At 40.8% G+C, this 58,170-nt stretch overlaps 1 protein-coding gene across 1 annotated transcript; it reads left to right on the forward strand.

The window, feature by feature from the left end:
• Positions 1 to 11,300: 11,300 nt before the first annotated feature.
• ARL8B (ARF like GTPase 8B) lies at positions 11,301 to 46,168 on the forward strand. Its single transcript, XM_070738267.1, has 7 exons — positions 11,301 to 11,681; positions 32,937 to 33,017; positions 34,948 to 35,021; positions 38,685 to 38,778; positions 40,741 to 40,808; positions 41,497 to 41,567; positions 43,888 to 46,168. Exons 1-7 carry the CDS (start codon positions 11,559 to 11,561, stop codon positions 43,935 to 43,937), a joined length of 561 nt encoding a protein of 186 aa, XP_070594368.1. The 5' UTR covers positions 11,301 to 11,558; the 3' UTR covers positions 43,938 to 46,168.
• The last annotated feature ends 12,002 nt before the right edge of the window (positions 46,169 to 58,170 follow it).

Consider the following 58,170-nt stretch of genomic DNA (forward strand, 5'->3'; position numbering starts at 1 on the left):
CATTCTGCAAAGAATTGTGGAGATATGTCTCAGTGGCCTAAAGGGTAATCTTCATCCTGTCTTACCCCCAATATATGGATAACTCCCATAAAGATTGCTGGATGCCAGCCTGCAGATGCAGTAAAAATGTAATAGAAGGAATGCTTTTACTGCTCCTATTCCCACAGTCAGGGGTGGGCTACTGCCCAGATTGGGGGGGGGGACTCAGTGGGGTAGCAAAAATGGAGCTCCACCCCGGATCACCCAATTTGCATGAAAGATGTTGAAAGAAAATTCACGGCGTTCTGCATAAGCCACGCCCACAGTGTGATAGTAAAAAATTTGGTAGCCCTTCACTGCCCACAGTATACAGTGATCCCCCGGGTATTGCGATCCCGATCATTGCAAAACGGCTATATGGCGATTTTTGAACCCGGAAGTAAAAACACCATCTGCGCATGCGCACCTTTTTTCTATGGGCACGCATGCGTAGATGGCGCCCGGCAGATCAGCTGCTGGGCGGCTTCCCTGGGTCTTCCCCCTCTTGCTGGCGGGAGGGCGAGCGGCGGGCATCAGCGAGGAGTTTCCCCACCGCCCACGCAAACTCCTCGCTGCCGCTCGCCCGCCCTTCGCCCGCCCACGCCGTTCGCTCACGCCACTTCCCAGCTGAGTCCTGAAGCGAATTGGCTTCAGGACTCAGCTGGGAAGCGGCGCGAGTGAGCGGCGCAAGCGAACGGCTTGTCCGCCGCCTGCCTGCCCGCGCGCCCGCGGCTCGCCCGCCCTTCACCCCGCCCACGCCGTTCGCTCGCGCCGCTTCCCAGCTGAGTCCTGAAGCGAATTGGCTTCAGGACTCAGCTGGGAAGTGGCGCGACCGAGCGGCGCGAGCGAACGGCTTGTCCGCTGCCTGCCTGCCCGCGCGCCCGCGGCTCACCCGCCCTTCGCCCGCCCACGCCGGTCGCTCGCGCCGCTTCCCAGCTGAGTCCTGAAGCGAATTGGCTTCAGGACTCAGCTGGGAAGCGGCGCGAGCGAGCGGCGTGGGCGGGCGAAGGCGCTTCCCAGCTGAGTCCCCTTCCCAGGAACCCCAATCTTCGGCTCCTCGCTAGCGCTGCGGAAGTAAAAACACCATCTGCGCATGCGCAGATGGTGTTTTTACTTCCACAGCGCTACTTCGTGAAAACCCGATCATTGCTAGGGATCCTGGAACGGAACCCTCGCAATGATCGGGGGATCACTGTATTCCTGTGCTCATATTCACTTCATTTGTTTTCTGTCATTACATTCAATAGTGGGTGGTTACCGGTGCGGTAGCGGACTGCGCACCGGTAGCAGCTGCCAGGTTCCACAATTTGCGTGCAACTGCTCCGGGGGCAATCCTATGGGTGCCGCCATCTTTTTCCATATTTTTTGCTTCACGCTTTAAAAAAATCTTACATATGTGCATGTCCCCTCACAAAATTTCAGCATGTTTTTGCTTCCTGAATGCGCAGAAGCAAAAAACCTTACCAAAAAACGTGCACATATGTGTTCCTGTAAGAGATTTTGCTACCTGCAGAGGTGCAGGAAGCAAAATTTTGCTCAAACGCGCACTCATGTGCTAGAGCCTTGCAGCTGTGTGCAATTAGCCATACTGGCAGGAATCCATTACTGATGGCAAACCTTTTCTGATTGGCATGCCAAAAGGGTGTGTGTGTGCTAGCATGCATGCATGCATGTGCCCACATCCCTTTCCTCCCTCCATGCATGTGGACATACACCCATGCTGCTTCCCACGCATACGCACAGGCTTTACTGAAGCCTGGTACATGAAAAAAAAAAAGCACAAATGGGCAAATTGGAAGTTCGGAAAAATGTACGTCTGGTTTGCCATTGTGCTGTTTTTGCACTCTGGGGCTTCAGGAAGTTTCCCTGAACCCTTAGAATGCAAAAAAAAAAGCAAAATGACAAACAGGAAGTGCATTTTTCCGAATTTCTGGTTTTGCCTCCAGGGCTCCAGGGAAGCTTCCCTGAAGTGTCCAGAGGGTGAAAAGGCCTTTCCCAAGGCTGAAAATTAGCTGGCCAGTACATGCATGCGTGCTGGAGCTGATACATGGCAAAGTCTTGTGTGCCCTATGATATGGCTCCACATGCCATCTGTGGCACCCGTGCCATGGATTCGCCATAACAGTTCTATACCAAGCACATTAAATGTGTGAGATGGAAACACTACAATCGAACAAAAGAGTTCATTAACACTCCAATTTAATAATTAGAAACTGGGGGACCATGAGTTTTAGTCCTGCCATAAGCACAAAGCCAGCTGGATGTGTCTGGCGAAGTCATTTTCTCTCAGGCCTAGAAATTAAATCCACTCCATCTTACTGGCTTCGTGTTCTTTTTTGGGGCGATATAAATTTTTATTGTTTTTCATACCTTACAGAGATTCCAATTTACATACCTCAAATTAAAATATAATACAATACAATACAATATCAAATGACAAATTCTTAGTCAAATTAATCATTTTTTCTAATTATTTATTCAATTATTTCTGGTATACAGTATAATCATTCGTCCTGTGCTACTTCCTTTCCAAGTGCTATCATCCGGATTTTAGATAATGGTCTTCGCTTTCATTTATATTTAAAGTGCTATAGCTATCTAAATTTCACTTGGCTATTTGCTATTTTTCCTAACTATGCCATCATGCTTCAGTCCCTTTCTAGCGTTCTTAGAAAACACATTCCTACTTTCATTTGAAAAAACCCTTCATTTTAATCTTATGGCTTCGTGTTCTGAGCCATACAGGACCACCAGCTTTTTGAAGTCAAGATGCACTAGTGAGGGAATCACGAAAAATTATGAACAACTTGCTCCTACAGAAGCATGCTGACCTTCCTCATTTATCATCTAGAACAGTGTTTTTCAACCAGTGTGCCGTGGCACACTAGTGTGCCGTGAGACATGGTCAGGTGTGCCGCGAAGCTCAGAGAGAGAAAGAGAGAGAGAGAGAGAGAGAAAGAGCAAGAGAGAGAGAAAGCAAGCAAGCAAGAGATAGAGAAAGAAAACAAGAGAGAGAGAAAGAAAGAGAGAGAAAGAAAGAAAGAAAAAGAGAACAAGAGAGAGAAAGAAAGAAAGAGAGAGAGCAAGAGAGAGAGCAAGAGAGAAAGAGAGAGAAAGAAAGAAAGAAAGAAAGAAAGAGAGAGAAAGAGAGGGAGGTAAGGAGGGAGAGAGAAAGAGAGCAAAAAAGAGGAAGGGAGAAAGAGGGATGGAGAGAGAGAGAAAAAAGAGGAAGGGAGAGAAAGAGGGAGGGAGAGAAATAGAGCAAAAGGGAGGAAGAGAGAATTTTTTTGTCCAAACTTTTTTTAGCCCCCCCCCCAATGTGCCCCATGGTTTTGTAAATGTAAAAAAATGAACCGCAGCTCAAAAAAGGTTGAAAATCACTTATCTAGAAGACCAAAATCCAAGAACTCCCCCCCACACACACTGGCACCTGCACAACATCTGTTCAACAACTTGTGAGACAACCCAGGAGTAAACACAGTAGTGGTTTTATCTACAAATAATATACTGCTCAAAAAAATTAAAGGGAATACTCAACACATCCTAGATCTGAATGAATGAAATATTCTCATTGAATACTTTCTGTACAAAGTTGAATGTGCAAAACAGCATGTGAAATTGATTGTCAATCAGTGTTGCTTCCTAAGTGGACAGTTTGATTTCACAGAAGTTTGATTTACTTTATTTATTTATTTGATTTGATTTGATTTGTATGCCGCCCCTCTCCGTAGACTCTGGGCGGCTCACAGCATACAATAAGACAATTCACAATAAATCTAATAAATTTTAAAAACATTAAATTTTAAATAATAAATTTTAATAAATTTTAAAACATTAAAAAAACCCATTATTAAACCAGTCATACACACAGTCACACCATACACAAATTATATAGGCCCTGGGGGAGGGAGGGGGAATGCCTCAATTCCCCCATGCCTGACGGCACAGGTGAGTTTTAAGGAGTTTACGGAAGGCAAGGAGGGTGGGGGCAGTTTTAATCTCCGGGGGAGCTGGTTCCAGAGGGTCGGGGCCGCCACAGACAAGGGTCTTCCCCTGGGACCCGCCAGACGACATTGTTTAGTCGACGGGACCCGGAGAAGGCCAACTCTGTGGGACCTAATCAGTTGCTGGGATTTGTGCGGCAGAAGGCGGTCCCGGAGATATTGTGGGTTATATTGAGTTATATTGTGTTGTTTAAGTGTTCCCTTTATTTTTTTGAGCAGTGTATATATATATATAGAAGTACTTTAGTCAGACCTCAAACAAGCAACAATCGAAAATTACAGCACAGAAGCATACACTGAAAGAGAGATACTCCCCTGAACAGCGTCTCTACTTAATACAGGCTCTTAAAATGATATCAGCCCCAAAGCCATGCTGACTCATTCCTAGTATTATACCATTGTAGCAGCTGGTTAGCTCTTAAATCATCATCACCTGACAGAGGACATATAAATGACCCTACAAAAAAACTGCCACAGTTTGAATTACCACATGTGGGAAGGAAAATCCACATGGTTCAGTTCTAAACTGGGAGAAAGATGCTGGAAATAATATGGAGGCTGATTGAAAAGAAAGTTAACCAATGAACAGATCCACAAAGATAGCATGCAGTTCTGAATCAGCTGAACAATAGATGGCTTTTATGGCTCTGTTTCTGAAGTTTGGGATTTGTGCAATATGGGCTTTGTGTTTCTAAAGAGCGTGTTGGGAAATTCCCATTGTGGCTGATGGTTTATGCCCTGTGCTGGATTTTGGGTGAGGGGTTGCTTGTTATAATCGTATTATTCAGTTTTTATTAGCTGTCAAACTTTGCTGTAGGGTGTTTTGAAATATCCTGTCTTGAATAGACTTCTGCTGGCAGTATTTGCTTTGCTTGGGAATGGGGCATCTAGATAGTTAGCTTCCTCTTTCAATAAGCTCCTTATCGCCTTAAGTGCCGAGCATCTGCAATTAGCTTCTTGTTACAATGTTTTCTTTAGGTGTCTGGCTGGAATGTGGAATGGGCTTCAGGCAGTTTTTTTATTAGCTTCTTGGTCTTTTGGTTTTCCTGAGGCTTTTCCTTATGGCTAATATTTACAATATAAGCAGGGGTGGGCTACTGACCAGGAGGGGGGAGGATTGTAGTAGGGTAGCAAAAATGTGGCTCCACTCCAGAGCACCCAATTTGCACTGAAAGATGTTGAAAGAAAATGCAGGGCATCCTGCATAAGCCACGCCCACAGTGTGGTAGTAAAAATTTGGGTAGCCCTTCACTGAGTATAACGCTTTTTCTTACAGTTAATATTTTATTTTGGATAACAGGGGTGGGTGGGTTGATTTTTTTAAAATACGTGTCAGCAATTGACAATCCCAGTGGTGAAATATAAACATTTCCACTACCAGTTCTGTGGGCATGGCTTATTTTGTGGGAGTGGCTTGGTGGGTCAGGTGGATGTGGCTTGCTGGTCAGCTGACATATTGGGCATGCTTGATGGTCAGGTGACCACAGGGATGGGCCTCCAACCGGAATGCTGGGAACGCCATTCCAATGGTGGAATTAGAGTACATAGGCTTGCTCCATTGCCACCCAGCGTGCATGCGCTGTGCAAGTGCCACCGGCACGATTCTGGTAAAACATTTTGTTGCCGGAAGGAGATTTCTGCTGCTCCATATGTGCAGCAGCCGAATCTCGCTTCCGTGGCTAGTACAACAGCTGGGGCCAGTGGCAAAAGCAGCCTGCCTGAGCTCAGGCTGCATGGCCTGCTCTTTGATATCCCCAGGACAGATGTCTGCAGCATGGGAGAGCACAGAGCAGGCCATGTGGCCGGAGTTGGGGCCACCTGGCCTGCTCCGTGTGCCATGGCCCCTGCAGGAGGTGAGCACTGGAGAAAGGTAAGGGCTGGGCTTGTAAGGGCCCCGCTCCACTGCACGAGCTGTGCAGTGGAGCAGGGTGGGTGGGAGGGATGGGCCACTCATGGCAGAGCTGCCACTCGCAGCAGCAAGCAGCAAGACGCGTGGTGGGAAAAGCAGGGGTACTAGTGGTAGTGAGCAGAGCAAGCGGCGGGACAAGTGGCAGCAAGGAAAACCGGACAAGCGGATAGATCTGCGCCACGAACTGAGTGGTGGGGCAAGCGAGACAGGCCACTCACAGCAGAGGTGCCACTTCCGGTGGGATGGTGCTGCTGCTGACGGTGGAGAGCGGCAGGATGAGCAGCATGGAAAGTGGGAGCACTAGCGGTGGTGAGCAGAGTGGAAGGACAAGTGGTGACAAGGAGAACCGGGTGAGCAGGCAAGTTGGCAGATCTGCGCTATGAGCTGTGTAACCGCCATGAGCTGCGTGGTGGGGTGGGTGGGCAGGATGGGGTGCTTGCAGCAGAGCTGCCGCTTGTGGTGGCGAGTGGCAGGATGAGCGGCATGGCAAGTGGGGGCACTAGTGGTGGTGAGCGACATGGTGAGACAAGTGGCAGCAAGGGGGAGTGGGCAGAGCTGTGCTGCTGTTCCTGATGGAGCCGCCATGAACAGCGAGGGGAAGCGGGCAAGCGGACAGGAGCGGGCGAGCAGATGAGAGCTGCCATAAGCGGTGCAGCAGACTGCGCATGTGCAGAAGCAAACCCCCCCCCAGAAATTGCATGTGTGTATGTCATCGCGCAAGATTTGGCCTCTGCGCATGCGCAGAAGCTGAATCCTGCACAGGGCGCACTCACACGCTGGGCATGCACACACTTTTGTACTCTTGGCCTGTTCTGGTAGTGCTGAGAATGGTAGCCTGCCACTGGGTGACCGGGTGGCCATGGTCAACTTGTAAAATGCAGTGAAGCTCACTTAACAACGCTCTTGCTTAGCAATCAAAATTTGGGGGTCAATTGTGGTCATGTCTTTCTTTCTTTCTTTCTTTCTTTCTCTCTTCCTTCCTTCCTTATTTCTGTCTCTCTCTCTTCCTTTCTTCCTACCACCTTCCTTCCTTTTTTGTTCGCTTGCCACTTTCTTTTCTTTTCATTTCTTTCCCCCCTTTCCTTTCCTTTCCTTCTCTTCTTCTTCTCTCTCTCTCTCTCTCTCACACACAGACAGACACCTGGTCTGGGTGCATAGATGGAGCCCTTCCCGGAGAGTCCTACTGACAGATGTGCTCAGCAATAGCAGCAGCAGCAGTGGCAGCAGAGTTTGCCAGGGCTCTCCGCCATCCCAGAACCGTGCTGTGCACAGGGGAGTTTTCTGGTGCGGTGCAGTTTTGGGATGGCAGCTTGCTTGGGGGAGCCAGCGGCAGTGGCAGAGATTACTTAGGGGAGACCAAGCAATCTCTATGCCATCCTGGAACCACGATGCAAGGTGCCGGTGGTTTATCTGTTGAGGCTACGGGTCCTATTCACCAAGCGGGAAGGGAGGCAGCCGAGGAGGCAGTAACCTGCCGCTGCCTATGCACCTGCTGAGAGCCTCTTCCTCCACCAGCCTGACACCAAACTTTGTGTAGCAGCAGGAAGCAGCCAGAGACCGGGAAAGAGCACCCCACATACTGAACCAAGCCCTGCACGCCCCTTTGCCTCCCACCTTGCTTGCCTCCTCCTCCTTCCAGGTGGGGATGGAGGGCATCAAGAAGGGCGGTGGCAGTCCTGCCAAGCACAGTTCCCGGAGGTGGCGGGTAAGGCATTCCCAACACACCTGTTAATCTGGCTGGCCGTATGACTACAAGTGTGCGGCACTTGTAGCACAGAAGCCACTCTTGACCAGGCGTGAGGCAACCCCACACACAGGGAGGGGGCCAGGCCTGTGCTTGGAAGGGGCCACAGTTCTTGCTGTCCTCCTTCACTGCCTAGCTAAAAACATCCGCCTGCCCACCTGAACCAACGCTGCCGCTGTTTGCTTTTGTTTCTCAGTGGGAGAAGAAAGCAGGCAGCGAGAGCGGCAGCCACTTCCAAGCACAGGCCTGGCCCTCTTCCCATGCCTGGCTACCGGTAGTGGCTTTTGTGAGGGAGGCAGAACGTGGTTGTCAAGGACCCTCACTGCTCACACTCCTGGAGCACCACAGCCACAGTTCACTTTCCTCCTTCTCTTGCCCCCACCCCTCTTAGCCCCAACGCACCAGCTATCTCTCCCAAGAGCTGCCCACCCACCCACTGGCTGGGCTTGACCAGAAGTGGCACGTCTCCCATCACAGGTTGGATGCCGACTTCAGAAGTCAAGTGGGTGTGGGGAACCACCAGGAAGGCTGCGTGGAAGGGAAGCATGGCAGGACTGAGTCCAGGGTCCTATGTCCGGTTGTGAGCTGAGGGCATATACTGGTCCAGGATGCAATTTATTTTAATATAAACAATGCTGTGCTTCAATAGTTAGATGGCCTAGAGACATTAGTATTTGAACACAGATCTTAACATTTATATTTTATTATGTTTTACTAATCTAGATGAAATATTTATAGACATTGCTAGTCCATGTACGATATGCCATAGGTTAAATAGATAATAATAAGCTCTTGAAAGCAGGCACACTTCAAAACTCTTGCCAAGAAAACCACAGGGACTTGTCCAGGTAGTGGCAACGAGTCAAAACTGACTCAAGGGCACATATACACAAACAAAATAACATTCACCCAGGATCAAGGTTTCACTTAAACTCACTTCAAAGCAGTGGTGAAATCTAATTTTTTTACTACCAGAATAGTTCTCCAAACTATTCAAAATTTCTGTTATTTGTTTATTTATTTATGAAATTTATATGTCGCCCAAATCCAATTGGACTCTGTGTGGCTCACAATACTGGGGAACAGCAATTTCATTGTCTTAAATCTGTGACTTGTTTTCAACTAACTTTTGGGCTCTGGATTCAAAAATAACCACAGCTTTTCTATCTGTTCTATTACATCAACTTTTTAAGTTACAGGATACCCTCAAAGTCATACATATTGTGCATATAAAGGAAAGGAAAGTAAAAAACTTACCAAATATACTGTTTAGATAGAATAATTTTATTCATACAATGGCTATAATAGTTACTGCAAGTTAAATTGTGTTCATACAAATATTTGGGTTTTTTTATCGAATGGTAATTATACATATTAAGGTAAAAATTTTTGCTTATGGCTTTTTCTGGAGTGTTTTTAATCTGTGGACATTCTTGATGCTCCAACAATAGTCAGCCATCATATGTACATCCCATCTACCTTGATACCGTGCCTCCATGACCTTCAAATCTTGGTGGAATTGCTCACCCTGCTTAGCACTGACTGCACCAAGATTTTCTGGGAGGTTAGCAAGGTGGCTATGTAAAAAATGCTATTTGATGCTCATCTAGGTGGTTCCGCCCCAGATGCCTGATGGACCCAGAGGGCTTTCAGAGGACGCTTGGGGTTATTCCAGATGCACTCGTCCATAGTTCGGTAGAGTCTCTTGCTGAGGCCTGGAACAAGGCTGCAGCGGAGGCTCCTGACCGGATTGTGTTGTTGCGACCTCTTCACGGCACTAGACCCTGTAGAGCTCCATGGTTCAACTAGGAGCTCCGGGAATTGAAACGCCAGAGGAGACGTCTAGAGAAGCGATGGAGGAAGAGTAAGTCCGAATCCAATGGCTGTGGGTTTTGCCTCCCAAGGACAATTCTATCTGTCCGTCCATCACCCTGGGGGGGGGGAATTATTGACCCCCTCAGAGAGGGTCCATAACTTGGGCATCCTCCTCCATCCACAGCTCACATTAGAAAAACACCTTTCAGCTGTGCTGAGGGGGGCGTTTGCCCAGGTTCGCCTGGTGCACCAGTTGCGGCCCTACTTGTACCGGGAGTCACTGCTCACAGTCACTCATACTGTCATCACCTCGAGGTTCAACTACTGTAATGCTCTCTACATAGGGCTACCTTTGAAGAGTGTTCGGAAACTTCAGATCGTGCAGAATGCAGCTGCGAGAGCAATCATGGGCTTCCCTAGGTATGCCCATGTTACACCAACACTCCACAGTCTGATTGGTTGCCGATCAGTTCTCGGTCACAATTCAAAGTGTTGGTTATGACCTATAAAGCCCTTCATGGCACCGGACCAGAATATCTGCAAGACCGCCTTCTGCCGCAGGAATCCCAGCGGCCCGTTAGGTCCCACAGAGTTGGCCTTCTCCAGGTCCTGTCGACTAAAAAATGTCGTCTGGCGGGACCCAGGGGAAGAGCCTTCTCTGTGGTGGCCCCGACCCTTTGGGACCAACTCCCCCCAGAGATTAGGATTGCCCCCACCCTCCTTGCCTTTCGTAAACTCCTTAAAACCCACCTCTGCCATCAGGTATGGGGGAGCTGAGACATCTCCCCTTGCCTATGTAGTTTTATGTATGGTATGTTTGTGTGTATGCTTTTTAAATAATGGGACTTTTAGACTTTTAATGTTAGATTTGTTATTTTAGACTTTTAATATTAGATTTGTTACTGTATATTGTTTTATCACTGCTGTGAGCCACCCCGAATCTGCGGAGAGGGGCGGCGAGGGGCGGCATACAAATCTAATTAATAATAATAATAATAATAATAATAATAATGTTGCCCCATTAACTATATTATATATATATAAGGTGTAGAGAAAAAACTTGAGGTGGTAGAAGTAAACTAACTAAAGTTTTGAAATCAGCATGCCTAATTAACTATAAAAAAGCTCAAAAATCAAACTCAGCAGAAATTGTGTTACAAATTGTTCCCCAGTGAATTAAGTTGTGTTGTGACCCCAGCAACAGCAGGGAAAACAGCTGTAGGCTTTCTAAAACAGTGGGAAATTTTACTTCACTGGTTGGTTGCTGAGTAATGACCGCCTGTTTTAAAAAGAGTTGTAGGAGGATTCTAGACTTACTCCTTCTTTTAGCCTGTATGCATTGGGTTTGTTTTTATGTGTCTATTGCTACAATAAAGTGAGATTTTTTTTCTACCTCAGAACTTGTCCAGTATAGAACACATTGTAAAAATATGGGTTACAATAACAATAAAAACAATATAAAATGGGTTTATACCCCTTAAAAAAACACATACACTCTCAATCATACAGGATTGAGGTTCTCCAAAACCTGTCAGAACCTGCTGGATTTCACCCCTGCTTCAAAGTGAATACAGTACTGGCCTCTAATTTCTTCCTCATGCGGGGCTAGGCAAGAATTGCACCCAAGCAACGGAGAGGTGGAAAAGAGCAGAATTTTTTAACCCAGTTCATCTCTTCTTTCCACAACTCTCTCCGCGCCTCCTTTTGTTGCCTCGGCTATCCTATCAGGCGGAGTTTTAAGGCAGCCGCTCTTGTCCGTCCCCTTTGCTCTCTTCGCCTCCTTTAATAGTCTTCCACGGGTGCGGCGCCTCCCCTCTACCGGCAGAGGCCGCTGTGGGGCCATTCCCCCCGAGGAAGCCGTAGAGGCGGCGGCCGTTCTTGTATCTACGGCACGCCAAGGCGTCACATGACCCACGGACGCCACAGAGGGGGAACAGCTGCAGCCGCCGCCGGGAGGTCGGTGTCGTGGTGACGGAAGGCGAAGCGGAACGAGCAGAGCCGGCGAGGCGGACGCAGGCAGGGTGGGGGTAAAAGAGACGCGGGGCTTTGGGCTGCTGTCGCCGCCACCATGATGGCCTTGTTGTCTCGGCTGCTCGATTGGTTCCGGTCGCTCTTCTGGAAGGAGGAGATGGAGCTGACGCTGGTCGGGCTGCAGTACTCGGGCAAGACCACCTTCGTCAACGTCATCGCGGTGAGAGGCTTCCGAGCGCGCCCCCCGCCTCGCCTCGCCTCTTTCTGCCCGGTCGGGAGTTTGGGGAGGGGGAAAGAGGGCAGGGCAAAGAGGTTGCTTCGCCGAAACCGGCTGATCGTCCCGCTTTTGCCACGGCACGAAGAACGTGTCCCGTGTAACTTGGGAGTGGGATGTGTGTGTGTGAAAGCCATCGAGTCTGCAAGCGCTGGCTTTGAAACGCTGCCTGTACGATGGTGGTTTGTAACAGGGGTCAGGTATACGTATACGAAAAAAATGCCTGCAAAGAGGAAAGATCGAGCCTTTCCTCCACCCCACCCTCTCTGATCCCGATGTTTTCTGGGTAGCGTTTGAGCTATACTGTATACTGATGATGATGATGATGATGATGATGATGATGATGATGTTCCTCCATCGAGGACCTTCTATATACTACTATATTCTACATACTACTATATATTGCTATATACTATACACTAGTAGATATCTGGGCCCCTTGGCTTAGTGTAGGCTTTTTTAAGCTTCATGGCATGGGGATGCTGATGCTGCCTGTAGGGACTGAGTCTTCCTCTTCTTGGGCATGGGGTGGGGCTGAGGATTTGATTTTTTAAAAAAAAACAACAACACACAATTGTTCTTACTCAACGTTTTGAAAAGAAAACCAGATTGGTATCTTCGCCTGGCTGGACCGGAGCTTCCTGTGTTAGTAAGCATTCCTTATGGGGATGAGCAAGGTCAGGAGCTGCTTGCTCCGAATTTACCCTCCTGTCCTTGGGTCTGCTCTCATTCTGAATCTTTTGTGGGTGTGGCATCTCCCCCCCCCCAAAAAAGAAAAAAGAAAAAGAGGAGGGTAGAGGTTCCCAGGATGACAAAAAATGGCATTTGGCTTTATGGCGCTCTGCCTTGCTTTGGGGTTTTCCTGCCTTGTCCCTCTTTTGAAGAAATGGGACCCAAAGGTTTAGATTTGATACTTACCAGTAATGCACGATTGCTTATATGTAGCGAATGCACTTATATGTGTAGAGATTGGCCTTGTTGTATGGGACTGGATATTGTGGTATCAATCGGAGAATTTAGGATTGTCCTGGAGTGCCCCTGTGTGTTTGATATTTTCCAGAAAACATATAGATGGCTCATTCATATACCAAAAGTTGGTTACAACATTCAAAATTTATTGTACCTTTTAACCATTGCCTGTAGTCTTGCTTTCCTTAGTGAGAATTGAGGCTATCTCTTGTGGAACTAGCAATTTTCTTGCACCTCAGAGGCAAGGTATTCTGTAGTATAATAGATACTTTTCGTTGTCATAGTCTTCATTTTACCTCGATGCTAATTTTCTTTTCACACAGTATTAAAACAGTTAGCTTTGTGAACTTAATGATGTATATTTAGAAGTAAGTCTCAGTTGATGGGATAACTCTCAAAAAAGTTTTGTAAGTTACAATCTTAGATGCAAATAGAAATCTTTTGGTATGCTTTGGATTTGGAAATATGAATCTTCATTAGTTAATTTGTAGCAAAAATACAGTGGGAAAATATGTTACAGTTTAATAGGCTTTTATCTGTACAGCTTCTTAGAACAGTGATTTTTATCTATTGCTTTGATAGTGGAATAAGATGTGCTGAATTTGTTTTCATGGCATACTAAATAAAGACTGAAGGGATTTAGAAAGATAAGAGGTAATGAATAACATATTCAATAGTCATATGATAGAATAAGGTAGCTTTTTACTTAAAGCAGCAACAATAGGAGGGTGGGGTCAAACTGCTGATGGAAACTGGCTGGGATAGATTAAGAAATGCTTTTGCAATGGTACAGTTTAGAACATGCCTCTTTAATTTAGCTATTGACTTGATTATGCATGCTGAGATTGGCTCAAAAGGCTTTGTTGGTGTTTTTTAAATGTGTTAGTTTGACAGAACAAACAAGAAATGTGTAACTACATTGGATGATCCTGGTAACAATATTGTTCACTGTTGCTCTAGAATTATCACTTTGGCATGTTTAAGGTATTTGTAATGTTGTAATTTACAGTTTTTGTATTTGTAATTTTATAATTTACAATTATAGTTTTATAGCTTGCGCTATAACACTACAGCTTCATCACATACTAAGTACTACTTCTTTACAGCCCCCCTCAATATAATAAACTTTGTATGTAAATATTTTATCTTTTTGTTTATGAAATTTAGAAATGGATCCAATTTGGCTTTTATTACATTTGTGGCAATAATGTGCATAAAAGAAGAATAAGCAAGGTACTTTACAAGCCAAACTAGGCTTTGTAGAGAATACCATATAATCTTCCCCTGAAATTAGGCAAGAGTGTATTTGTAAATTTATTTAAATAAGTTATCACTCTTACTAGCAAAATGTGTAAGTATATTATCTGAGATTGAAGCAGGCAATTGAATCAGTTTTTATTTTAAATTTCATTGATATACAGTATTATATTTAACCCTAATTCTGACAAGATTTTCAGGTGCCTTTTTAAGGGGGTATCTCTTTTTTTTGGTAGATTAATGTTCTAGAATCCAATCTGGGCCAGTCACTGAAACTTTTCCTACTAGAGAAGTTCCCTGAAGATGGGCTCCAGAATGAGTCTGAAAGCTTGGAAGACAAAACCTCTGGTACCCAGACTGGATCCTGCAACATTATTCTGGGATCATAATAATAATAATAATAATTTATTAGATTTGTATGCCGCCCCTCTCCGTAGACTCGGGGCGGCACAACATAGGAGAACAAATCCACCTGGACTAGATTCATCAGTCCATCTGCATTTAAAAGACAAAGGCCACTCTTTTGAAGACAGCAAAGTCCCCACTTTGGACAAAGGACTGCTGGTTTGAAAGAGGGGTAAAAGTGGCTGTCTGTCAAATTGTCTATGCCAAAATTGAACAGGCCTCTCTCAACAGAGGAGGAGGGATATGACATTATATATCTGCAATCTACAACACAGTTCTTTAAACAGTTCCAAGAAGGCTTCACACCCATTTGCACTACTCAGGTGACCCTGATGAAACATAAACCTCCAGGTCACCTTAATGACTCACTAAAATAATGCAAATGATGTCTGCAAGGAGTACAAATCCTTCCATTCCCCACCATCCAGTCAGAGCTGAAGAAGTTTCTTGGATAAGAAGTGAAATGGCTTCAAAGAAAACCCAGAAAGTCCAGTTGCCTCTTGAAAAAGAACTTTTGGGACAAACATGACCTGGATGACAGAATCTCCATAGACATTATCCATTAGCCTTCATTTGTTATTCATGTTCTATTTAGGAGATGAGCATGTTGACATGTTCTTTTTAATTTGATTGATATATGCAGAAAAGCTTTAGTATAGACTAGATAAGATAGGGTCCTAAGATATATTGTTGTTCATTGTTTGAAAGGTTCTTGATGGGTTCTCTGGCAACAAAACACTATTTTGAGGAGGAATGTAGCTCATATCTATATTTGTTGAATATGTGCTTGAAAATCTTACTCTATTTGACTCACCCTTTTATTTCAGGTCCTGTATTTTATTTGCATGGGTATAGGTTAGAGTTGGGATTTAAAGTTTAACTGAAAACAACATTTTTTCTGAAATAATTTACTTCTAAAGTGGGGAAATTATTGCAGGTTCCTTAAGAAATTGATGAAGTAAATAGACAAATTATCTCGCTTCTATTCCAATCCTTCCTCCCTCCCTCCCTCTCTCCCTCCTTCCTTCCTTCCTTCCTTCCTTCCTTCCTTCCTTCCTGTTGCAGTATTGGGGACTATGTTTAAAAATGGTGCTTTGTGCATAGGCATTGCTAAAAATTCAAAAGAGTTTGGGTGAGCAACCACAAATGAAGTATGTCCTGAAATTGATTCTGAATAGGGATTTCTTCTTTAAATTAAATATATTGATGACTTCTGTGGCTGATAAAAGAGGAGATGTAAACCACACAAGGCCGAAATCAGCCCACTTGCCTAGGTAAAAGAAAATAACAGGAAAATTAGCCAAATATTCATGGAGTATATTTCTATGATCAGCACCCAGTGCTAAATGTATTGCTGTGGCAATGTTTTGCTTCGGTATTGTTTTATTAGAGATCTTTACCAAAAGCTGCAACAGAATACTTGATAACATATAGCTAAATTAAACTAATAAAACATCCTGAATATCTTGCCCTTTGACAATTGCATTATTTTTCTGAAGATTACAAAGCAAATATGTTTAAGTGAGGTAGTTATTGAATTATAATGGTGAAGCCAAAATACCATATCAGCAATGATTTATGTTAGGTTCTTACTCCAATTATTTTTTTAAGAGAAGAAGGCTGTCTGTGTGAGCTTCTTTTCAAAATAATCTTCAAATTAAACATGCCCTCTTGTAACCTCTTGTAACCTTTCAGATGAATTGTCAGCTATCTTTAACTTGGCATATGTGGCTGTGCTTGGATAGATGAAATAAGGTTTTGTTTTTATTGATGAATCAAATAATTAAAAAATACCCCGCATCAACTGAGTTACTATCGATAACATAATTTTGATTTTATGAAAGGGAACTTTTTATCTTAATTCAATAAAAATTGGTTTATTGGCCTAAAATGGAATAACTTAGGACAGATTGACCTACAGAATTCTATGTGGAAAGAAGGGAGGGTTTTGTATATAAGAAAATTAAATTTGAATTCTTAAAGCAGAAATATATTTTTTAATAAGTTATGGACAGTTATTTGTTAATTCAATTTGTGTAGTCATAGGACTACCAAATCTAAGAATTTTATTAACTACAGAAAGCCCTAACTCTTGGTTGTCATTTTATGGTCATACTGATTTTTAAAACCCTAGTTTCATAGGTTATTGTTTCTTATTTCTCAGTTGAGTAAAAAGCTATTAGAATGTATATTCACAAATCCAGTGATTAGCTTTAATTATTAACTTATTTCTCAATTTATATAATGTTCTCTTCTAGCTAGGCTCATCCCAAATAACAATTGGTTTATTTAGGCCATGACCAATATTTTGAATAGTTTCCAGAAATACTTTGAGGATAACCAATATTGGTTAACAAGTGAGTTATGCATCTATAACTCAATTTGGCTACAGCGCAATGGCTTTGTTGTCCTTTGGACCATAACTTATTACCATGCCATAAATGCTACATTGTTTTAGATGGCACTACAAGCCTGCTTTACTTTTGTATTGGTCTTCCATTGATAAGACTATGTCTCCAATAACAGATTTAAATAATTTAATTCATAATTTGACAAAATACCTACTCTGGTCTTTGTGTCTTATTTTGTATTGGTATTCTTGTTTCCTTTTCATATTTATTAAATGTTAAAAGATAGTAAGAATCCTTTCTTGGATTGGAGTTGATATATATTTAATATTTTACTTGTTAGTCGTAAAGTTGTGACTGACCCATCACGACCCCATAGATAACGTTCCTCCAGGCCTTCCTGTCCTCTACCATCCCCTGTCGTCCATTTTACCTTATTACTCCATCATAATTTTTATATTGCAAGAACTAAATTGAATGTAATGATCAGAAATCTAGGTGAAGCTTTCTTTCTTTTTTCATTAGGAATGAAATAAGACTGATTTTATATACCTTTTCTTTTGGGGTAGTAAAGTATAGGATAGTATTATACATTGTACATGGCAAGGTATATTTGTATTAATGGGCATGTATCATTGTAGCAAGGATGTCTGGACTAATTTCAGTTGTGTTAATGGTAGTACAGGTAGCTCTAGATTTAACAACCAATGGTTTTGTAACAGTTCGAAGTTACAACAGCACTGGAAAAAAAAAAACTTATGATAGTTTTTCACATCATTACAGCATCCCTGTGGTCCCATGATCAAATTTCAAACGCTTGGAAATTGGCATCTGTTTATGATGGTTGTTGTGTCCCTGGGTCATGTGATCACCTTTTGTGACCTTCTGACAAGCAAAGTCAAAGGGGAATCCAGATTCACTAAATAACCATGTTACTGAGTTAACAACTGTCATTATTTATTTAACAGCTGTGGCAAGGAGGGTCGTAAGAGGGGCCAAAAGTTTCTTAACTGTCTTGCTTAGCAATGGAAAATTTGGGCTCCCTTGTAGTCGTTTCCCTGTACTGCATGGCTTTTGACTGTAAAGTAAACTTATGTACAATGCAGTTTCTTAGGCCAGTGGTAGGCAAAGTTGGCTCTTCTATGACGTGTGGACTTCAATTCCCCAAATTCCTGAACCAATCCATGCTAACTCAGGAATTTGGGGAATTGAAGTCAACATGTCATAGAAGAGCCAACTTTGCCTACCCCTGTCTTAGGCAGTCATCAGTCAAACTGGATCATGACTTATTTTTCAAACGGATGTAATAGTAGCATTACTCAGGAAATATGATGTTACAAAACTGGATTTACTACAAAAGAATACCCAGCCCATCTAAATTCAGAATATTTAATAAGCTGAAATCATCTGTTACGAAGCAAAGCATGCCATTCCACTTATTTTATTGAAGCAAAGATTGCAGAGTTGTATCTGTTCCTCTTCTTATTCTATAGAATAATACTTTTGGTTGTTAGTGATTGCCAACAATGGTCACAAGATGCTGTTTTGTTAATTTATGGCTACTGGGGCTAAAGCTAGTGGACATTCTCCCCATGGCTGATTTTGATATATGAAGGTTCAGCAGTGACCTTTGCTAAACCTTTCTTGTGATCTTTATTAAAAAGCCTACAGATGACTTATGCAAAGCACAAACATGTTGCAGCTCTAAATAGAAAAGGGAATGCAAAAAAAGAAAAAAGAAAAAAATTGAAATGGATTTTTTGTAGGAATATATACAAGTATATCAGAAATGAAAAGGAAGTTACAGCTGCATTTCAGTTAAAGCTTGCTTGCAAATAAGGCAATTAGATTAGGCAATGGCAACCTCTCCCATTAAAACAATTGAATCTATCCAGGTATCACTATGTTGATTTATGTAGCATATTGACAATAGGGGGAGGGGTGTCGAGGGAAAATATTTCTGATTTATCTAAAGAGAAATTTATTTTATTAATTTGATTTCTATGCCACCCTTTTCCTAAGACTCAGGAGAAATGTTGAATTTCCTTGTGCAGCTAGGTGAAAAAAGTTTCTCTAGGCCTAAAAATTAATGTTTCTGTTTTTGGTCATATATACGGTACCACTTTCATAGTAAGTATGATGTCTGTTTATTTATGCAGTTATATAGAGCATTCACTTCCCAAAGAATTCAGGTGGTTTGCAAAACAGAATACAGTGTTCAAAACCATTATTGATCTACCTTAATTAAGTCAGCCCATTGCTATCAGTGCATCTATTCATTCTGTAAAATATCATTTTGAAGACTAGAAGGTAAAGGGATTCCATATCTTGGGTGGTACGATGTTAGGAAGGTGGGAAAGGAAAGCCACTGGGAAGGTGTGTCAAGGTTTCACTGCCCTTACCTCCAAGGAATGTAAACCTTTAGCGTTGATTGATTATTGATTATGGTCCAGGTCATTTTAGACTCTTAGCAACCACATAGATTTTCTCCATATCAATCTTCATCTTGCTCTTTCAGGTCTCTCAATGTGCATTGATCACCATCGTAATTCAATCCACTCATTTAGTTGTTGGTCATCTTCTCTATCTTCCTATGTTTCTCAGCATTAGAGCCTTTTCTAGAGAGCTGGGTGTTTTCTTGGTTGTCTACAGTATAATCAGGAGTCTTCTCCAACCTCAGTATTCAAAGATGTAAATATTCTTCCTATCTTGTTTGTTAAAGAGGAACTTTTGCTTCTATTGAGTACCACAAGAAATACCATGGTTTGTGTAATTCTGATTTTTAGCATAGTTGATATTTAAAGATTGCAAATGCAAAGTGAATCTGGGTGGGCTGTTTGGTTTTTAGGTACCCAGATACCAAGCCATGTAGTGTTTTAAAGCAGCACTTTGAATTGGAAACAAAACAGTAGACAGCAGTTATACTGTTAAACAGTCATGTCCATTTAGTGAATGATCACTTCATTTTTATTCAAATGAGCACTGAAAGCACCCACATTTCTTCAAAGGCAGCGCCTTGTAATACACACTTCAAGTTACCTGTTTTCCACCTGGTCTGAATATTTAATGGCAATTTACAGCTTGATAGTCATAAAACATAAAATCACAATTAAAAGTGAAGAAGACATCCTGATAAAAAGTATATGCAAACAATATATTTAGTTTTGTTGCTTCAGTTGCTATTGATTTTAAGCAATGAACCAACCTAAATCTCTCTCTCTCCCCCCCCAAAAAAGGATGTATGTATGTATGTATGTATGTATGTATGTATGTATGCATGATGTATGTATGTATGTTCCAGCATAACTCTGGAATGGCTGAAGCAATTTCAACCAATGACATACCCTCTAGAAACAAGTACTATGGGGATAAGACACCCATACACCCCTATCTCTCTCTGTGTGCTGTGTGTGGGTTGTACAGCATAACTCTGGAAGGCCTAAGCCATTAAGAAGAGTTAATGTGGAATCCTAGAGTGCATGGAAGGAGAAAGGGAGAGGGAAGGGATGATAGGAGAGTAGGGGGAAGAAAGGTCCCTCACAATGGCTCCCTGTCAGACAAATGCTTGGACATCTATAATACCTGGGCAGCATGTTATCAACTAGTACATAATAAACTCCAATGAGGTAGTAGTAATAACGCCTGATCTCACTAATACAACAGTATTATTCCTTGAAGGCTGTTGAGTTCAAATTCAGGTGGCGCTCAGTTAAGGATCTTTTGTTCTTCAACTGTTTGACTGTGTAACAGTGCTGAATGAGTGGTACTTAATGACTGGTCCTTGAGGTTCTGGCTGTTATCGTACCCCTGCAGTTACGCAATTGTGATCTGGCCCTTCAACAACTGGTACACATTTCCAAGCATTGCAGTTTTTTATAATCATGTAGTTCTGATTTCCTTGACCACTACCACAAATAAAGTCAATGGGGAAGATAGCAGGAAGTTGGAAGTCAGAACCACACTGAGATAATTATTTAATGTCAAATTATGATTTGTTTAACTATGGTGATGGTAATAGGGACATTGTTAAGTGAGGACTACCTATAGTTTTAATAAATTTCCAGAGGTGCTAAAAAAAGAGACTATTCTTTTCTCCTATGAAGAGTGCTTGTTTCGGTGTCCTATCCTGCCAGATACCTAGATAGAAGAGAATCTCAACAATGCTATACAGTGATCCCCCGTTTATTGCGTCCCCAACCATTGCGAACAGGGTACTTCGCTATTTTTCAACCCGGAAGTCAAAAATACCATCTACGCATGCGTGCCGGGCACGCATGCGTAGATGGCAGCGGCTTCCCTGGGTCTTCCCCCTCTTGCTGGCGTCAGCGAGGAGTTTCCCCACCGCCCACGCAAACTCCTCGCTGCCGCCCGCCCTTCGCCCGCCCACGCCGTTCATTCTCGCCGCTTTTGAGCTGAGTCCGGGAGCGAATTCGCTCCCGGACTCAGCTCAAAATTCGAGCTGAGTCCGGTCAGCTCGAAAGCGCCAAGACAAGCCGTTCCTTGCCGCTTGGTATCGGCGGTTTTGAGCTGAGTCCGGAAGCGAATTCGCTTCCGGACTCAGCTCAAAACCGCCGATAGCAAGCGGCAAGGAACGGCTTGTCTCGGCGCTTTCGAGCTGAGTCCGGTCAGCTCGAAAGCGCCAAGACAAGCCGTTCCTTGCCGCTTGGTATCGGCGGTTTTGAGCTGAGTCCGGAAGCGAATTCGCTTCCGGACTCAGCTCAAAACCGCCGATAGCAAGCGGCAAGGAACGGCTTGTCTCGGCGCTTTTGAGCTGAGTCCGGTCAGCTCGAAAGCGCCGAGACGAGCCGTTCCTTGCCGCTTGCTATCGGCGGTTTTGGATAGCATTAAGAAGAAGATCCTACTTCTTACTTCTATTGTGTAAATGACCATTCATTCCTTCTTTTTCTTTTTCATTGCTCAACAAGTTAACAGTCTATTGGAGGACTACTTCTGTAATCCCATGATTATTTCACCTTCTCAAGTCTTTGTAGAGAAACCTTGTCAAAAGCTTTTCGAAATCCAGGTATCAGTTGGATTACCTCCATCTGAACTTTTTTGACACTTTCAAAGAATTGAAATGGTTTAATGAGACAGAGCTTACCACTCTAGAAGTCATGCTAACTGTCGTTTAACAAGGCTCAATTCAATTTATTATTACAGTCTTAGACCAGAGACACCTTCAACAAGGATTAGACGGATTCATGGATGCCAAGTGTATCGGTGGTTATTTAAACAGATGTCCATGTGCCGCCTCTATGTTGGTTGAGGCAGGCAGGATTCCCTTGAGTACCATTTATTGGGGGTCAAGGGAAAGGGAGGGTTTTGCCTTCTCTTTCTGCTCAAGATCCCCCATGGACAATTGATGGGCCACTATGTGACGCAGAATGCTGGACTCGATGGGCTTTGGCCTGATTCAGCATGGCTCTTCTTATGTTCTTACGTTCTATTCTATATGCTTCAGGATTTCAACTTTGATTTACATATTCTGCCAGCTTGTGCAATAAGCTAACTGTCATGTGCTTTGTGTAGATCTTAAGCAACTGGGGTAGAGAGAGAATCAAACTCTGGAACACCCTGAATAGAGATACCTGAATGCTGAACTTTTTTTCAAAAGCTTCTGAAGTCAGCAACTTGGGAATTAATGGAGCAGAATGGTTTCCTTCGCAGACAGCACAGGAAGATATTTTAATTGGTGTTAGTAAAGGCCACTGAGAGATCTAGTTTTTAAGCACCATAAATTGCTGTGTCATTTCTCCAATGGTTAAAAATATGTATATATTTGATGTCTCTTTCATTGATATTTCTGCTTCCTGGCCTGTTGAGAATGATCCTTTATTCCCAACCACCAATTATGTTTTCAACTTTTCAGCATTTATTATTTAAAAACAACTCCTAAAGACTCTGAAAATAGTCTTCCTAGCTTGGGTTTTAGGACTTGCAAGATAGGTATTAGAAAAGTTGAAACTTGTATATAACTTGTAACTGAAATCCTCAATGATTTTAATGATTTACTCATTTGTAACTGGCTTGGGAGTATACTAATAATCTGATCATTCATTGTTCAATCTTTGATTTGTTGTGCAGTAAATAAAAAACCCCTCTGCTGCTTCATTTTAAGCCAATATAATTATAATAAGCATTGTTTACTGAATAAATATGGGTACCATGCAAATACATGGTATGCCTAGCAGCTTATTAACAAAGAATTAGATTAGGAGTGATGACTAGTTTTGATGTTTATATGCTGCTTCCTGAAACACAGAATGTATTGCTTGAATACTCGTTACCAAAGACCAATTGTAAAGCACAACTTTTGCTGTCTTGGTTTTGTTTTAAAAACATGTTGATATACTCTTGCTGGCCCTTGTGCATGAATCAGAATCAGAGGGATCATGTTTTAGTAAAATATTTTATAGCCTGCGTGATTATAGATGTGAGTTTGAAAAAGTCACGGTCAAAATGTTTCAAATAAGATTCTTTCCTTCTACAGATATAATTGTACTTTGTGCCATCAAAGTATTTCACGGTGTTTTCACAACCAAGCAGCTGCCTGCTTTGTGATGGATATGTCCTTAAGTGTGTGTATTCTCCATAGTGGGTTGAGATAGAGGAATGAACTGAGTATCTCAGAGCTGAAATCCTCACCTTTGTTGCTAGGGCTTTCAGCTTTCAACTCAGTCCTCAGCGTGGATGAATGTGCAAAAGTTTTCTCCAATCCTGAATGTTATTTCAGCATTAATCTTTTGATTGTTGTATTTCTTGCCAGCTGCCTCGCCTTTTGCCAACATCAGATTGAGTTGCTGGCCCTAACAGATTAGTTGTCTTTGGACCAACCTCCTGGGGGTTGGGTCCCTCACCATGATAGGAATCACCTATAATTCCATCTAGTCCCAGGAAGTCTAGATTCCTTTCTTTAAATTGACTTTTCTGTGGATTTTTCAAAGCCTCTGAACGAGCTGACATCAGCCGCCATTTTACAAGCCACGTTGCTTCGGCGTGGGCTTCCTTGCTTCTGACATTGGACTCGAGAGCAGCCGCTCTATGGAAATAGAACATATTCTCTTTTTATAGAGTTTTACTTTACATTTCTTGTAATTCAAGGCTGTGAGGAAAGAAAAAGAAAAAGGCTTTTAAGTATAGCAAGACTGTAGGACACAGTCAGATAACTTCCAGTCAAAAAAGTCTTAGCTAATTAGAGTACTGAAAAAGATTGATACGTGCATGCTTTTATGAAGCACATGATGTTCATGTGGCGAAACTTTCACGACTGCTGAACACCAATTTCGGTGTGCTTAGTCTTAGTCTCTTGGTCAAATGACATGACTCATCAACAGCACATGTATTGGCAGCTACACTTTGTGTTTGTGCTTGCTTAATTTAAAATCTTATTTATGCATTGGTGAGTTAATAGCTGACCTGTCAGCAAGGGAGATTATATTAACCTATTTTTTAGAGGCATAGGAGCCTCTTATGCATCATTATATGTCATTTACAGCTACTAAACTAATTAAATCAGGACGAAACTATCAAGAACAAGAACAGTAATGCCTCATGACAGTTTTTGCAAGCATTTCCATATGTTACAGGCATTGTTATGTTCAAATTCGATTACTCAAACATTCCAGAATCCCTTTATAATGTCTGAGGTCAAGATTGTAAGGATGTATAATTCTCCCTAATTTTGCCAAATTGTAGTGTATTAACATTTTGATATGCATGCCAATATGTTAAAATATAATCATCTACCGTATCTATCAGTTGCAGCTGTCACTTTTAAAATCTGGCAGAAAAAAATGCTTCCCTTTTTATGCATCAAGCATTTGACATATTTTAAAGCACATCAAATTGTGAAATGTGCTTAGAAAAGTAACAATCATAAAACATCTCATTTTCTGATCTGAAATAAATTCACAGGTCAAGAAGTCAAGAGTTAAAATGAAACAGGCTGACTCAAGATTAAGGCTGTTCCTTCCCCTTATTTATTTAATCTAGATGCTTTGCTCCACATACATTGAGGGAAACTAGATTGGATAAATGGGGTTTTTAAATTAAAATAACCGGCACTATACTAATGATATTACCTTGGAAGCTGAAAATGCAAATGATCTGCAAGCTCCAATAATGAACGTTTAGGAACACAGTGGAAAAAAATGTCCTAAGATTAAATATAAACCAAAATGACAACACATACAGCAAGCAACTTTAGAGTGGACAATGATATTGAAATAGTAGAGTGTTGGTCCTAAAAGGCAAAAGCTATCAATAGTGAAGGAACCAACAATCAAGAAATAATACCACAGATTTGCACTTAGTAGAGTAGCAATGAAGGCCTTGGAAAAGATACTCTGATATGATGTGTTGGCACCTACAAAAATCAGAATCATGCTGACAATATTTTTCCTTGTGACATTTTATAGTAAAAAAAATATGGACTTCAAGAAACAGAATAGAAGGAATATTAACACATTTTGAACTTTTGACTTGGAGAAAATTCATGAGTTTATTTATTTATTTTATTTATTTATTTATTCAATTTTTATGCCGCCCTTCTCCTTAGACTCAGGGTGGCTTACAACATGTTAGCAATAGCACTTTTTAACAGAGCCAGCATATTGTCCCCACAATCCGGGTCCTCATTTTACCCACCTCGGAAGGATGGAAGGCTGAGTCAACCTTGAGCCGGTGATGAGATTTGAACCGCTAACCTTCAGATCTAGTCAGCTTCAGTGGCCTGCAGTACAGCACTCTACTGGCTCTTTACCATAGATTGCCTAAAAAAATAACAAACCCAAATCCCAAACCAAACAATTGATCATAGAACAAATCTATTCAAATATCTCACTGAAGGCACTAATAAACAGTCAAAAATTATAATATTTTGGACGTTATGAAGGGGTGGGCTCCAGCCAGAACGCTAAATTGGGCTCGCCGCCACGGTTCATGAGTGCTTGCGGGACCAGCACGATTTTGCTTCTGCATCTGTGGAGATAGCAAAATTGCACATGGAGCCGCAGGTGTGCTCATGTTTTGGTGAGGTTTTTTGCTTCCTTGCATGCCAAAACACAGGCGCGCCTGTGGCTCCATGTGCAATTTTGCTATCTCCGCAGGTGCAGAAGTAAAATCGCGCTAGCCCCACAAGCACTCATGAGCCGCCGTGGCGAGCCCAATTTAGTAGACATCTTACCTTCTGAAGTTTATAATGGTGGGAAAACTAACAAATAGGGGGGGAAAGAGGATACACTTTACTAACATACAGGCAGTTTAGTGGCTAACCATGGAAACTCACCTGATGACTTTGTGACAGTTGTCAACTCCTAGTCTTCACCTGAGAAGAAGACGTCTTTACGCTGTCGTGGACTTTTTGGACTTTAAAGGCCATAGTAGAGTATGAAGGAAGTCCAGGTTGCAGTTAACTGGATTTGAAACAGAAAATGTGAATTGGAGCATGTCAGGCATTTAAGTAGTACTTGTCAAACAACTCTTAAAGAAGATGATGTCTCTTTTTCTTGGCCAGGAGCCAGGGGATCACCAAGGAAAAATACATTTGTTTTGGCCAACAGTGGAGGCCAACAGTGCTTGGCATCTTGGAAGTGAAAAGTGAACCACTTTCTCAGTTGAAAGACTTAAGTGAACATCCCAGGGGCAAAAAGTCTGTAGAAATTCTCAGTCATACAGGTCATGGTTGCCTAAAAAGTGCTTTTTCAGGAGCCAACTGGACTTTCTTGCTTTTTTTCTTCTGAAGACATTTCACTTCTCATCCAAGAAGCTTCTTCTTTAGCTCTTCTTCAGAGATGTCCAGATGTTACATTATATCATGCTCCCATGTATAATATGAAGTTTTACATTAGCCAGGGTTCTGTATTTTTACACAGTATATACCCTATGCCGGAGGTGGGATTCAACAGGTATTGGAGAACTGCTAGTGGAAATTCTGAGTAAATACAACCTGTGACTGGCCCACCTCCATCTATTCTCTGCCTCCTGAGTCCCAGCTGATCAGGAGAATATGGGGATTTTGCAGTAACCTTCCCCTGGGGTGGAGTGAGAATGGAGATTTTAAAATATCCTTCTCCTGCCATACCTACCAAGCCACACCACACCCACCAAACAAGCCATGCCCACAGAACCGATAGTAAAAAAAAATTGAATCCCACCTCTGTAAAACTATGAATATATCCTGAGTATGTCCTGCTGGTCATTGTAATTGTACTCTTGCAATAGTATTCTAACTTTCTTTACTATAGATAGAAAACATATATGCCAATATTTTCTTATTTTGGCTATAATGGCAGTGTTCTTCTCTTCTATCCTTTTCTTCACAAACTTACTGGGGAAGATCATGCAGTGTTTGAATCTGGTGCCATAGGCATAGTGGTAAATGGACCTGGCTTTATTTTTCCTTTTAATTCTGATTTCAAGTGGTGGGGGATCGTTACCTTTGAGTCACTGTCTGATCTTGACAGTAGGCTTCATGAGAGAGAGGGTGGGAGGGAGAGAGGGAGGGAGAGAGAGAGAGATCCTTTGAAGTCAGTCTTTCTCCTGGCAAGTGCCTAGACAGGTTCCTGCAGTTTTCTTGGCAGTATTTCAGGAGTTTCCGTTGCCTGCTTCCTAGAGCTGAGAGAGAGTTACTGGCCCAAGGTCACCAGGTTGGCTTCATACCTAAGGGACTAGAACTCCCGGTTTCTAACTAGGTGCCTAAACTACTACACCAAACTAACTTACTGTATAAGAGATGCAAGGTGAACAAAATCCAGACAAAAAGGAAGGGCCAGGATCATTAAGGAAAAAAATGAACTTTGGAAACAAAGTAAAGCTTGCTTTGGACGGACTTATATTCCACCAGAAACAATAAATTTGTCACCTGGGATTAGTCTTTGATTTCCGGTGCTGCTGGAATTTATGTTGTGTCAAGGAGCGTGTTTTTACAGCTTATTTTTTACAGTTTTTACAGTTTATTTGTGCTGTGTCAAGGAGCGTGTTTTTACAGCTATAGCTAGTGTGCAAACAGTGATGATAGCAGTTATCCCCAACATGGGTACAATCAGTTTTGTTTACTCCAACAGTATTGCCATAAGTGAGGTTCGTTTATTATGTTGTGATAGCATATATCATATTGCTATCATAAGCTATAGCTGCTTTCCAGCTTTGAGGAAAACCATACAATAGAATATTAGCAATGTATTCTGTTTTGAACTTCTAGAAGGAATTTAGAATAAGAAACACAGATCAAACTACTTGGCTTTTCACTATGCTGTCTGTTTAAAGTGTATCCAGAGTTTGCATAAACTCATTAATGGAGGTGGAAGATTAAACAGGAGGATTTGTGCATTTCCCCCCTGAAACCACAGCTTTTTTTTAGTATCTTTACTAAATATATTGTCATACTTATATAACCATCCATTTCATGGAGAGATGACTCTGGATAATGTACAACAAATTGATGATACCATACTCCATGACTTTGAATGATCTCACCCAGAGGCTTCATGAAGATATTAAGTAGGAGTGGAGAGAATACTGAACCCTGTAGAATCCCACATATCTGGAATTGAGGGTGGGCCCTGTTTCGTCTCTCTAAGCTTTTATGTAAACCATGGAGATCAACCAGATCAATGAGAGAGCAGAGGTGAACATGACTGTGATCTAATCCAAAGCCTCAGCTGCTCTCTTGTTTCACAAAATGACCAACATTCAGGCCAACCATCAGAGATAAACCCAGCTCTGGAGCCCATCTGGGTTCTTCAGTCCTGGAGATAGACCATTCTAATAGGTCCAGTCTCTTTTTGGAAGAGAGGGGCAGTGGCAGAGAATCTGATTATTACCAGGGCAAGATCTGACCATGACAGGTGAGACACAATTTCCCCAAATTCAGAACATATTGCTACTACTCTGATGAGAAAACCAGAGGTGTAGCCACTGCCCTGGTTGGGCTCTGGATGATCTGAAATAGACCCATACTAGGGTTAGATGCGGTCATGGTGACCACAAACTTCTAAGCTACCTCAGAACCTGTCCTCAGGGAGGGCAGATTGAAGTCCCCATAAGGGACCATAAACATGAGGAACTGCACTGCCAACTCTGAGACAGAATCAAGAGGCTGAGGCAAGGATTTTGCTATGCAGCCAAGAGGCTGTGGTTCAATAGCAACAGTCCTAAAAGATTCCTATAGTCCAATGCTTCTCAAATAGTGGGCACAGAACAAGGGGGTGCGTATGACCCTGGGGAACATGTGTGGTCCCTGTCAATCGATTTCCCGGGATGGGGAGTGTTTTCCCAGTTGCATGATGCTCCAAGCTTGGAAGAAAAGGCGGGGGGGGGGGGTTGTGTGGGTTCTTGTTGTTCTCCATGAATGGTGTGGCAAACCTGCTGTTGGACAAGGAGGAGCATCCTCTGCAGCTGGGCAAAAGCTTTGAATGGCACCTTAAAGCCTCCTTCCATACCATAAGAACATAAGAGCCATGCTGAATGGGGCCAAAGCCCGTCGAGTCCAGCATTCTGTGTCACACAGTGGCCCACCAATTGTATATGGGGATCTTGAGCAGAAAGGGAAGGCAAAACCCTCCCTTTCCCTTAACCCCTTAACTACTCTGATGAGAAAGCCAGAGGTGTAGCCACTGCCCTGGTTGGGCTCTGGATGATCTGAAATAGACCCATACTAGGGTTAGATGTGGTCATGGTGACCACAAACCTTTAAGCTACCTCAGAACCTGTCCCCAGGGAGGGCAGATTGAAGTCCCCATAAGGGACCATAAACCTGGGGAACTGCACTACCAACCCTGAGACAGAATCAAGAGGCTGAGGCACCCAAGGGAACCCATCTGCTGTGAGTGCCTGGCAGAGGCGACGCTTATGGGCCAGGCCAGCGACCCCAAAACATTGGCTTGATTAAGCTGGCCTGGCCCCATCTCAAAAGAGGGCCCTATCCACAGTAGCCTATAGCTGCCTAACTGAAAACAGGCACCACAGAGTTCAGTTTCACTTTCTCCCAGGTAAGTGGGTAGAGCAGCCTTCCCCAACCAATAGTTTGCTTGCAGCTCATAATAAGTAAAATAATAAATATTAACACTAAAATTTCATTGGGGCCCAGATCGGAGAGTTGGGGGTGTAAATGAAATGTTTTCTTCTTTCTGGGGATCGGGGGCATAACAGAAAATAATTGAGAAGCACTGCTATACAGTGGTCCCTCAATTTTTGCGGGTTCGAACTTCGCGAAACGGCTATACCACGGTTTTTCAAAAATATTAATTAAAAAATACTTTGCGGTTTCCCCCCCTATACCACGGTTTTTCCCGCCCGATGACATCATACGTCATCGCCAAACTTTCGTCCGCCTTTAATAAATATTTTTTTAAATAAACATTAATAAATAAACATGGTGAGTAATAATCTAAATGGTTGCTAAGGGAATGAGAAATTGAAGTTTAGGGGTTTAAAGTGTTACGGGAAGGCTTGTGATACTGTTCATAGCCAAAAATAGTGTATTTACTTCCGCATCTCTACTTCGCGGAAATTCGACTTTCACGGGCGGTCTCAGAACGCATCCCCCGCGGAAATCGAGGGAACACTGTAGTCCAACTTCAGAAACATGTCCAGTAACTTGTGGAGCAGGGGCAGCAGAAGCAGAAAGAGAAAGAGAGAGCTTAAGAGCTTTGGAAGATAACCTGACCCTGACATGGAGTCTCATCTGATGTCAAACCCAAAACTCAGCTGGGCACATTTCTGAGAGGTCTTAGTAATAGACACCAGGTTGGCTCTCTCATCTGTGATTAAGGAAAGCTTTATGCAGGCTAACATTGTGTTTGGCAGCAACAGCCAAAAGCCCAGACTTCTGAAGATCAGCTGAACAAAGAAATGGGTTGAGTCACTTATGTGGTGATGCTATAATGAAAAAAAAAAGCACATTATATCATTTGGGTAATGATGTTATTAAGCAATTGGTGTAAATCAATGTGATGATGTAATTGTCTAATAGATATTTGGGGACCCTGTTGCAGAATGAATGTTCTGCTACATTGATATATTATTTGGGACTGTTGTGAAGTTAAGTAGGATTCAGAGCAAGAGGTAGCAAAAATATAGAGTTGAAGCATGGAAAAGTTTCATTATTTTCCACAGTGGAATAATGACTGGTTTGTTGTATATAGTCAGGCAACTTGGTGGGGTTTTTTTTGCCTATCCTATATTTGTAATTGTTTCCAGAAGTTCACTGCATAAGAACTTTTCATTGTCTTTGGAAATTCTAGAAATATATTTCAGATATGTGATTTAGCTGCATAAACTAGAATAATCAGGCTTCGTTGTTTTTAATTTCATTCCTTTTTTGAAGCATATTTTTTAAAGTAACTGATAACATTAGATTCTGATTTTTTAAAACTGTTTTTTTTTAAATGTTTTCATTGCTATTCTATAAGATGCCATGAATATCATTTTAATCATTGGATTTGTACTGTGCTTTGTTGTTGTGAGCCGCTCTGAGTCTTCAGAGAGGGGTGGTATACAAATCTAATTAATAATAATAATAATAATAATGATGATGATGATGAAGAAGATGAAGATGATGATTATGATTACCCCTCCCCTCCTACTGTCTCTCTCTCTCACACTCACACACTTACTTTTTATTCCAACAAAGACTCATGGAATCTTATGGAATAGCAATGCAAACACCCACAGTACATCACAAAGATATACAAAGATAGTCCCTATCACCATGATGATGAACCTATGGCACGCATGCTAGAGGTGGCATGCAGAGACATCTCTGTGGGCACATGCACCATTGCCAGCTGCTCTTCTGGGTCCGTCACATGCATGTGTGCAAAACAGCTGATCTGTCATGCATGCACATGACAGCCAGCTGCTGTCTTCCGGGTTCCAGTGTGCTCATGTGTGCCAGCCAGCTGGTCTTCACGTGAAAAAACCCAGAAGTGCAGCTGGCTGATGTGCATGCGCGCCAGACTAGCTGTCCAGCGAGTATGCACACGATGGAACCCAGACGTGCACCTGGCCATCACACACATGCCAAATGCACTTCTATGGTCCAGCTTCTCTCTTCTGGGTTCTGGCGCGCACACGCTCCAGTTTTGGCAAGGTTAACCATCACTGCCCTTTGGAGTTCTAAGATAGACTGAGTCCTTGGGAAAAGAAGTAGCAAAGATGCCAAGTAATGCCTTTAATAGCATTCAAGGTAGAGGAAAAGCTATGTAGAAGATCCATGCATGCTTCTTTTCTCAGCAGATCCTAGAGAACAGTGTGAGGCTAGCTTTACATTATCGTTCTAGACTCCCATTGAGCTGGCCTAGAGCAAGTATTTCATGAATTCAAGGGAAATATGTAGACATGCATTTGCATTTGTTGAAATTTTAAGCCATCTTGCAGCAAGATGAATAGCAAACAAATTTAATACCTAAATATATTTTGAAGTGTTTTCTCATATTTGTTCCATCTTGGAATATACCATATTGAAATAACTAGCAATAAATGCTTTAATAAAATTATAAATAACTTGAATGTTACGTTACCACATAATATTAGCATGCATCATTTTTGAAAATTCATTCATCACATTTCACAAGTGTTTCAAGCTTGGGCACATCCTTGAAGTGAACTTTCAGGTTTGATGCTTTGGGATAATGTTGTATGACGCTAACTTTATACTTTCCCACGAATTGCATACATCTTTCAGGTTCTTCCAGATGCTATTGTGTGGCCTTAGGGTTGGGATGGGAAGATTACTTTTGGAAAGATTACTTTTAATGCTGATGCCCAATTTAAAAAAAAGGAACAACATGAGACATTCTAATTGGCCAGTGCTATTTCCTAACACTTTTGGGGAGAAAACTATTTCCTGTAGTAATCTTCTAGATTTAATAGGGTATGCTGGGGAGCTTGAATAATTTCTATCCAACCTTTCTAAACTAACAAGGTATTTTTGAGTCATTACATATGACTCTGAATATGTTGGCCACTTGTTCCTTTCTATCCTTTTTCCTTCCACTTCATAATTTTCCTGGCCTCACTCATGTGCGATATTGCTCATTGTCTATCTTCATTGCAAAAATTAACCTCCTCAGACGGAAGGGGAAGAAAAATAATGCTAAGACTTAGTATTAAAAACATTCTGTTCTACTCAGCAATAACCCTTGTATCTGAAGGCAACTAACTGAAAAGATGATTCAGTTGTTTGATAGATCTCACTAAAGGCTGTCTCTTCTGTCTTCAGTCAGGCCAGTTCAGTGAAGACATGATTCCTACAGTGGGCTTCAACATGCGGAAAGTTACCAAGGGTAATGTCACAATAAAGGTATGTATCCAAGTTAATTATATTTTGCTAATGAGAAAAGCATGGGAAAAGTGATTAGTCTTAATATTTGAATAAGATTCATAGTTCCCTGATCATTTGTGTTCAAACATAGAGGGACAACACTACATAGAACATTTTATTACAATCTCACTGGAGAATATGTAGTTTGGAGTCCTACCTTTGAGGAAGAAACTCATGTAATAATCTATAAAGGCAACACTGCTCAAAAGAAATCTTTAGAGGGAAGTCTTTCAGACCTCAGAATGATTGCACCCACCATTGTGTACTGCTGGGTTTCAAGTTCACAAGTTGTAGTTTAGGGGCCTGGCCTGTCTGTTGTGACCTGTTGGCCGCCAGCTCCTTCAGCAGCCAAATCAGGAGGAGGAGGAGGCATCAAGGTGACCTGAGAGCTCCGAGGGGGAAGAGGAGATTGAACTGGCAGAGAGAGAGAGAGGCGCAGCTTGGGTCATCCATCAGCCCAGGGGTGGGTTATAACTTAGCTCACTGCTGGTTCACTTCCTGCTGAACTGCGTGTGCACTCGTGCGTGCATTGCACATATGCACAGTACTGAAAAATCTGTAAAAAATAAACAAAAAATTAAAGCCAAAAATAAGATGGCGACTGCATGCACAGTGCCAGAAAGTCACCTTCTGCACATGCCCAGTCTTCGGAGAGGGGCGGCATTCAAATCAAATCAAATCAAATCAATAAATAAATACAAAAAAATAAAAATAAATTTAAAAAGCTAAAATGAGTTGGTGATCATATGCATAGGGCCAGAAACTCGACTTTTGCACATGCTCAGAAAGAAAAAAAGTTTTTAAAAAAGTAATAAAAAAAAAAGATGGCGGCACCCACGGAACAGCACCGACCAAACTGGATCCTTGACATCATTGTGACATCACCAGTAGGCTGCTACCAGTTTGGACAAACCGGTCCGAACCGGGAGGAACCCGCCTCTGTTTCAGCCCTCAGATGGAGAGTCAACAGCCCTCAGGTCTGGAGGTGGGCGATGAAGAAGAGGAGGAACAGCTGGGTCCAGTGCCTGATGTGATGCGCAGAAGGCAGAAGAGAGCAATAGAAATCCATGGGCCGATCCTTTGGAAGGAAGAGCCATCGCTTCTAGCGAAGCCCCATTCTAGCTCTGGAGATAAAAGGCAGCGGGCAGAGATGAATAGGTGTGGCAGACACTATTCATCTTCTGGCTGGACAGACTGGTTAGCCTGTGTGGAGAAACCTTTTGCCGGGGCTGCTGGCACTCCTAATAAAGGAATCTTTGAGTTAACTTCAGAGGGTTTGTTATGTTTTGAGAGCTGGGTCAGAATACTCTGTTATAACAGTACAACCAGACCACCAAATGAGATTGTCTCTGCGAGCTTCTGTGAACTTCTTATCTGGCGGGAGATGAAATTAATTAAAGGCATCTAAAGCAATGGTTGCAAAAGACCACGAATGAATTTGACTAAGCAGTGGCCTACAAAGTAATAATAACAGTGGCAAAACATTTGTACTTCTTTGTGGTTATTGCAGCCATAAATTTCTGCCCACTAGAGCTATTTGAGATGACCCAGCTCCTTTTGGGAAATACAAGAGTGACAAGGTGGTCCAGAGGCCCTGTGATGTTTTGTATGGGACTCTTTGGGGATAAAGGCAATGCTTAAGAAATCTGTACAATCTATAGTATCCATTCTAGGCTGAATAGAAGCTGTGCTGTTCTGCATACGGTACTTAGGGGCAAATTACTTTGTCTGCATTGTTTTAGATTGTTCAGAACTCTGTAGGTCTTTAACCAGCATCTTATATTGCAAAGATTTTAAAAGAGGTATTTGTTGCTCTTCCTGGCAAATGAACATTGTGAACTATAGTACTCTTTTTAGTTGCAAAATGTCCAGAAATAATTCTTTAATTTTCTTTCCCCTTCTTAAAAAGATTTGGGATATAGGAGGACAGCCACGATTCCGAAGTATGTGGGAACGCTACTGCAGAGGAGTTAATGCTATTGTGTAAGATTTTTTTTGGGTTGTTGTTACTTGAAATGTTTTCCCCCCTGTTATGTTTTGTTGCATGTTATTCTCAACTGTTCAGTAGGAAGTCTGGATTACAAAACCATGAAACTTTTTAAAATAAAGCTTATAGGTATCACCTCATCCTCTTTTTTGGAGGCCCCCATGACCTATTACAGAAATTTCATAACAAAATGTCACAAGATGATGGTATAAAATTATTTATTTATTTATTTAGCAAAGGAAGAAGCAAAATAGGGACATTAAGACTCTACTAAGCTATCGCATCTAATTTATTTAAAATTCCCCTTTCCAAATGTACAAAATAAAACTTGTTTACCTTTTTCTCAATTGTAATGTGCTTCTCCCTTCTCAGAAGCTGATTTTATATAGGTAATCCTTAAGTTATAGCCTGCTACTATTTAGAATTATGATGGAGCTGAGTGAAGAGAACTATGACCAGTCCATAAAGTTACAGCCATTGCATGTTCCTGTCATCACGTGTTTGGGATCTTACCAAGTGAAACAAAACCTAAGATTCTGGCTGCAAAAAATCAGATGACCACTAAATGGTAGCAAAGAGATTCGGAAAATCTTTTGCTGCCATCTAGTGGTCATCAGATTTTTGCAACTCAACCGTGGCAGCACTAACTTGGAGCACTTAGCAAAATACAAAAGCAAATTTTCTAAAAGAATGAGCTTAAGGGCTTGATGATAAACTGAAACATGATGAATGCAGGTTTCTAATATCATGCCATACAAACAGGAAAACATTAGAATTTTTTTCCTTGGTCCAGACAAAATAGCAAATTACAATACTGTACAGTAGAACCCCGACTTACGAGACTAATTGGTTCCGGAAGGAGGCTCGTAAGTCGGAACGCTCGTATGACGAAACATTGTTTCCCATAGGAAACAATGTAAAGTCAATTAATCCGTGCAACAACAAAAAAACCCGCTGCCGCCGAACGCGGAAGTTAGCGTTCAGAGACAGCTGCAAAGCGGCGCGGGTGTTTTAACACGTGGCAGCCGGCCCCGAGCCCCCCAGGCCGGCTGCCACGTTTTGAAACACCCGCGCCGCTTCGCAGCTCTCTGCTGAATCCGGAACGCTAACTTCCGCGTTCGGATTCAGCAGAGAGCTGCGAAGCAGCGCGCATGTTTTAAAACGTCACAGCCGGCCTGGGGGGCTCGGGGCCCCCGAGCCCCCCAGGCCGGCTGCCACGTTTTAAAACACCCGCGCCGCTTCGCAGCTCTCTGCTGAATCCGGAACGCTAACTTCCGCGTTCGGATTCAGCAGAGAGCTGCGAAGCAGCGCGCGTGTTTTAAAACGTCACAGCTGGCCTGGGGGGCTCGGGGCCCCCGAGCCCCCCAGGCCGGCTGCCACGTTTTAAAACACCCGCGCCGCTTCGCAGCTCTCTGCTGAATCCGGAACGCTAACTTCTGCGTTCGGATTCAGCAGAGAGCTGCGAAGCAGCGCGCGTGTTTTAAAATGTCACAGCCAGCCTGGGGGGTTCGGGGGGAAGCCCCCGAGCCCCCCAGGCCGGCTGCCACGTTTTAAAACACGCGCGCTGCTTCGCATCTCTCTGCTGAATCCGAACGCGGAAGTTAGCGTTCCGGCTTCAGGAGACAGCCGCGAAGCGGCGCGCGTGTTTTAAAAGGTTGCAGCCAGCCTGGGGGGCTTGCCAGCACCCCCCCGAGCCCCCCAGGCCGGCTGCAACCTTTTAAAACACGCGGGATACGAGCGCCAAGGAGCTGTCTCCTGAAGCCGAAAGCGGAAGTTAGTGTTCGGCTTCAGGAGACAGCTCCTTGGCGCTCGTATCCCGAATGTGAGCTCGGGAGGCGAACAAAAATGTCGCTCCCCTCCCAGCTCTTATCTCGAGTAGCTCGTAAGTAGAGCTGCTCGTATGTCGAGGTTCCACTGTATACGTTATTTATGTTCTATATTTCTAAACTACTGCATTCCCAAAGGACTCAAGCTTTATAGCATAATGACATGATTTTTTAAAAAGTTAAAATAAAGTATTACAAAACTTATATTATTAAGTAATGAAAGCTTCCAAATCCATCTTGGAGTTGGGGAGTGGAGAATGCTAACCTAAGATTTATTGCAGCTTTTTCTTGTATTACTCTGGCAATAATATTCTGAATTTAAATAATTTGAGTTAACAATGACTCCGTAATTTACATAACTTTAGGTTATACTGAGATGAATTCTAAAGTCTTAGATTAAAATGTTTTTAATTGTGGCAATTATAAATGAAAACTTTATGTGGCTTAGAAGTCATGTTGGAATTCTATGGTGACAGAATATGGATAGTCTTTGACTTATGACTGTATTTCAGCCCAGAATTATGGTTGTAAGTTGTTTTGATTGTTAAGCGGGCCAATACATGGCAGTCTAGTTTCATGGCAGTTTTTGTTGTGATTGTTAAGTAAATTGGTTTTTAACTAATGGGCACTTTTTTTTGCCTGAAACCAGAAAAATATATCAAGTATCGCAGTCATATGACTGCTGACCATAATAGTCAGCTGATTGTCAAATGCCCAAACCAATCACATGACCAGAGGAGTGCATCTATTGTAATTTCAAAACTGGGTTGTAAGTAACTTTTGGGGATATCTATCATAACTGATCATTAAGTGTTCAGTGATAAGTGGAGCTCACCTGTGTGGAATCCATACTGCATATCAGATATTAATACAATCAAAGGAGTCCAGAAATACTTCACAAGAAGAGTCCTTCACTCCTCCTCATGTAACAAATTACCCTACTCCTCTAGACTTTAAATACTAAATCTAGAAAATTTACAACTACGTCGTCTCCGAACTGATTTAACTGTTGTTCATAAAATCATACATCATAATGTACTCCCTGTCAGTGACTACTTCACCTTTAACAACAACAACACAAGAGCACGTAATAGATACAAATTAAATGTAAATTGCTCCAAACTTGACTGCAGAAAATACAATTTCAGCAATAGAGTGGTCACTGCCTGGAACTCATTACCTGACTCTGTTGTTGCTTCCCCCAACCCCAAAATCTTCAACCTTACATTATCTACAATTGACCTCTCTCCTTTTCTAAGAGGTCTGTAAGGGGCGTGCATAGGTGCACTTATGTGCCTAATGTCCCTGTACTACTGTCTTATTATCCTTTCTATTATTACGTTCTACTTATGTTATGTTATGTTAATATGTACTATAATATTATACTTGTTTGACAAATAAAAATAAATAAATAAAAATAAAATAAATTTGAAACTGTGTTACAAAAACAGGTATCAATATTTATAAAGTACAGTATAAGGAAATGATTAGGGAATATTGATTCCTACCATGATCAGTTCTGCAATTTTCAAATTTGATGTGTTTTCTTACTTCTCCTCAGTTATTGTGAGAAGGAATTCTGAAAAGCTTCAACATACTTTAATATAATAGCCACGTGTGCTATAATTTAAGACTTTGATGAGTGTTGTGGGGTCAAATTATGTAGTCACTAAATGAGATTTTGGCTTGCAATTTTCTGATACCTTTTATAATATTTCCATGAAATTCCTAGCTATTTGAGATTCTTTGTGAGGAGAATGTTGGTAATATTGCTGGGCTGGACTGGTCTATCTTGCATTGGACAAACTGATTTAAACAAATTCTTTTTAATAGCTATATGGTAGATGCTGCAGATCGTGAAAAAATAGAAGCTTCTAGAAATGAGTTGCACAATCTTCTAGACAAACCACAGCTACAAGGAATTCCTGTGAGTAGTGGAGATGTTAATCGTGCCAGAAAATATTTGAAGAAATAGATGAGGAAATGTGCTTGAAATTCTAATTTGTTTAGAAACTAATTGCATTGTTCTTTGTGGACCCCTTTTTGATGTTTGATATATTGCTTGTTAAGCACATCTCTGTCATGTAAATCTTTGATTATTATATTATTATTATTTTTAGGGTTTTTTATATAATACAAGTTTAAATAGGTTTTCTAAAAGCTTCCTCAGCCACAGGCCATAGAAATATACTAAAAATGTAGACTAATGTACAAGTTGATAAAAGGACAAGTGATTTAAAACATCTTGAGGTAAATTATTAAGCAGGACAGGAGAATCTTGTTTCGAAAGAGAAAGTAAAAAAGCTTTGAACTATCTGTGCAGAAAAAGACAGACCTGAAATGACTGACTATTGGCCAATTATTTCTGACTTGTACTATTTGATTTCTCATCTACTACAGTGATCCCTCGATTTTCGTGGGGGTTGCGTTCCCAGACTGCCCGCGAAAGTCAAATTTCCGCGAAGTAGAGATGCAGAAGTAAAAACACCATTTTTGGTTATGGACAACCAAAACCTACCCCCGCGCACCCTTTTCCAAGGCCGCGCAAGGAGCCAGGCTTGAAGTTGGAGGTGGAGAGCGACGAAAGTGCAGAGGCCGGCAAAGACTGTTTTGAATGTCGGCCGCCCCTGCCCCCCTCAGCGCCTCCGGCCCCCTCGCCGCTACCCCTCGCCCGCCCGATCCGCCCCTCTCACCGGCTTTCTTGGGGCACAGGTCCTCCTGCAGCAACACTGGCGGCTACGGCTTCTCCTCGTCCTCATTCGGCCGCTAGCCTCTTTGAGCGCTTTGAGAATGCCCGCCCCTCTCGCAGTCCCTTAGCTGAGAGCACTTTCGTCCCAGCTGTCAGCGAGGGGGCTGCAGGAGAGGCGGGACAAGCGTTCTCACAGAGAGAGAGCAACAGACAGAGCGAGATAGAAAGGAGAGAGGGAGAGGAAGAGGGAGAAAGAGAGAGAAAGAGAGCAAGAGGGGGGAGAGTGGAAGGTAGAGAGAGAGAGAGAGAGAAATGATAGAAAAAAGGGGGGGAAAGAAATGAGAAAATGATTGAAGCAGAGAATGACAGGAAAGATAGAGAGAGAGAGAAGTGACTCTTGGTGATGATGTATGACGTCATCGGGTGGGAAAAACTGTGGTATAGAAAAAAAAACGCGGAGTATTTTTTAATTAATATTTTTTTAAAAACCGTGGTATAGCCGTTTCGCGAAGTTTGAACCCGCAAAAATTGAGGGACCACTGTATACCAAATTTTCCTTTTGAAATGATTTTCCCTGCAGCTTCCGAGTGCTTCTGATAAGCAGAATGGCTTATCTGGTTGTGTCACTGTCAGACTAGCCCATCCTGTTCTGTATTACAACCTGCTTTGCATACACTTCCATGACCAAAACAATAGTAGCACACAGAGTTATAAGAGACATTATTTGTGAGCTGTGTATGAATATATTGTGCTCATAGCAGAGATGGACAAACTCTGCTCCCAGAATCATGCCACCAGACAAGATCAGCAGAATTTCCTGCTATTTTTAAACAAATATTTTTTTAGGCATGATCTTTTAATAAGTGTAACATATCTATTTTTTTTAATGAAGGAAGGATTTTGAAAATTCTGCTAGCTCTGATATTTTGAACATGCTACCAGTAGCCCAATTAAGAAAAAAAAAGTGTTCTCCTAGCCCTGTCTATCACTTGTCTAGAGGAACATCTGATATTTATCATTCATAAGTAATATGAATGATAAATGGCTATTCATATCAGGGAATAAATGTTGCAACTTCAGTTCCTCAATATGAGTATTTCTTCTATGTGTCACAAAAATGGATTCTTTTTGAAATGAAATTTTAACTGCTTCCTGCTTTGAAAGCTAATTGCTAAAATCAGTACATTTTTTTGTTCTCAGGTTCTAGTACTTGGAAACAAAAGAGACCTTGCTAATGCACTGGATGAGAAGCAGCTTATTGAAAAAATGTGAGTAAGCAAGCATGTCTTAAGAAATAAGATGAAAAAAAAACATGTTTTAGATTGGTGTGTCCAACCTTGGCAACTTTAAGACTTGTGTCTATGGAGATTCTCAGGCATCCCAGATCATGGTTGTCCCAAAGGTGCTTTTTCAAGGGGCAACTGGACTTTCTGGTTTTTCTTTGAAGACATTTTGCTTCTCATCCAGGAAGCTTCTTCGGCTCTGACTGGATGGTGGGGTATAAATCTTTCCATTCCCTACCATCCAGTCAGAGCCGAATAAGCTTTTTGGATGAGAAGCAAAATGTCTTCAAAGAAAAACCTTTATTGTGAAATTTAACTCACAGAATTCTCTAGACAGCCATGATGCTTTACTATTTCATCAATCACATAAATGCCTATGGAATATTGTCCATTAGTGGTAAATGTGGGTATGTCCAGCATATATCACATAATTCTTTTTTTTTAAAAAGAACAGTTTATAGATTTTCTGGATCTATAAATTGATCTGTGCCTGGACTTTGTAACAGTAGATTACTTTAGTTATGGTTATTCAGATGTGTATATATGTTGCTGTCATGGGAGAAAGTTTTCCTTGTTATTAAAAATAATTAATATAATGTGAATCACATGTATGTCATGTTTAATAGGATGTTGCTGTCAATTTTCAACAAATTGTGAATTGCTTCTTTTCCAGGAACCTGGCTGCTATTCAAGACAGAGAAATCTGCTGCTACTCCATTTCCTGCAAAGAAAAGGACAATATAGGTAATAACACTATCAGTAATGCTAACTTTAGAGTACACAGTATGTTACCCACGGCTACCACAGTTAAAAAATGACAATGTCAAATTGAAACAAGCTTAAAAGAAGGCTACTAAAATGATGAACAAAGCCTCTGGGGAACAGTTAAAGGATCCGGGTGTGTTTAGTCTACAGAAAGATGATTTAGAGGGGATGTGATAGCTCTTTCAAAATATTTGAAGGGTTTTCACAAGATGAGGGGATGAATTTATTCTGTGTTGCCCAGCAAATAGTAATTGAATTAAAGAAAGATACAGACTAGACAAGCTATTTATTAGTCAGTGGAAATGGCTGATATAGAGAATGGAGCTGGGAAGCAGGTTAGTGAAAGGATGTAGCTGCCGGGGTGTGTGTTAGGGTTCTGAGTGGCAGAAGGGTCAAGCGAGCGGTTGGGAGAGGTGGGAAGCGAGCGTGTGAGTGTGGGCGAGGCTAATCAGGAGTGGTTTTCTACCGGCTTAGCAAATGGATTGAAATTGTCCCTACTGGCTCGCAAGTCAAATTTCAGCCCTGGTCTTTATGCTGTAGATCCCATTTCCAATATCAATTTCTTAATGACCTCTTAGTAAGTCCACACTTAGAATACTGCACCCAGTTTTGGTCGCTATGATGTAAAAAAAGATGTTGTGACTATAAAGAGTGCAGAGATCATTAGGGGACTGGAGGTTGAAGCATATAAAGAACGGTTGCTGGAATTGGGTATGTCTAGTTTAATTTAAAGGACTAAGGATGGCATGATAGCAGTCTTCCAATATCTCAGGGGAGGGAGAAGAGGGAATGAAGCTATTTTCCAAAGCACCTGAGGGTAGAACAAGAAGCAATGGATGGAAACTAATCAAGGAGAGAAGCAACCTAGAATTGAGGAGAAATTTCCTGACAATTAGAACAATTAATCAATGGAACAACTTGCCTCCGGAAGTTGTAAAAACTCCAACACTGGAAGTTTTAAAGAAGAGATTGGATAACCATTTGTCTGAAATGCTATAGGATTTCCTGTCTGAGCAGGGGGTTGGACCAGAAGACCTCCAAGGTCCCTTCCAACTCTGTTGTTCTGTTCTATTCTGTTCCGTCCATTCCATTTTATTCTATTCTATTGAAACAAATCAAAATAAAAAAGCTGGTGCTATTGAAAAAAAATTCATTCTTGAATTTTAAATGTGCCATCTTTAAGGCAAATACTTTTTCTATAAAATGAGGCTGATGTGAAAACCGCCATTTTGCAAAATAATAGTTTCGCATCAGTCTCATTTTATAAAGCCGGGGTGGCGCAGCTACTGAAGCTGACTGTAGATCTGTATGTCAGTGTTTCAAATCTCATCACCGTCTCAAGGTTGACTCGGCCTTCCATCCTTCTGAGGTAGGTAAAGTAAGGACCTGGATTGTGGGGGGCAATAGCCTAGCTCTGTTAAAAAGTGCTGTTGCTAACATGTTGTAAGCCGCCCTGAGTCTAAGGAGAAGGGCGACATAAAAATCGAATAAATAAATAAATTATATAAGTACAAAGGTTTGCTATTATTTATGACTTGAACAGAAAATGTATTTGAAAATATGTCTTTAAAGATATCTTTAAAATAAACATGTATCTTTAAAGATCCTTTACAAATTTATGAAAAGAACTCCCTTATATTTACAAAATATCTAAGGTTATGATTCAAGAAATTCATACTTACAAATGGAATGTACAATATGCTTTCAAGTGATGGTTCAGTCCAGTTAAATGCAGGGTAAGATCCATATGCACTTAAGTGCTATTTAAATTTATATGCAGGGTTTTTTTTCTTTTACAAGAAACTGATTTTCTTCCATACATATATTTTAATGAACTGTCTTACACTTGATAGGAAGTCTTGCTTTGTGAAAAAAAACCTATTCTGTGACAAAGGATCTTGTTAAAATCAAAGAATCAATGGAATTTTTAGGTACTGTTTTCAGAGAATAACACCTACTGATTAAAGAATTTGAATTAGCACTTGAGCAGTCTTTTTGCCTGCATTGAATTTTTTTAAATTTTTTAAAAAATTAGTAATGCAGCAGGAACAAATGTTGAATGAATTAAATTACCAAAACCTGTCCAAATAACTGTCACAGATTTTAACAAACCTCAGAAATATTTTCATTATTCATTCAGCCACACCGAACATGCTCTGCTTGCTGTCTTTCACTGGATATTTCTGGAATCTGGAAAAAATGAATCCATTTGCACTCCAGTTTAAATGTTGATTTCTCTGGATGATTAGGTATAGCAATTATTTTGAAAACCAATTGCCATGTTTTCCTCTTTTTTTAGATATCACACTTCAGTGGCTTATTCAGCACTCAAAGTCACGAAGAAGCTGAAAACGTTCACATAGCTGCTCATTTGGCCATATTCTCAATTGTCTACTCCCTCCGTGATGAATTGTTATCCAGGATAGTCCTCTGTGTCCAAGGAATTGCCTTTTTTCACAGTTCATGCCTCCATATATGCACTGCTGAATGACTTATAATCCTACTTCTGTCAAAGAGTTGGCTAGAGTTGTCATAAGTCGTGCAAATGTTTTTTATTCATTTCATCTAGACAGTGGCAGTGGGTACTTCTTCTCCAGAATTTATTTTTTCTCTCTCTCTCTGGTCTTCCTGATCCAGATTTTTATATTAGATTTTCCGCACAATTATTTCACTCTTGTCTATGTAGCCGCTCATTGGAAATGCTGGCACGTGGCCACACAGGGATGATTATGTCAACTCTTATTATAAAGCTTTTCTGACACTGTTTAAATGGGATACTGTATTAATTTTTCCTCAGATGCATGTGATATTTATTGTAAAAAGTTTTCAATGGAAAGTACGAGGCACTAGAATTAAATCACTAAATTATCATAAATTCTCAAATTGTATTCCTCTCAATGAATAAAAAATTCAGGTTGTCAGCTTTTTTTTTATTGTGCAGGGAATTGCTAATTTCTTTATATTTGCTAAAGCTCTTTTAAGTGGAGCAAGGAATAAAATACTTCAAAATTAGCCTCTCAAAAAAATTGAACATATATGCAGATATTATGTAACATTGAGTTAGATGAAACAGTCACATCTTTCTTCTAGAAATGCTTTATCCAGGCTACAGCTGTATGTCATTCTGGATGTCACATTGATTTCCAGCACAAAAATATGTGTCACTGTCTAGCTTATTCTATTAATGGAGTAGTTGTGCACAGTTGCACTTGGTGCTAAATACCTAGGCTATTGTGACAACACTAGGTTTGCCTGCTTCTCACTGTGTAATCATGTATAAAGTTCATAGGCTATGGAACATTAAATAGTGTCTTGGAGCACAAGGAAATTTATGAAATGATTGTCTTTCTCAGTTAGCTTCTGCAGCACAGAAGTTATTTGAACTGGAAAATTTAACACTACTTTCATATCTTTACATTCTTGGTAGTGTCAATATTTAAACAGATTTGTCAAAGCTGAAGTTATTGATGCAGTAATGTTGAGATAGGCTACTGTATGCAAATACATGGTACTAGTGTTTCGGTTGCTCCTCATTGTATTATTATTTTAAGGAACACATGTATGTATTTAAACGCTATTCAGAGCCCTTGTTTAATATATGTTTGATGCATCCATAGGTACCTTCTTAATGTGCTTGTTCAAGTACAAATTGTTTCTCAAAAATGAACATTTTATATTGGATCAAGTACTGCTATTAGCTATAGTATTTTTTTCTTTTGTTACCTGCATGCATAATGAAACTTCTCTGGCCTTATATAGACATTCTGTTATTTTCAAGGATTCTTTGCCAAAAGGCATAGATAGTACCTCTACAGTAATACAAGAAATGTTTGTATAAGCCTGTTGTAGTTCTGTTATAGATCATCTGGAGAAAGTAAAATGAGAAGCTACAGTGGCAGCAAGTCTAGATTATTTTTAAAGTGTGCTTAAAGCATTACAAGTACTAAATTGCACCATTTTCCCCATAACGATTAGAGTGAGGTTACAACCTAAAAATGTGCCCCTGCAGAATAGATTTTGAGTTGTAACTTCCATGGCCTTATTGTTCCAGTACAAATTCCTGCACTGTTGCAACACACAAGTACTGCCTCCATTTACAATTTGAGCTTGCAAATTTAACTTCTCTATACTTCAATAAAATCCTATATTGTTGGTGCTGTAGAAAAGGTTCACTGACTCCCGATTGTATATGTAGCTCACTATGGACTGCTATATTTGACGAGCAATTCTGCTTGTGCCTAAAAATATAAGGAAATTGAATAAGAACATGTCAACCTTTCCTGCAGGAGCTAAATTATTGTTTAGGTAACTGGCCTTTTGCTGAATTCAATATATTTGGGGTTTTAGTGTATACCACACAGCTTTCAGTGTTTTGACGTCCCCAAACCACTATCAACTTTTTAATCTTGCATTAATCTTGGCATGTGAACAACTTACACATTTATGAAATTCTGTAAATATGTGAATTTTTTTATTTGGGTGGAATGCGTTTTATTTGTTTACTGCTATTTAGCTTTATCCAATAAACTTTTAAGTTTTCAGGGTCATGTTGATATTTATATAACTTGACTCCTCAAGAATCGTTGTCTAATTGAAATATATAAGAGTACATATCTACTCGAGTTATTTCACTCAAACATGAGTGTATGCTTTATATACTACAAGTGGCTGAAGTGCCTGAGTTAGAGACCATATTCTTTCTTCATTGTGTATTCTAAAATAAGAGGACATGAACCAGGTTTGGTGTAATGGTTAAAGGTCCTGAGTTCTACTTCTGTCTTAGATATGAAACCAGCTTTGTGCCAGACAGCCTTATGAAGAAGGCAAGGGCAAGAGACTCTTACAATCTTATCAAGAAAATTGCAGGAATCAAGACTGGCTTGAAGGCCAACAGAAAAAAAATATAGCAGTAAATCTATCTTATTTAATAGAAACAAGTTTCCTGTACATTTTCTTTTGTCAAAAAACATTGCTTACCTACTAAGTGCTTTAAACTAGGGTAGAAAAATGAGGCGTTTCAGATCTACTGTACATTAGTTCAACTCTCTCAAAAGAGAAGAATCACCAGAGAAGAGAGTAAAAATAATAAATAAACACTCCAGTTGCCTCAGCAGAGATCCTTAGCATGTTTTCTTCAAATTAATGCATTGGTCCTGAGGTGAGTAAAACTTCTGCCAGTTTAAGATAACATAATGTGATGAAGACACTGCCCCATCACGAAACAAATATATATATTTGCATGTATCAGAATTGTCACATCTGATTTATTCTATTTACTTTCATTATAGCCCAATTGAAGTGGAATAGATAAGTAGTAGCATTAGTTGACATTCACTTAAGCATAAGGCCTGCTGGATAAGACCAATATTTTTGGGGCAGAGACTTACATACTTTGTGTTGTCATTGCTCCCTTACGGTTGATGAGTGTTATTCCAGGATTCTTGCCGTAACACTGAATCTTTAAGATCAATAGGCCTTAAAAGATGTCCTCCATTAATTTATCTAACCCGTCCCCCAGCCATCCAAGTTAGTAGCCACCATATCTTCTTTCCAGTCAGCTTCACTGGATAGTTGCTGGTTGCCATGGTTTGAGATAATAGGAAACCATCTCTGCCCACTTTCTACATGCTACAAATGACTTACACACCTCATTGTGCCTCTTTCCCCACTCCTCTTATGGTTTAAATATCTGTTTTGCTGTTTGTTTTTTCAGATGTAGAGGATGGAATTGTGCCTACTGCAGTAGCTGTCCTTCCAATCCAAAGATCAGATACAATCATATTTCTCTACAGAAAAAGCATTTTAATACCAATGCTAAAAATGTGCCTAAAGACCATATTCAGTTCAACTTGAGGTTGTTTATTTGCAAATATTGACAGCAGACTTAAAATATGTATGACAAAGATGTTCTTATGACATGTATCATAGATTTGTATAAAGTTTCTGATGATTCCAAGCATGAATTTGCCATTTTCATATCTGCTGCACACTGAGTCCCATTTATGCGCCATGCAACTCTGGTTGCTGTCCCCATCACAGGAGTGTGAACTTGGCAGTCGATATCATTTACTCAAATGGTTTCTGTTTTCCTTGACTTAAACAGCACTGCATTTACCATGTGGTGATTTAAATAAAGCCCTAACATTAATTTATTTATTTATTGGACTTGTATATCACCCCTCTCCGTATTTTAATATCCGATTAGCTTAATATCCACAAACGTTAATAAGTCCATCTTGAATTATGTATAAGCAAAAGTAAAAGCATAACAATAGTCTGAATGTATATACTTAGACTCCCATCTTTTTTTTTCTTCCTGAGAAAATTTCTATCTGCTTTCTGTTTTTTTAATCTGTAAAATGACAGAACCTTTTATTTTAAGATTACTATGTTTAATGAAGAACTTTTGATAAGGAACTTCTATTAAAGGCTTCTGGAAAATCCGGATATGTAAGTATTAACAAGATCACTTGTATCTGGGAACCTACTAATACTCAGAAAATTCTAGGATGCTGTTTTGTTGTAAGCCACCCGGAGTCCTTAGGAAGTTGGGTGGCATGTAAATTAAATTAAATTAAATTAAGAAGGAAAGAAAGAAAGAAAGAAAAAAGACAAAGACAAACTTATTTCTGCAAAATATGTTATTTTCATTCTTTCCTTGGTCATTTTTTAAAAACTGCTGTTTTTGCCAATTCACTTGGAACATATTTCAACTTAATAGCTATTAATTTCCTGCTTTGTACTTTTTTACAAATATGTTCCTATTAAGCCAGGAAAATTTAAAATGTTCTGAAAATCTCTCAGAATTTGATGAAATTTTCTGAGAGATTTAAAAACAAGGGGGAAAAGTTAATTTAAAACACAGCACAATTCTAATCACTGGAGCTGTCATTGCAAACCTATGTCATGTGTACCCAAAATGGCACGCGGAACCATGTCGCCTGGTATGCGTGGGGTGGGCCGTTTCTCTCCTGGGTTTATGGTCATGATCATGCGCACATGACGATCACCTGACTTGTGTGCATGGTAGCGCCAGAAACTGGAAGAGCTGGTCTTCTGTTTTCATGTATGCCGGACAGGCACATGTGCATGTGCTGCAGTAACCAGGAAATTTACTGGCATGTGGAACCAGAAGTACATTTTTTGGTGTGTGCATGTCCTCTGGTCGCAGCCCAGACAAGCATGCGTGTGCAAGTGAAGGGCTCCCTTTTTGGCACTCGCTTCACTGTACTAGAGTTTTTGCCTCTTGACTAGAAATTCTAGATTCTTTCAAAAGTCCCCCTGTCTGAAAATTTTTGAAAAGCCTTATAATAAATTTAGGGGAAAAGGATGCTTATCATTTTCTCTAGATTTGTATGCTACCGGATTAATGTGGACTATCTTCGAGACCCCCACATAGCTCCTAGCAAGTGTCGGCTGGTGGGCCTGTGGGGCAGGGCCTTCTCTGTGGCCGCCCCAGATCTCTGGAACCAGTTACCTCCTGAGATCCAGACTGCCCCCACACTATTGGCCTTCCAGAAAGCGGTAAAGACCTGGCTTTTCTGACAGCCCAGGTGGCATTGATCCTATAGTGGTAACCAGCGAGATCCAGCCATGAATGTTATACAGGGATTTCATTGTATTGTAAATTGTTTTTAAACTGTTTTTAGAGGTAGTGGATTATTATGTATGTTTTATATTTTCGCTATGAGCCACCTAGAGTCCTTAGGGAGTTGGGCGGCACAGAAATTGAATAAATAAATAAAATAGAAAAAAATTAGACAGCTTTTCCCAAGTCATGAATTCAATAAAACCCACTAGATGATTAGTAAAGATTTAAAAAATACATTTATTCACCCAAAATTATCAAACATCTTTGGATAAGCAGCCACAATAGAGTGTCATTCTGTCTTCCTTTTTATACATTTTTAATTTAAAGGTTTAGCTAATCATTAACAATGTAATGGGTTACCTTGTTACAAATAAATTTTATCTTAGAGTGAAGGTAAACATTTCCTTATTTATAGTTAAACTTGCATATTTTCATCAAGATCTAAAACAGATACGTTTTCTATGTATATTCTTTTGTTACTTTTGCTATTTAATGTCTCTTGCATATATACTGCCTGGAGCCAATCTTTATTAAATGACATTCCTTAATTTAAATTTATTGTAAACATTAAATTCCAACAGAATTTTAGATCAACAATATTTCCAATAATTTCTCTACTTAATTCCAGTTAGCTGCTGAAGGAATCAGGCAACTTCTGAGTTAATCGGCTGCTTTTTAATGTAGTGGGATTTTAGCCAATAGTTTTAATAAATTAGATTTGTATACATATTGTTTTATATTTATCCTGTGAGCTGTCCCGAGTCTTTGAAGAAGGGTGGCACACAAGTCTTAATAATAATAATAATAATAATAATAATAATAATAATAATAATAATAACAACAACAACAACAACAACAACAACAACAACAACTTCTAAATCTAATACCATAAACCTGATTATCACAAACGTGACTGCAGGGATGCATCAAAATCATGCAAGACCTTATGCAACTGGATTCCTACTGTATATTATTACTTATATACTATTACCCTATTGCTTGTATATATGTAGTTCCTGAGTTCTGACCATAAACAAGCCCTGCAATTACAGTGTAAAATAGATTGTAAAGTGGGTCACTAGTGACCAGACCTGATTTTATGACATTTTTGCAGCGATTGTTAAGCAAATGCAGCAGTCATCAAGGAAACATTATTTTTTGCAATAGGGCAGTTTTTGCCAGAAACAGGAAGTAGATAGTGGTTTCTGGCAAAACCATTGTAAAACCATGGTCAAATAACCTTCAAATGGCCATAAATGTGGGCTGTTTGTCAAGCAACCAAAATGTTATATTGATTGATTGATTGATTGGATTTGTATGCCACCCCTCTCCAAGGACTCGGGGCGGCTCACAACATATCAAAAGAACGTAGCAAATACATTTAAAATCCAAATAATATGACTAAAAGACTTAAAAGAAAAAAACTCCAATATAATTATAGACATTATATTATATGACTCTAAGGTGGATGAGAATGGACATCAAAATTTTAAAACCAGGTCCTAAGTAGCTTTTTTTGTGTGTGTGAGTGTGTGTTTTGTAACTTCAAATAATTGCTAAGGACTATCAGGCCCACCATCAAGGACCTGAAGGACTACAGACCAGATGCTCCAATACCTATAGTTATGAAAACCTTTGAAAGGCTAGTGATGTTCCACTTGAAAAGCAATAAGACATCCTGCAATTTGCATACTGAGCAAAGATCAATAGATGATGCTGTTAATAAGGTTCTGCACTACATCCTACAACATCTTGAATCTCCAAAGATTTACACAAGGGGTCCTCTTTGTAGACTTCAGTTCAGCATTCAATACAATAATTCCAAACTCTTCTAATTAAGCTGAACCAGCTAGTGGTATCTGAATATACTTGTAAGTGCATTATAAGCTTGCTAACAAACAGGAAGCAACAGATGAAGCTAAGCAGATATCTGTACAATTAGCAGAGAGCCCCCCCCCCCCAAGGCTGTGAGCTCTTTCCACTTCCCTTGTCTCTCTATACCAATGACTGCATCTCTAATGGTCCATCTATTAAACTACTGAAGTTTCATATAACACAACAGTACTCAGATTCATTCAAGACAATGATGAATCTTCATACAAACATGGTTGAACAACTAACCTTGTGGTGTGACCGGAACAATCTGGAATGAAATACACTCAAAAATGTAGAAAAGGTGGTAGACTTTAGGACAAACCTGCCCAAACTTCCATCTCTTACAATACTAGACAACACGATATCAACAATAGAGACTTTCACATTTCTAGGCTCTACCATATTGCAAGATCTAAAATGGACCCTTGACATCAAAAAAGCAGAACAAAGAATGTTCTTTCTGCACTATCAACAAGACAGACACAGATTTCAGAGGATAATTAGAACTGCAGAAAAAACCATTACTACCCGGATAATAAAGGGTCTGGAAAATAAAACATACCAAGAGCGGTTGCAGGAACTGAGTTTGGCCAGTCTGGAGAAGGACCAGAGGTGACATGTAGCAATGTTCCAATATTTGAGGAGATGCCACAGAGAGGAGTGGGTCAGGCTGTTCTCTATGGCATCAGAAAGCCAAACAAGGAGTAATGGATGGAAGCTGACCAAGAAGAGAGTCAACTTGGAAGTGAGGAGAAATTAGTGAGAGCGATCAACCAGTGGATCAGATTGCCAGTAGAGGTTGTGAGAGCCCCAACACTTGCAACCTTCAAGGAGAAGTTGGACTGCCATCTGTCTCAAATGGTGTAGGAATTCCTGTTTGAGTGGGGGTTTGGGCTAGATGACCTAAAAGATCCCTTCCAACTCTAATAAACAAACAAACTGTACAACTATAACTTTGTTGCTTGTATCCTTACAATTTATATTGACTGGTTCCTAATACGATTTTATTGCCTGAACTACGAATGTGTTGTACTTTATGATTCTTGACATATATTTTCTTTTATGTACACTGAGAGCATATGCACCAAGATAAATTCCTTGTTTGTCCAGTCACATTTGGCCAATAAAAAATTCTATTCTATTCTATTCTATTCTACTCTATTCTACTGCAGCAGCCCCACCCTTTGAGCACTCGAGTCGGGACCAGTTCTGTGGAGAAAGGTTTTTCCAGGGACTGGAGGGTGCATGGTTTCATGTGCTGCCTGCATTCCACAGATCGGGCTTCACTTGCACGGCCTGGTTTCTGGCATGCTGCAGACCGGTGCCAGTCCCTGATCTATAGTATTGTTCAACATATAGCAATGCATATCCACATTTCTTAGATACCCTTTGCTTCCTAAGGAAACGAAATATTTTAAAGACCCTTTGAGTATATTAAGTTCTTCCTTGAGAAGGAGGATTCATCTCTGTAGTTATGTTCTGTTAGAAGAAATGTCCATCTGGATTCAGTTCCAAATGGGAAGCAAGACATTGGAAGCATGGAGTCTGCATGGAAAGATGGTTTAATGGTTAATGCTTTACACCCTCTCTTGAGCCCTGTCTTGGAGCTTCCTGTTCCTATATAAGAAATGTACTCTGATTGGTTGTCAGACTCCCATGGGGCCATGCAGAGGTAACTTTGAATGTTGTCTTGAATCCCAAGCTTGGTTGAATTTTGCTGGGTGATGAGGTAATGAAGGAGGGATTTGAGCAATTCCTATTATGGCTTTGTCTTGGCTTGGATCTTGAATGAGGACTATCCTATCATGTCCTGAGGGCCATATCTTTTGTTTTGTAGATAAGCTGGCCCAGCCTTTGGCTTGTAGATAGCTTGACAGTTGGCACCAAAATATCTGCTGGGGAGGGGAGGAGGCAGGGAGCTGAGGTGCTGAGTTTATGACTTAAGAGTCCCATTTCTCTTTTAGTAGAAATATTCTGCCCTTTTAATATTTCCTAAGATATTTGGGGTGGGTGCTAATTTTCTACAGTTCTAACCCTAAACATTCTAAGTGTTCTGTCTGGGTCCCCCCAGACGCCAACACCAACCAAAAAGAGTATCCAGACACACTGGTAAAAAGCAAAGGCAGTTTATATACTGGAAAGCAAACACAGGTAACAAAAACTGTTCTTACAGACAGGAACACGATGAAGCTTCACAGAGGTTTCACGAAGGCCAGGCAATAAAACAGACAATAAAACAGGACTCCCAGTTGATAACTCTCCACAAGACTGTAGGGGGGGGGCTGCCTTTTCAACCCTGCTGAGGAGAACCACACCCAAACCCAGCTGTTGCCAATTCAGGGATGGAAATATCTTTCTAATTGGCCCCTTCTTTGAGCTGCACGTCTCTGCCTCATGTCTATTATACCCATGTCTATTATAGCCTGTGCGTCTTTATCCAATGAATCCAGGCTACTAGCTGGGGAGAGGCCCCTCCTGGGGGTCTCAGGCTGCTCTCCCTCCTCCTCTTCCTGACGTTCCTCTCCCCCGTCTGCCTGGTCCTCCCCCTCCTGGTCACTGTCCTCCTCCTCTGGGCATGGATCCGGCAGAGCTCCAGCCAGTCCCTGAGGACCCTTAGGCTAAATCACAACACTAGGTAATTTTCTCTGACGTTTTATAACAATGTTGCAGAACAAGGCAGATAAAATAAGCTGTATGGAACTCCACAAATCAAATGTTGGGAAGTGAAACAAATAACCACTCCTATTTTGGGTGATGACTGAAAATCGGGAACTGCTCTAATATTATTGCATCTTAAGCAATGGCACAGTATCATGATTTATGTGACAAATCTTGCTGAGAAATCTGGTAGAAGCAGGCCACCCTCCACTTTTCAGTGTAGAGAATCCAGCAGGGCAATCAAGTCATTTCCACCCTGAACAAAATCAGAATCCTAAGCAGGAAGGAAGAAGTTTTATTCAAAGAAAACCAGAATATTAATCTATGATATATTTATATATACTGTTGACCTTGTGGAACAATGACTTGTGCTTTGTATATGATATTCTGTAGACAGCAGAAGTCAGTATCTCTCTCATGCAATTATGTAATAAGCAATGTAATGCAGTCCTTGTACAACACGTTAAAAAGAGAAACAAAATAAGCATTCAGGAAATAACTTGTCTATAGCTAGAACATAGAATAACAAGGCTGGAGGAGACCTTGGGAGTCTTCCCCTGCTTGAGCAGAAGACTTCATACTATTTAGAATCCACCCAAAGTCACTTCTGGGAGAGATAAATAAAATAAAAATTAACAGAACAGAACACAATAGAATTCTTTATTGACCAAGTGTGATTGGACACACAAGGAATTTGTCTTTGGTGCATATACTCTCAGTGTGCATAAAAGAAAATATACATTTTTCAAGAATCATGAGGTACAACATTCCCAGTTTATAGCCAGTTTTATTCAAAGCATTGTTTTTTAATCACTAGAATTTATATTTTCAGAAATGGAAATAAGATTTTTCATTTTTCTTAACTCAGGACAATCTAATGAGCATAATCTAATACCATTGGACCTAACGAGAACCAATATGAAGACTCTCCATCATACCAGTCATCATTGTGTCATAATCCTTTTCCAACAAACTACTTGAAATTCCAAACTTGAAACAATTGTCAGTTGTTCCAATACTGACACGCTATTTCCCTTCTCCCCAAATGAGGGCATCATTTTAACCATTATTGCTTATGATATTTTGTTTAGTCTGCATGAATTTTCTTTGCTTTATCATTACCTTCCATTTTAAAAAAGGCAAACTCAAGGCAAACTCAAAAAGAACATACACGTAATTTATAATCCACAAGAATTTTCATGTGCTATTAAATGTAAATGTTTAACTGAAATTATAGGGCTTTCTTAATTCAAAAATTATTCCTCTTAAAAAGGAACAATGGGTTTGCTGCTGAATTTCATAGAACAAAAGCTAAATGCAAATTGTCATTCCCGCCCAAAAAAGAACCCCAGGTTTACAAGAACCCTCATATTATTCTTGTAAAATTACAAGGAGGTTATTTTTTGAAGCTGAATGCATATATTTTCTTCAACAGTAAATAAAATGCAGAGCTTCAGAGCAATTTCATATTCTACTTCTTACCTGTATTATTTCGTATACGTCCAAGATCAGATTAAATTATGAAAAATGGATATTTCTTACAACTTTGTATTTGTGCATGTTGGCAATATTAAAGAAAACTGAGAACTGCAAGTAATGCTTCATTTAAATATTTAATTTCCCCTATCAAATTCTGCTATCCTGCCTCATTATTTGGGGTGGGGGATGAAGGTCGCGTGTATTCCCGTGAGGGATAAGCAGCGAATACTGGTTCCTAAGACATGAAGGCCATCTCTGTTAAAGCATGCACCATTAAAAGATAAGGTGCAACATCAAAATGTCCTTTGTAAAGTCACAGAAGATGGAAACAGATATGGAAAAACATGGAATGTCTTCCAAAAGATCTGCCTCAAAAGGTTTCAAACTCAAATAGAGTTTCGAAAGGATAGCAATGGACAGACATAACTGATTGCAAGATCAAATAGGGATGGAAGAAGTATACTGCAATACTGTATAATAAAGATGCTAATATCTAAGATACCTTAAATGATATTATCTCCTTACAAGAACCTCTAGTATTAGAAAATTAATTTATATCAGTCATTACAAAGTCAGGCTACAGGCACTAATGGGATACACAGAAATATGCCAAGCAACAGAAGATTTCAATAAGGGCTGCAAGCAAGCTTTGTCACATAGCTGGCAGATGACACAATGCCCATCAGATTGGAAGAGGTCAGTCTAATATCACCACAAGGAGACTTAGCAGAAAAGGCAAACTAATAGTGGGTTCTGAATTAGTCTGCTACTGGTTCGTTAACGTGCTTATGCACGCATGTTTGCAGTCACAGCTTCTGTGCATGTGCAGAAACGTCCAGGGTGAGTGAGCAAAGCCTCCCACTGCTGCTGCTACCGATTCTAAGAACAGGTCCGAAACAGGAGCAATCCACCACTGATGAAAACTATCATGAATTTTTAATTTCACATTGTAGCAAAATAATGTGTCAGGCCTGTTCCAGCTTGGATATTCGTGATTCCATTTGTAGTGAGAAGTATACTTTTACTGAAGCCAAATAGCAAAGCCAGATCTGAGCATTTTGGGCACAACTAAGTTAACTTTTTCTTCTCCCAGGCCCTCCCCACCTTGATCATCTTGGTGGTGTCCAATAAATTCAAACTAGGTGTTTTGATAACACAGATCTACAAAAAAAAATTTGTTTTTTGTAATCATCACAGTTGACCTTGTACTTTTCTGAATCATTTTTTGTTCTGATTTCAAAAATGTATATATACTGCTCAAAAAATTAAAGGGAACACTCAAATAATACATTGTTGTGAGCCGCCCCGAGTCTTCGGAGAGGGGCGGCATACAAATCTAAGTAATAAATAAATCCTAGATCTGAATGAAATATTCTCATTAAATACTTTGTTCTGTACAAAGTTGAACATGCATAACAGCATGTGAAATTGATTACCAGTCAGTGTTGCTTCCTGTGGAGTTTGATTTCACAGAAGTTTGATTTACCTGGAGTTATATTATGTTGTTTAAGTATCCTCCTTTATTTTTTTGAGCAGTGTAGTTTTTCTGTAGCAGGTGTCGTTTCCATGGAGCAGTCTCATTATTATAAGGTATAGGAAATATACTGGTGACATTAATCTGATATGTAATCTACATATCAGAAAAAAATGCTTGACCTTACAAAACAGTTTTTATTGAACCATCTCATGTATTCATAACCATGTTTTATGTATCCACAATCATGTTTATATTTTTTCTGTAATCCTATATATATGCTTGACAAAATAAATTAAAACAGATGAAATAAAAACATGTCCAAAGAGGATGGACTCAATTACATTAAATTAAATTAAATTAGAGGATGGACTCAATTAAACTCGACTGCAGGAATACAACTTTAGTAACCAAGTAATTGAAGCATGGAACTCACTACCAGACTCTGTAGTATCATCACTTAACTCCCAAAACTTCACCCTTAGATTATCCACTGTTGATCTCTCTCAATTTTTAAGAGGTTAGTAAGGGGTGTGCATAAATGCACCAGAGTGCCTTCTGTCCCCAAGCCTAATGTTTCTTTTACCAGTACAGTGGTACCTCTACTTAAGAACTTTTCTAGATAAGAACTGGGTGTTCAAGATTTTTTTTGCCTCTACTTAAGAACCATTATCTACTTAGGAACCTGAGCCTGGAAAAAAAATTCAGGAAATTTGAGAGCGGCACGAAGGCCAGTTTCTGCCATTCCCTCTTTAATCCAGGCCATCTCGGGCTTTTCTGGGCTGCCAGAGGAGCCTTTTTGTGGTGCTTAAGGAGGCTTTGGCAGTCCAGAGCGAACGAAGCATTTTCCTTTTTCTGGTGCTTGGACAGGGAATAAACCTCTGCCAGCGCCCAGAGAAAAGAAACACTCCCTTCGCTCTGGGCAGCCGAGGAGTCACCCCAGCAAAGGAAAGGTGCCGGCTACAAAGCGAACGAGCAAGAGGAGAGGGGAGCCCTTCAGCATGGGAAGGAAGAGGCAGCAGGTAGCAGCAGCAGCTAGTGTACAGAAGGCAGTGCATGGGAGGCAGCCTTGCGCCGGGTGTATTGGAGGCGCATGCTCCTCCTCGCAGCCTCAGAGTCCCTTTTTTTTTTAGCCTTAAAGTTTTAGATTTTTTTTTATTCCCCTCTCCTCACCTTCTTCCTTTGGCAACGACTCTCCTCCTCCTCCCACCCAAATTCGGAGCTTTTATTTCTTTCCTAATGGGTTTGCATGGATTATTTGCTTTTACATTAATTCCTATGAGAAAAATTGCTTCTACTTAAGAATGTGGTCATGGAAGGAATTAAGTTCTTAAGTAGAGGTACCACTGTATTATAGCGATGGATGCACCCTCCTAAAACCTGAAGGGTCAGGTTAGGGATACATGTCTAAAAGAAATTACCCACGTGGTTGGCAACGGCTTGATGGCAACCAATCAGAAAATGATTAGTGTAGTGAAAACACAAAAATCACGGAAATAAGTGGC

Source organism: Erythrolamprus reginae, chromosome 2, assembly GCF_031021105.1.
Source record: "Erythrolamprus reginae isolate rEryReg1 chromosome 2, rEryReg1.hap1, whole genome shotgun sequence".
Lineage (NCBI taxonomy): Eukaryota > Metazoa > Chordata > Lepidosauria > Squamata > Dipsadidae > Erythrolamprus > Erythrolamprus reginae.

Bases quoted from the DNA above. Each gene is read 5' to 3' on its own strand.
- ARL8B (XM_070738267.1), top strand. From the start codon at position 11,559: ATGATGGCCTTGTTGTCTCGGCTGCTCGATTGGTTCCGGTCGCTCTTC. The intron at 35,022-38,684 runs GTAAGATTTTTT...TCTTTTTAATAG, and splicing joins AGAGGAGTTAATGCTATTGT to CTATATGGTAGATGCTGCAG. The intron at 38,779-40,740 runs GTGAGTAGTGGA...TTTTGTTCTCAG, and splicing joins CACAGCTACAAGGAATTCCT to GTTCTAGTACTTGGAAACAA.